The sequence below is a fragment of the Cornus florida genome, unplaced genomic scaffold, assembly GCF_030987335.1.
Source record: "Cornus florida cultivar Cherokee Brave unplaced genomic scaffold, ASM3098733v1 CherokeeBrave_3.0.0_Hap2_Chr07, whole genome shotgun sequence".
NCBI classification, from domain to species: domain Eukaryota; kingdom Viridiplantae; phylum Streptophyta; class Magnoliopsida; order Cornales; family Cornaceae; genus Cornus; species Cornus florida.
This window is the reverse complement of record NW_026775577.1, coordinates 38,570,711-38,642,799: the sequence shown is the minus strand read 5'-3', so window position 1 is coordinate 38,642,799 and position 72,089 is coordinate 38,570,711. Positions and strand designations below refer to the sequence as shown.

The following is a 72,089-nucleotide window of genomic DNA, read 5'->3' as shown; positions in this document are numbered from 1 at the left end:
TCAGTATCTAGGTGATGAGGTGGCCAAATGGGAGAGACTTAGCCCTTTTGGGCTTCTCCTTGCTGATATGCTCATCGTAGAGCTTTCTCATCACACTCCAGATGAGCGCGGGGATAGATACCCAGTGGACCATGTAGAATGCGTATAGGGTTGTCAGATAGTCTCCTCGCCACTGAATCTTATACCCGGCCATATATATGTTCCGAAAGAGAACGGAATCAAAGAACTATAGGTCATCTGGAAGATAAGTGCGGGTGGCAAAAGTCTCGCTATCGGCATGGTGACCTGTCAAGAAAACTGCCATGTCGGCATAAGAAGGCCTGTATAGCCTGGGATAAAGCTCCTGTAGCTCCGGAGGGCATCGGTGTGGACAATGGCATGATCTGGCTAGCATGTCCACAGTAATAGAAATCTAGTGGCCATTTATGGTAGTGACCAGCTCTGCCGTGGTACGCGGGGACGGTCGGAGGTTCTAGAAGAACACCCGAACTAGCCGCGGGTAGACTGGCTCAGTAACTGGGGCAAGAATAGCTACAAGGCCCCTCTGGATAATATCATCGTAAGCTGATTGGGTTAGCACCGATCTGGAGAAGAAATCTGTGTTAAAAACTGACTCATGGGCCACTGTCATCTGTATATATCTAGGCTGGGTCTGTCACGCTCTAGAGCTGGCTGAGGTGGCTGGTGTGGTGGAGGAGATGGAGATGGTGTAAACGCAGGCTGACCCTCAGAAGTAAATGGAATATGATCAACCTCAGCCTCCTGAGAAGGTGACTGAGGTGGAGTAGGCTCTAATGGCTTCTCCTGTGCAGGGTGCTGTGCATGAGAAGGACCGGCCTCGACATCGAAAGTGTGCCTGCCCCAGCGGTGATAGTGACCGCGGGCTATAGTCTTGCGCTTAGGCATGGCTTGAAAATAATTTAAAACTTGCAATGGGAGTCAGTGCCAGAATAAAGAATTGAAAGCACAAAATAGAAACATGCATATCAAATAAGATAAGCAAAATATATATAACATGAATCTATACAAGTGACAGGAGGTGGACATGCTAAACAGTATAAGTATGAAATGAATCTAATGTGGAATATCACAGGCATTGGGCATATATAAGGTAGCATGACACAAGATAAAATGCATGGAATGTATGTATGAAATCTATGAAGTTTGATCGATCACAAAAAATGTGAGATCGATCTCAAAACTTTGATCGATCTGAGAAACTGAAAAACTGAGTTCGATCGATCTCTCAAGATCGATCTGAGAAATAAGTTCGATCAATCGAACTGAGATTTCAGATCGATCGAACTGTAATGATGGATCGATCTAAGGTCTTCTGATCAATCTGAGAATAAGTTCGAACGATGGGACAGAGAGGTGATTTGGATGTAGGTGGATGCAGGTTGAAAATTTTTCTAAGTGTTGGATGCAGATAGAAGTTCGATCGATCGAACTCTCATTTGAGATCGATCAAACTTATGCAAAATGCTCAATCACAACATAAAAGTTCATGCAATCCTAATCACAGTTCCTAGTAATGCATATGAACTAAAAACAAGTATTTAGACTTCGCAAGAAATGAAATTTAAGATAGAAATGAGGGAGGAATAGGGTTTTGACACCCTATGAATACTTTTGCTAGTTTTTAATGTCTCTAGCAAGATATTGGCCTCTTTTAACCTGGATCAAAGATCTTATAGTGCATCCCCTCCTTGTTAGGGTGATAGATGCTTTGAACTCCACCCAACCAATGGTTCTTTGAAGAACTTTAAATTTAGCTCAAAAGAAACTTTTAATCCCTTGTCAATGCAATCACAATATTTGGGCTTCCATACCCTTTCAAAGCAAGAATTTGAAACAACACTTTGAGAATGCAAGGTTGAAGATGATCCCTTTGAAGTTTTGGTCTTACACAAAAGCTCACTTCCTTGACATTGAAGATCATGACATTTATCTACAACATTAACCTCTCCTTCATATTTGTCAAATGAATTGGGTGTGGGATTAAAGATATTCAACTTCACCTTCATATGGCCAAATGAGATTTTCATTATCCCCGTCCTACAATTGATGTTGGCATTAGCGGTTGCCAAGAAAGGACGGCCAAGGATAACGGGAATTTGGCTTTTAGGATTGGGGACCGGTTCCGTGTCAATGACAATGAAATCAACGAGGAAGAAAAATTTGTCAATCTTTATCAAAACATCCTCAATGATACCCCTAGGCTTCTTAATAGATCAGTCAGCAAGTTGTAAAACTACCGACGTCGGTTTCAATTCACCTAGGCCCAATTTGACATAAACTGAGTATGGAAGAAGGTTAACACTTGCTCCTAAGTCAAGAAGCACCCGATTGATGATATGATCACCAATGATGCATAAAGTAGTAGGTGAACCAGGGTCCTTAAACTTTAGTAAAGTGTTATGCTACAAAATTGAGCTCACTTACTCGGTCAAAACCACTTTTCTTGGTGCTTGGCTCTTGTTCTTCCGCTTTTGGGTGCACAAGTCTTTCAAGAATTTGGCATAAGCTGGAATTTTCTTGATTGTATCCAAAAGTGGAAGATTGACTTTCACTTGCCTAAACATTTTCATGATTTCATTGGTTTTTGCCTTTTGCTTGTCTTTTGAAATGGATCCTTTTAAGACATCTGGAAATGGAGCTTTTGGCTCAAACACTTTTTCAGCATTTTCTTTTGAAAACTCTTCAACACAAGAATTTTTCAAATCACTTTGTTTCAAATCATTTTTCAACAAAACCTTTTCAAATTCATTTTTTGGCAAATCTTTCTTCAAATCATTTTCAAAATCATTCTTCAAATCACATTTTGAAGCTTTCTCATTCACAAGATCATGTATATGCAATGAAGGAGGAATGGGATGTGAAACGGGACATGTGACAACTTGAGGTTGTACCGTTTCACTCTCTTCATTGAACTTTTTAACTTGATTGTCCACAATCCTACCACTTCGCAAGGTAGTCACCGCATTGACATGCTCAATGGTGTGGCCTTCCGATGAGGAATGGGTTTCCATAACACAATATTGCTTAGGTGGAGCATTCATAGGCATCTTTCCCTTCTCTCTTGCATTAAGAGTGCTTGCTATTTGCCCTATTTGGGTTTCTAGCTTAACAATGGATTGAGAGTGAGAATGAAGCAATTGTGTGTTTGCCTCCAAAGTGCCCAAAACATTCAAAACTTTTTCTTCAAAGGTGGGACTGCTAGCGTTTCCTTGGGAAAATGAGAGTTAGCAAATTGATTCCCTTGTAACTGATAAGATCTATAACCTTGGGATCCTTGGCTTTGAAGTGGAGGTGGAATGTACTTCCCTTGAAAATCGCCTTAGGAAGGGTTTAAGCCCTCTCCTTGATTTTTCCAAGAGAAATTCGGATGATTTCTCCAACTTAGATTATAATTAGTACCATAAGGATTATTCCCTTGGTTCACAAAAGCTGCACTGACTTGTTCATTAGGTTCATTTTGCACTTGTCCGTGAGGACAATGAGAAGTAGAATGAAGAACACTAGAATAAGTCATACATATTTCATTTGATGCACAATGAGAATGATTAGGGAAGGAAGATACTTGGTTCATCGAGTTTTAGTTAATCAAAAATTGATCAAACCTTTGAGATAAAGACTTCATTTCGGCGGCTATTTCATTTGAATGGTCGACTTGATGTAAGCCAACACTCTTCTTACCTTGTGAATTTCTACCATTCTTGGATGATAATGTTCTATGCAAAGAATTTTCACTCATGCTCTCATAAAGACGCCACACGTCATCCTCATGCCTATCAATGTATGAGCCACCCATGGAAGCATCAACCATGCCTTTGTAATTGTCCGATAAGCTCTCAAAGAAATATTGAACTAATTGCCATTTAGGTATGTCATGATGTGGACACTTCCTAAGCAATTCATTAAAGCATTCCCGTGCCTCATGAAATGTTTCTCCATCCCCATGTGTGAATTCTCTAATGGAAGTTCTCATGGCATTGGTCTTAGAAATCGGATAGTACTTCTTCAAGAACTCTTGTTGCATTTCTACCCAAAAAGTTATTGAAAAAGGCTTAAGATTGTTAAACCAATACTTTAGCTTGTCCTGTAAGGTGAATGGAAAAAGTTTGAGTCTTAAGACCTCTTCTGGCGTGTCCGTATATTTTACAGTGGAACATACTTCTAAAAACTCATCCAAATGCTTGTAAGGTTCTTCACTTAGAAGTCCATGATAGTTAGGAAGCATTTGAATGATTTGTGGCTTAATTTCATAATAATGTGCTCTAAATGGTGGCAATTGAATGTATGTGGGTGTATTGTATTCATTAGGCACATAGTGATCTCTTAAAGTAAGGGGAGGATTAGCAATTTGAGGTGCAACATGGCCACCTTGATTTTGATTTCCTTGAATGGTGGGAGGTTGTGGAGCATACATTGGCCTTGGCATTCCAAATGGAACTTGGCCTTATTGTTGTTGTGGTTGGTGAATGAATGGCCTAAGCATGTCTAATGGTACTTGAATGTTCTCATGATGTACATTTGGATGGAGGATACCTTATTGGTCTATGTGACCAAGGTCCTCTATATGCTCTTCATTATGGCCTTCTATTGATGTAATGGATTGGGTAGAACTAGAACTTCCTCTTCTCCCTAGGATTTCTAACTACGGATTCAAGATGCAAATCAAGAGGGACAAAAGTTGGACTTAGTGATCTACGACCATGCATGCACAATGTAAAACACACAAACACAATGAATGAATAAACACTTCGACTTCACAACAATTCAATGAAACTTCCTCCATAAACACCTAAACCCATACTCCTATGCTTTAACAACAATGATGCAAAGAACAATTAAGAATGCCTCTACGCGGGCTCATGATTTATCTAAGAATTTTAAAAAAAGCCTCCATGTGGGCTAACGATTTAACTAAGGGATTGAGTAAAGAAAGTCTCACAAAGGTTCTTTAGCACTTCAACTCCAAATTTATAGCTTAGCTTAACATTTTTTTAAATTTTTAGCATTTTTCCTTGCTTGCTTAGCTCCTTTGCTTGAATGTTCCTTTGCTTGCTTCCTAGCTCAATGCTCCTTGTCAATCAAGAACAAACACAATAAGTAACAAAAAGAAAAATAAAAACAAAGTAAAGACACGATCAAAAGAGTACTAATTCTTAATGAATTCCACAAATATGACGTTGCCTAATCCCCGGCAATAGCGCCAAAAATTGGTGGTGGCAGTTGCTACACCATAAGCTTAAGAGTGTGCATTAAGGCGAGGGCCAAGTTTTACATTTATAAAAGCCACTACTACTGTAACGACCTAGTCATTTGCCTTCCTTTCATTTTTCCTGAAATTTTACGAATGAATTTTTTTCGTTTAATTTTCTTTTCTGAGCTCTGTTTCGTGTCGCTTAGTGTCATCTCTAGTGCTCAGAATTGGTTCCTGAGACTCTTTTTTGTGGACTGACAACTTCCTTTGAGGACCGAGTCATTTTCACATTTTTCGTTTTTTGGACACTATGCGCTATTTCGTCTTTTCCCTATTCTGTCATTTTCCCTATTTCGTCTTATCTCCGTTTGTCAGTTTTTGGCACAACCTCACTTCTCATGCTCGGAGTTGGTTTTTGACTTCACGTGCCTTTATCTTAAGTGGTTTCCTCAAAATACGTATCTTTACTTTTGCAAGAAAGTACTCTGGTTGCTCCCGGTGCCCACAGGGGCATGGATGCATAATTCTTCAGAATCTTTTTCATTTCTTGGGGTATTTTTCGTAAATATCTTTTGAAGATATTTTATTTCAGGGGCATCTAAGAAAATATCTTTTGGAAGATATTTTTATTCTGGGGCAATTTCGTAGTTAACCCTTTTTGTAGAGGCCATTATGCAATTAACGAAAGTTATTGCAAAATGTCTCGTCTGGGGCCTGGATCCTCGTACGGGATTCATTTTCACATTTTGTCGAGTCGCGGACTCTTAGAATTTCCTCCTGGTCGATGTTTTCCAGTTTTAGGGTTTCTGACCCTAGTTTGCGCCAAATTTGTTTTGGGCATAACTTTCTGCTTGAGACTTGGTTTTTGATGTTGTTTCTTCCATTATTTATATTTTATCATTTTAAATCTTTTTTGTTCACAAAGTTTTGCCATTTGAGCGCGTCTGCTCAAATTTTACTTTTTCAGAACCGACGGGGCCCGTTCGGGGCACTTTTTGAGATTTCTATAAAAGGGGGGTGAGATATTTCATTTTTCATCTTCTCCCCTCTTCATGCATGACTTGGAGCTCCCATGGCAGCCCAAGGGGTGCTGCCATCTTCTCTCTCCTCTTTTGGTTCACTTTTCCTTAATGGAAAGTCTTAAGCCTTAACGTTTGTTGTTCCCCTCACCGTGCTCTACCTTTTCCCCTTATTAGAATTTAGTTTTGACTATTTCTTGGGTTTGGTTTTGAGGTCAAGTTATGATTTTGATGGGGCTTTCATGGGGGTTATGTTCACGGCATTGTCCCCGACAAAACCAAGTAGTTTCGTCGGATTCGGAGCCGTTCTATTTTGATGGCATTTGAGATTTTCATCTCAAATTGAGGTAGGAGATGTTCTAGGTTTAAATTCTTGTTATATAGTATGCTTGTGATGCTTATACCACTTGTTTGCATGATTAAATATAAAATCTAGAGATTTTATTATTTATTTTTCTTGTACGGGATCTAATTTTCCCGGTTACTCATGATTTGATTTAAACATGTAGCATGATTTTATATTACCCCTTGATATGCTCATTGTCGTGTATTAAAATTGGAACATTTGAATAAGTATTAAAGATTTTATTTAATTTTTATCTTAGGAAAAAGATTAATTCACATGGCCTTAACTAGCTTGAAATTAATATATGTTAGCATATTATATTAGGCCTTAGCATGCTCTTCAACATAGTTGAATTTGAAAGTAATTGGAGGTGTTTTGAAAATTAGTAATTATTAATTAATTTGATTAATTAATTTGCCCCGAGTGCACTATTCACTCTATTTGAATTCCGACTTGATATTCTTGATTTACATGCCATATAGCTTCACATATATTTGATTTAGAATATTCGGTCAGGTTTTGAAACCTTTTATTTAATTAAATTCCATGTTTAAGATTTAATCCTCATGGTGATATACAACTTGGAATTGAATTGTGGCATGCTAGAAAATTAATCTTTGGTGTGGTTGTTCACATATATTAAATTGGGATTAATTGCATGAGAATTGCAACTTTTAATTTATATTTAACTTTACTGAAAGTTTAATTCACATGGTCTTAAATTGAATGAAATAAACTTGTAATGTGATATTACATTAGTTCTTGGCATGCTTTCCAACATATGTTAAATTTAGAGTATTTGGTTAAGTTTAAAAATCTAGAGATTTTAATTAAAAGAATTAATTAAAATCTATTTTGTGGTCCCATTAGCTTAATTAAGATTTTAATTTGATATTTATATTGGCCATGACTTGTTTACTAGTATATATTAATTGTGGACCATTTGAAGTTGCTTTAGAACTTTGGTAATTAAATTAGCATGATTTAATTAGAGTTCTACTTTGTTGTTCCAATAACCTAATTGAGTTTTAGAATGGATATAGGTGATGACCATGCCATGTTCTTTAATATGTATTAATTTGAGGTTATTTGGAATTGAATTAGAATCTAGGGAATTTAATTATTTTTATTTAATTAAATTCTATAGAATTGAGCCATGGATTTAATTGTGTTTTAAAGTCGTTTCTATATCAAAATCCTGGACATGGACTTGTTGTATATTCATTTGGTTATGTTTTGAGCATTGGATAACATAGTTGCTATGTTTATACTCATGAGAATATGTTTTCCTTATTAAATATATTGTTGCCTTGTGTAATGATTTGCACATTTCGTATTTAACATCATTCATGCATAGCGTGTAACGAATCGCACATTGAAGATTCGACATTCATCACATCATATTAGTTGTGGACTTAGAGCATGTATTGTATAGGTTTCCAAATTTGGTTGTGCTTGGTAGATAGTTGATTATCTTGCATATTCCTATTGATATATGCGTTGTTGCACAACTTGTTGATTTTGGAAACTTGGGGCTGTCGTTATTTGGCTATGGCTAGGACGTGGTTCTAGTACGGGGGATAGTCCCTCTATATAGTCTAGTGCGCACATAGGGAGGTTACCCATGGGCTAGTAACCCTAAAGTAACTATGCTGTCAGTCTAATCCGGCGTGACGTCCGAGTATCCATTTTATTTGATTTCGCATTTCATTTTCAAGTTGATAACTAGATGATGTTGTAACTTGTTGTTTCTTATTTGTCGTTCTATTTTAAGTTACATGATGTTAACTTTGCGAAATTGTGCTTTATGCGTTGTATTGGAAGTTCCAATGTTGGTTAAATTGCATCGATATTGAAAATTGTGTTTTGACGTTCTAACAAAGCTTAGGATTGATCCTATTGATTCATTTATAACTTAGACGTTAGGTGGTATGACCCACTTCTGTTGTTTTCGTGCTTTAGATTTCAAGCTGATAGCTTTAAGAAATTGTATTTTGTTGCCTTGTATAATATGCTTTTATGTGGTTAGATTGCATTGAAGTTGTAAATTATGGTTTGATTGTTCAGCATGGCCTAGGATGATTCCTTAGACTTATTTAGAACATAGACATTAGGTGACATGATCATTTTAGTTGTTTCTGTATTCGAGATTGCAAGTTAATACCTTTAAGAACCTATATCTTGTTGCTTTGTATAACGTGCTTCCATATTGTTTAAATGGCATAGATGATGTGATTTATGCTAAAAACACTCTAAGGTAGCTTAGGATGCTCCCCGAGTCTCATGTGGACATAGACATTAGGTGGCATGAACCCCTTTAACATGTTTCACCTTAAGGTGATAAATTTGTAAAATGCTAGTTCGATGCATGCTCATCTCCTGCAAGTAGCTTTATGTTACTCACCCCTATGATACTGGGTTATATTTCAGGTACGAAGACTTGGTTCGTGATGCCTAGCATTCCTTGGATGTCGTGCAGCTTTTAAGTTTCCATTTCATGCAAATGTTAGCATGAAATGTCATTTTGTAGACTTATATATCAAAATATGTATATTTGATTCCATGTATGTAATGTGTACTTAAGTACACTTCTTTCAATGTATTTGATATGTATGAGATGAGGCCGGAGGCCAATGAACATTATATTGTATTCTATGTACTTTTTAACTTCATGAAATACTGTGAAAATCTTGAAAAATCACAAGTCATTGCTTCACCATAGTTGCATCGGGTGTGGGAATTCCATTATCATTCTTTCATAGGGTCTTATAAATCATGTTTGAAGTGTGGCCAAGGGCCAAACGGTCTTTTGATCCCGTTTTGTAGTTTTGGATTCCGAGTTTTCATTCCAAGTTCCATTTTTGCCTTTTTGCCCGTTGGGGGGTCAGATTTTGTATTGGTGGTATTTTTAAGTTGTGGACCATTGTAGTATGTCCAAATAGGTAAGTTACGTTTGCGTGCATGGTCGTTTCCGGGCAAAACCTTATCGTTTGTGTTTTGAGCCTCTTGTGAATTCATTTCGCATTTTTTTTTGCATATTCTGATCTAGGGGCATTATGGACCTTTCACATCAGTTTTATTTTCTTCTTTTGACATGGTTGAATAGAAAACATGATTTTAGGGGGGGTTTCTTCTTCGTGTTTTTCCAGAAAATGTCGTCTTGGTACCGTAAATCCCTCGTGAAGTTTCAGCTTCTAGTTTTCATTTAACAACTTTATGACCCTCTTGTTCAGTTCTGATCTAGGGGCATTTTGGGGATTTCACAGTGAGTTTTTTTCTATTCCGTCCACATTGTCTGGTAGAAAACTCGATTTTAGGGGGGGTTTCTTCTTCGTGTTTTTACAGAAAAACTCGTCTTAACCTCCGTTTCAAGCCTCAGTTCTGGGAAGATAAAAAAAAATGTAGTAGCAGCCAAGGGCTGCCACCAGCCATGTTTTTGGGCGTCGGCATGCGCGCCGGTGGGCTCGCACATGGACGCCGTGTGTGCCATGGCCCCTCATCAGGCCACCGCGACGTTAATTCTTCTTTTGGGCTTTTCTCCTTCGTTCGGACTCCGATTCAAGTGAATTTTTTTTAAACTTGACTAATTTTTCGCTGTCTTTCCAACGGTGTGCTCGGTTGCACCCAGTTCTTCCTGGATAATTATCAGTTTACCCTTTTTGCCTTAAGTGCTCGTTTTTCTTCGCCATGCCGTTTCTCCTTCATTCGGACTCCGAATCATATGATTCTTGAGTCCATCTTAATTGATTTTTCATTGTCCTTCCAGCGGTGTGCTTGGTGTCACCCGAATCTACAGTTTTTATAAATGACTATTTTGCCCCTGGGGGCTTATTTGTCATATTTTCGATCTTTTGCTTCCGCATCAGTTCTTGTTGAGTTCCACGACCTCATGGAAGGTCACTTTGACTTCTTAGAGTCTTGTTTTCTGTTTTTGCTTCCGCATTTGGATCATCCTTACGGTTCATCACAGGACACGCTGGCCTAAAAACCAGGGTCGTTCCAACTACTTTCACTAAAAATATAGTTAGGGCGAGTAGGGATCGTCCCAAGGGATTGGAGTCAAATTTGGTTGTGGAATCACTATTAGGGTTAACAAATAGTTGGTTGGTTGATTAAACTAGAGAGCAAATTAAACTAAATAATTGAATACAATAAAGAGTAAGTAAGAGAGAGAGATCTTGGGGTTTAGAGGTCACCACCAAACAATACTTTTCTACACCTTTAACAAGTGACTAATAAGGGAAATGTGTGTTGCAATATTGATGTGTGTATGTGTGTTCGGTTAATTCAATTAGCATGGGTGACCAATTAAGTATATATTGTCTAAGCAACATGTGAAAAGCACAATATATCTAACAATTAAGTATATATTGTCTAAATAGCATATGAAAAACACAATATATCTAGCAAGTCATTAATCCTTTCATTAATCTCATAAGCTAAATACACCACAAGGTTAGAGGCATATGCTACTTGCATTCAAAAGTATGGAACATCAAATAACAAGCATAGATTGTCCTCCCATCTAACAACTATGCGACCACTACACTACAATTAAGCTAATGACATAAAATTAAACTAATTAAGCTAAGGGAGAGGCATAATCCATTAAGAAATGAGCATGAACCATCAAGAAAATTACAAGAGCATTCCATTAAGCACTATGTTTTGACAATCTCTAGATCTATGGCATTAATACATATAGACATGCATCAATGACAGAAGAAATAAAGACAAATATATGGACATCTATTTTAGCATACATAGACAAATGGATAGAATGAAATAATCAATTAGAAGTATTAAACCACATAAATCATGGAATAAACAAGATCTATATATATAAAAGTGCCAAAGCATGTATTACAATACTAATCCCTCAATAATACACAAAATCAAGATGTAGAAAGCATGCTTAGGGCTAACTCTAGCCCCAAGAGGATATCTAGCCACTCATGGTAATGCTTCTCCAACCCTCAAGGGCAAACTCCATGGACGAAATCTACTCCTTGGTTGATGAAGAGCTCCCAAGCTTGCATCTCTAGCCTCCTCCTCCTTTCTTCCTCCCTAAGAATAGCCTCTATTGTGATAGATGGATCTTTGGAATTTTTTCTTTAAAAGTGTATCATATTCTATATATAGGTAGGTCAAGTGACACACAAAATGAGCTAAGGTTGTGCATAAAATATTCCCCAATGATTGGATAAGGACAGCTTTCAATGAGATAAAAATTTAACTTTTTCGCACTGGAGGAAGTTCGATCGATCGAACGTTGGACTTGGATTGATCGAACATAGTTGAGATCTATCAAACTGAAATTGGATCGATCCTCAATGGCGGTGCCTTTTTAGATAGAAACAAATCTGAGATATTTCGAAGATATTTTTGGGAAAAGGACAAAAGTGGTTGGTAGGGTGGTACAACTAGATAAGATCAATCATTTGGATAAGGACAGGGCAGTTCGATCGATCGAAGAATGATGTTAGATCGATCAAACTTTTAAGATCTCTGAAAATGTCATCATGGCTCTGATCCATCTTGAAGTGCTGAGATTAATCATGTTGGATTGATCGAACTTTGATCTGAGATCGATCGAAGATGCTGATTTCCAAGTTTTCCTTCCTTTTGCTTCCACTTGGCTCCTTTCTTTGATTCATCCTAGAATTGTTTCATTTCTGCTCTTATTTGGCTGAGTTAGCTTATTTTTGCGATAAGTGCCCGAAAATGAAAATAACACTAAATCAATCTAAAACGGTAGAGTAAGATAGATAAAGGTACTAGAATATCTAAGCTTAAGGGGTTTAAATACGCACTTTTTAGCGCTCATCAGAAGCCTTTCTAGTCAAATTTACATTTATAAAACCACTACTACAACTAATGAAGTATAGCAAATAGGATCGTCCACAGAGATTATACGTGTTGGAATTTAACTTCGACTCTAGCGTATCAAAAGATTGCGAAGAAGGGTTAGGTTGGTTGATTACTCTAGAAAATAATTAAATTAAAATGCAATTAAAGTAAACTAGTGAGAGATAGGAATTTAAGAGATAAGAAGAGAGGTCTTAGGGTGTTGGAATCACCACTAAGCTCATATAATTAACCACTTGCTTTCTATTAATGGGGAATACATTGTTGTGAACAAAATACGACTACCAATTGCAATATTAAGTATGGACCATCAAATTTACGTATGAATTGTCTACCTAACCAACAAATAAACTAAGTGTAGAACAACCCATCAAATCTAAGCATGACCCAGTAAACTAGTCACAATTGTAGCACACATCAATCTAGAGAATCATGGAATTTGCAATAATAAGCCATGGAGTATCAAACCAAGTATAGATTGTCTACCTACCTACAATCATGAATTAAATTGTAGAACAACCCATCAAGCATAAGAATAATCCGTCAAATTAATCTACAAACCCATTCAATGAAAACCCATGCTAAGCCATCACCAAATCCTTAATTAATCACACATAGACATGCAACCAACATAGAGAATCTAGTGTAGAGATCAATTCCCCAAATAATCACACATAATATAACATGTAATCAAATAGAGAATCAATACAAAGGAATTAATCCATATGAATCATGTAAGAAATGATTCCTAATTTAATCACACGTAGACATATAAATAAACTAAAGAATTAAAAAGAAGAATTAAACCATAGAAATCATAAAAATATACCAAGATTCATTAAATTCACAAGGCTAGAACAGTAATCACAACAATATATATAAGCCCCCAAAAATAGAAATACAAGGGTTTAGATTACAGAAGACTTAGGGCTCATCCCAGCCTTAAGTGTAGATCTAGCCAATCATGGAGGAGGTGGAAGTGGTCATGAAACCCTTAAGGGCAAGCTCTAAACATGGCTCTATCTTTTTCTTCTTCTTATTTGAATCTCTAGAGAGAGAAAGAGAGTAGATCTAGAGATGGGTTCTTGAGATGTCCCTCCACTTCCCTCTTTTCTTCTAACCCTAATCTCTAACTTTTCTAGAAAGAGAATATAAAATTACAATGTAAAAGTAAAATGATAAAAATCTTTCTTACAAAATGGGTCACTTCCCTTTAAATAGAAGGTCCTTTTCTTAGTCATTAAGTTAGAATTATAGCCCCAAAAATATCTAATCCCGTACTATGTGGTAGGTGAAAATTAGTGTGCTCGGGAATTAGACAACTTACTACCAGCACATTTTCGATTGACCAGACTTTTCTTCGATCGATCAGAGTTTGTTTCATCCATCCAACTCTGATCGATCACACTTTTCTCAGATCTATCAGACTTTTCTCAGATCTATCCAACTTAGTAGTTTTTCAGCATCAGCCTCCTTTTGCTCCAAATCAACCTTCTTTTGCTCCAAATTCTCACAAAGACTTAGTTTCACTCCAAAAAGGCCTTAAGAAACCATTTTTAGCTCGTTTTAACATTATTGACCTGAAATAGACAAAAACACAAATAAGTACTAAAATGGGTAAATAAAGATGGATGAATGGACTAAAATACCCTTGCTTAAGGGGTTTAAATGTGCACTTTTCAGCACTCATCAAAGCAGCGATAGAAGCTGGCATGTCCAAGGAAGGAACAGATTTGATGTACAGAATTGGGAGGAGAAAGATTAGAGATCAATTCGACTTTGGCCTTGTTGACCTCGATTCCCCTTTTAGAGATGACATGTCCCAAGACAATGCCTTCTTGAACCATAAAATGGCTCTTTTCCCAACTTAGAATCAAATTTGTCTCCTTGCATCTTTGGAGCACAAGGAATAGATTTTGGAGACATGAGTCAAAGGAAGATCTAAAGACAAAAAAATTATCCATGAACACTTCCAAAAACTTTTCAACCATATTGGAAAATATGGACATCATGCACCTTTGGAAGGTTTTCGGTGCATTGTATAGCCCAAAAGGCATGCGCCTATAAGCAAAGGTTCCAAAGGGACATGTAAATATGGTCTTCTCTTAATCTTGCGGATCAATTACCACTTGGTTATAGCCGGAATAACCATCAAGGAAATACTAGTAGCTTTGGCTAGCTAGCCCCTCTAGGATTTGATCAATGAATGGGAGTGGGAAATGATCCTTCCTAGTGGTAGAATTTAGCTTCCGATAGTCAATGCACACACATCACCCGATGGTGGTGCGTTATGGTACGAGCTCTCCCGCTGAATTTTCAACAACAGTGAGGCCAGATTTCTTAGGAACAACTTGAGTGGGGCTAACCCACTTACTATCAGAGATGGGGTATATGATTCCCGCATCTAGTAACTTGATCACTTCTTTCATGACCACTTCCTTTATGTTAGGATTCAACTAGTGCTGCACCTCTCTAGAAGGTTTAGCGTCGTCCTCCAAATGAATGTAGTGCATACAAATAGAAGGGTTGATTCCTTTCAAATCAGCCATTGCCCAGCCAATAGCTTTTTTGTGCTCTTGTAGCACTGCTAAAAGGCTATTTTCTTGATCCTTTAAAAGGTCTGAAGCAATGATGACTAGAAGAGTTTGACTTGCACCAAGAAACATATACATGAGGTGGGTCGAGAGCGGGTTTAACTCAAGTTGTGGTAGAGATTTCAAGGTAGGGATAGGAGGAGTAGTGGAAAGTTGAGGAAATGGTTATTTTGGTACCTTACAAGGAGGAAAGTTCATGATAGAACCAATGTCGAGCAACAAATTCACTTCTTGGATGGCTTGGTCAATATCAAAGTTCGAGAAGTCAAAATGGGACATGCAAGTTTCCAAAGGATCTTTGCTTAGAATGAAGGGAAGAGATTCTTCAACCACTTCATCAACCACATCAATAAGGAAACAATCATCCTCTTCGGAAGGATGCTGAGTTGCATGGAAAATGTGGAGTTTGATTTGCATATTTCCAAAGGCAATGTCCATTACCTCAGTTCGGTAATTAATTAAAGCGTTAACCGTAACTAAGAATGGCCTACCAAGGATCACAGGAATATGCTTCTTTGGATCATGGACCAGTTTCATGTCAGGAACCATAAAGTCTACTGGGAAGTAGAATTTGACCACTTTAATTATGACATCTTCAACAATACCTCGTGGGTGCTTAACCGATCTGTTGGTAAGCTGGAAGACCATGGAGGTTGGCTTTAGTTCTGCCAACCCGAGTTATAAGTAAACTGAATATGGGATCAAGTTCACACTAGCTCCTAAGTCAAGGAGGGACCTCTCTATCTCGTTGTCACCTATGACACACGAGATAGTTAGGGCGCCTGGATCCTTATACTTTGGAGGAGCACTGTGTTGAATGATTGCACTCACATTTTCAGTTCATCTTAGTTTCTTTAGCAAATGATTTTTGGAAGTGCGCTTCTAAGTACACAAATCCTTGAGAAATTTTGTATAGGGAGGGATTTACTTGGTAGCATCCAAGAGAGGCAAGTTGATCTTTACTTGCTTGAAGACTTCCCACATGTCTTGAATTTTATAATTTTTGTTCCCAAAATGTGTTGACTCTTGAAGACGTTGAGGAAACGGAGCCTTCGGCTCATAAGAAGTCTCCACATTTGGGGTAACAAGCTTGGAATTTTCAGCATTTGGTTTTGGATTTTCAGGAGTGGGGTTTGGATTAGAAGAGCGGAGATTTGGATCTCTGAGAGGAAGAATTTTTTCATTGTTTCTTCCATCAACCTTGTCCACAACTCGACCACTCCGAAGGGTGGTGATTGCTTGGACATGTTCATGAGTTGGCCCACTCGGAGGAGGGGTTTCGTCAATCACATACATCCCTCTAGGATTCGCAAATGGTTGAGCAGGAAGTTTTCCCTTATCTTTTTGAAGAAGTTGGTTCATTGAAGTGGCTATTTGTCCCACTTGATTCTCAAGTTTAGTAATCGACTGAGTATGAGAATGAACCATCTGGAGAGTGGGCTGCAATGATGTCAAGAGTTGCTTGTTGGATTCCAACAAGCGCTTGTTTAGAGATTCCATCATTTGCTTGTTTGCAGCCAAAATCTCATCAGTTGGAAACACATGAGGTTGATTAGAGACATTTGGATTGTAAGGGGTATGGTAGCTTGAAGAGGCCTGAAATTGCCTATTTTGAAATTGAGAAGAAGGCTGATTTTGATGCCCTGGATTTTGAAATTGTGAATTTTGTGGGGCTTGTTGCCTCCATGAGAAATTCGGATAATCTCTCCATCCCAAATTATAAGTATTAGAATAAGGATTATTTCCAGGCCTAGAAAACATCGTATTAGCTTGCTCTTGATTGGGACTAGAAAAATGCTCCGGTGTGGGGCAATCTTCCGAGAGATGAAAAGGGCTAGTGCATGATGCATATATCGCACTGGTTGAATTTTGAGACAAGGAAGGAGAGAGATGTGGTGCCAATAATTGATAGAATTTGTGAGCTATGGTATCCACTTGAGAAGATTCTTCCCTTAGTGTCTTTGGTTGACATAGATTGGTGTTATTTGCATTAGTTGAGGTTGGAGCACTACGAGAATTATGTTGCAATGAGTTTTCACTCAAATTCTCGAGTAAGGTCCAAGCATCATTTGTATTTTTAAACATGAACATCCCTCCACATGAAGAGTCAACCATGAATCTACGGGGATCGGTTAAACTAGCATAGAAAGCTTGCACCAATTGCCATTTTGGACTTAGGTGGTGCGGACATTTCCTAAGGAGGTCTTGAAGTCTTTCCCAAGTCTCATGTACTTGTTCCCCATCAATTTGTGCAAAGCTAAGGATAAAACGCCTCATTTGGTTGGTCTTACTCACAAGATAGTATTTTTTAAGAATTCTTGCTATAATTAAGCCCATGTAGTAATGGAGTTTGGAGCAAGGGAATTCAACTAATATTTTGCCCTATCCTTTAAGGCGAATGGGAAGAGATGCAAATGGAGAGCATTTTCAGGGAAGCCCCTAAGCTTGATGGTAGAACAGATTTCAAGGAACTCATCAAGGTGCTTATAGGGGTCCTCATGTTCCAAGCCATGAAAGGAAGGAAGCATTTGAATTGTACTAGATTTGATTTCATATTGGGCTGCATCAATGTTTGGCATCACTATGCAAGAAGGAGAGGCATATGTTGTAGGGATGAAATGGTCCCTAAGCGTCATAGGAACAACATTGGGAATTTCAACCCTATTATTATTATTCCCCTCATTCCCGACATTTTCTTTATTTTCAGCCATTGTATTGAATTCGAGTTTAATTCCTCTTATATTTGCAGATTCCCTAAGGTTTCTTCTAAGAGTTCTTTTAAGTGAATTTATATCAATTGGCATTTCAAGAGTAGGCAAGGATAGTGACCTACGGCCCAACATCAACAACACAATTCACAAAAAACATAATATCCCTTCACCATCACATCTACATACGATGTTCCCGTTCTCCTCAATTATCAATCAAGATAGAAAAGTAAATAGCCATGACAAGGACCAATGCTTTGCAATATAGAGAAACAATAAATAGCCTCGATAAGGGCTTCACAAATTAACTATCTCTAATTTAACCACATGCAAGATATGCACAACTTTGAAACTAGAACTTCAAAAACTTACCTGAAGTCGTCTAGACTTACAAATTTGCTAGCTTTCCCTCAGCAAGCCTTGAATACCTAGAATCTCAAAAGAACACTTGCAATACAAATTATCGAAACAAACAAGAAAATATCCATAAGAACACAATATTCACAATCAAACAAAAGTTAATCCTAAAACCTAGGTTACAAAACAGTTTGCTATCCCCGGCAACGGTGCCAAAAATTGATCGGTTAAGATTCGATCTATAATAAATCAACCCTTTGCAATAGCACAAATCATTGTAAAATAGGGCTATTGGTCGGGTAAGTCGAAACACTGCGATTGCTAGTTTTTGGCAACCAAGGTTTTTAAATTCACTTTTAATTTGATGAAAGGGGTATAGAGTTTTGGTTGGTTTGTCACTTAGAAACTAGGAATTAGAGATTGCATAAAACAATACTTGCAAGGAATTGAAGAGATAGAAATAATGTAGAGGGGACTAGGGAAGTGAATTCACTACCTTCCCTATTAACATGCTAGTTGAGATTAACTTGGGGAAATAACATAAATATGTGACCATTAAATGTTACAATACAAAATTGCTACATTCCTTCAAGAAATTCATGAAATCAATGGCAAGAATAACCCATCAAACTTACACATGCTTGAACTACCTAAACTAGTGCGTAGCCTTAGACATGCTTGACGATGGCTGCTTGTATACGTTAAAATAATGTAGTGAATGTGCGGTTCAAGAAAAGCCTTTTAGGTAAAATTTAAATTTATAAAAACCACTACCACCACTGCTATTAACGTAGCAAGAGTGAGTAGGGATCGTCTTAAGGGAGTATACGTGTTGGAATTTAACTTCAACTCTAGCGTATCAAAAGATTGCAAAAAGAGATTGATTATTTGATTACTCTAGAAAATAATTAAATTAAAATGCAAGTAAATTAAACTAGTGAGAGATAAGGATTTAAGAGATATGAAGAGAGGTCTTAGGGTGTTGGAATCACCACTAAGCTCATGTAATTAACCACTTGCTTTCCATTAATGGGGAATACATTGTTGTGAACAAAACGCGACTACCAATTGCAATATTAAGCATAGACCATCAAATTCATGTATGAATTGTCTACCTAACCAACAAATAACCAAAGTGTAGCACAACCCATCAATTTTAAGCATGACCCATCAAACTAGTCACAATTATAGCACACATCAATCTAGAGAATTATGGAATTTGCAATAATAAGCCATGGAATATCAAATCAAGTATAGATTGTCTACCTACCTACAAGTATGAATTAAATTGTAGAACAACCCATCAAGCATAAGAATAATCCATCAAATTAAGTGACAAACCCATCTAATAAAAACCATGTCTAGCCATCACTAGATCCTTAATTAATTACTCGTAGACATGCAACCAACATAGAGAAACTAGTGTAGCGATTAATTTCCAAATAATCACACATAAGACAACATGTAATCAAATAGAGAATCAATAAAAATAATTAATCCATATGAATCATGTAAGAAATAATTCCTAATTTAATCACACATAGACATGTAAATAAACTAGAGAATTAATAGAAAGAATTAAACCATAGAAATCATAGAAATATACCAAGATTCATTAAATTCACAAGGCTAGAACACTAATCACAACAATATATATAAATCCCCAAAAATAGAAATACAAGGGTTTAGATTACATAAGACTTAGGGCTCATCCAAGCCCTAAGTGTAGATCTAGCCAATCATGGAGGAGGTAGATGTGGTTATGAAACTCTCAAGGGTAGGCTCCAAATATGGCTCCATCTTCTTCTTCTTCTTCTTTGAAGCTCTAGAGAGAGAGAGTGTGTGGATCTAAAGATGGATCTTGAGATGTGGCTTCACTTCCCTGTTTTATTCTAATCCTAATCTCTAACTTTTTAGAGAGAGAAACTAAAGAGAATATAGAAATTACAATCTAAAATATGAATCTCTAAACAAAAATGGTTGAATCCCTCTTATATACAAGGCTTTGAAAGCCCAAAAATGTGAGAACTCAGCCCTAAAATCTTCCCTTACAAGCTCTACCCGAATTGGGTCGAAATGAGATTCAGATCTGCTTTTTAGTAACTTTCGCGAATAGTTTGATCGATCTAACTTTTCTTCGATCGATCAGAGAAAGTTCGATCGATCCAAAATAAGTTCGATCGATTAGAAATAAATTAGATCGATCAGAAATAAGTTGGATGGATCCAACTTGGCAGATTTTCAGCATCAGCCTCCTTTTGCTCCAAATTCTCACCAAGACTTAGTTTTGACTCCAAAAAGGTTGTAAGAAACCATTTTTAGCCATGTTAACATTATTGACCTGAAATAGACAAAAACACAAATAAGTACTAAAACGGGTAAATAAAGATAGATAAATGGACTAAAATACCCTCACTTAGGGGGTTTAAATGCGCACTTTTCAGCGCTCATCACACCCCCAAACTTAAATATTGCTAGTCCCTAGCAATGAACTATGAAGTAAATGAATGAAATGAACAGCTAAACAACTATAATTAGAAAGCAATAAATTGATAACGCCACTTTCGTAGGGAATACGATTGCATTTAGTTTATGCAACAAGCTTTTTAAACCCCTAGGTTACCCCTAGTGGACGAGTGAAGTCTCGTGAGGGTTTCCAAAAATGATACCCACAAACATTAAGCTCATTCTCACAAAAGAGGCACCAATATTGCAAACAAGCATTGGGAGAAAACTACCTCAAGAATATAATTTTTCAACCATTTCCAAGCAATCTCCCAAAATTTTAACATCAAGCAAACAAATATGGTCCTCTACACATCAAGAAAATGATCATGCAAATCAAAACAAGTCTAGAATCCTTTTTGAGTGGATTGGCATCAAATATGTTGCTATCTTAGCCAACTAAAGAAATGATCACATCCTTACCCTTAAACTAGTACACAAATTTAGTACCGATCATCAAGACAAAGAGTTGACCTTTTATTAAAGCTTTATTTTCTAGGTGCGCTTATTCTTTTCACTTGATTTTTTTTTTCTTTTTTTTCTATACCTAAGGATCAATGATGGAAGCATAGTGCAATGTGTTGATCTATTAAGCTTTCTAGCAATCCATGAGGTCGAACGTTAGGTCAATGACTCCCAAACCGGACGGCTTTAGGGCATTAGGTGTTCAAACACCCCTAAGGACTTACAAGCTCAAATCAACTAGACTACAAATTAAAACAACCTCTATCTAATCATTTCCCACTTCTCACTTTTTTTGGGAAACGTCCTCATTTTTTTATTCCTTTTGCAAATTCTTTTTTTTTTTTTTTTTTTTTTTTAACAAATTCAATTATTAACCTAGAGTTTGGGTCCTCCACCTTTCGGCGCGAGAAATTCAGTGCTTGATGAGGCTAGAATCCCGGTTACTCAATGAAAAGGGTTTGTTATCCACCTTTATCAAGAATGAAAGCTTTCAATGCACTACTAGCCCAATTGGGATATAAGCAATTCAATAATCAACAAAGCATGTACCCCAATAATAAATGCTAGTGTGTGACTGTGCTAGTGTAGAATCTTAGAGTGAATCTCAAAACAATCACAAAATCAAGATGATGTGGACCACAAGTGCAAGCATGATATCTATCTTTCGAAAAATTTACTCCTAAATGGCATCCACAAGGCATATAAGGAGTATTAGACTCTCAAGTCAAGTAATTTTTAAATTCTAAGCAATATAGTCCTTAAAAGATCAAAATTATCGCTAATAAGGATTTCACATCTCAATCATGCAATTAAAACTCAATTTTAAATAGAATGCAACAAAGACACCTTACCCCCAAACTTAAACCGCACATTGTCCTTAATGTGCAATGAGAACAATGGAAAAGTTGGAAAGAGTATACCGTGGTGGCGAAAGCATGAAGCCCGACAATGATCTAATATGAAAAGGGTCTCCCCCAAAGTTAAAATCAACAACCTATTTGAATAACCACACTAGCAAACTTATATCAAATATCAAATGGGATAAGAATAACCAAGGCATGCAATCTAAGGCAATATAACACAATATGCAAGAGAGATATGAGATCAAGCCCTAATTAAAGCATTAAAGTATACATGATGACACATAAGGGCACAATGGTGAAAAGTTTTTATATTTTTCTTTTTATAAAAGTAAGTATATACAAAATGCAAGCAAAATAAAGAATAAAATGCATGAACAAAATGCAAAAGGAAAAATAAATGAGGAAAAATGCAATGAAAGAATATGTACAATGCAAGAAATGAAAAACAAAAAGTAAGAAAGGATGCAAGAACAAAAAAATGAAAATGAAAATAAAAGTTCTTTCCTTTTTTTTATTTATTTTTATGACATAACAAGTATGTATACACACACAAAAATAAAACAAATAAACATGTAAGGAATGAAAATGTAAGAAAATAAGGGATGCAAAATTTTTATTTTTTATTTTTGAAAGTATGTACAATGAAACAAAATGCAAGAAATATGCACAATGACTGCTAAGTTTAACGTCTCTAGCAAGACGGAATGCCACAAATTATTATTTTTTTTTTTCACAAGAGAATAGTAAGTAAATAAAATAAGAAAATAACAAAAGTAAAAGAAAATGAAAAATAAAATAAAATAAAAATAAAAAGAAGAAAAAGTCAAAAAGTCAAAGGGGCAAAGCTGTGATCGATCTAAGGATGATTGATTGTACCATGATCGATCTCAATGCTCGTACGATGGGACAGAGGCATAAAATTTGCAGAGCTTCAAAATTTATGTATGGAAGCTCGATCGATCATGAGGGCTCCTGGATCAATCGAATTGACTTGGATTGATCGAACAAAAAGTTCGAATGATACACAGAGACCTAAAATATGCAGAGAATTTTCGAACGATGGAACAGAGAGATGAAAATATGCAGAAATGATGTTTGATCGATCGAAAATCTCTTGTGATCGGTTGAATAGGGCACTAAATGCCTAATTTTGAGATGAAAGTGCAGAAAATCCTATGTTAAGCCCCAATGAAGGTAACAAGAATAGAGATTGAAAAATGGATGGAAGAATGTACACAAGAACGAAAAATAAAAAGAAATAAGGGAGGAATAGAGTTTTAAAACTCTACGAAAAACTAGTGTTTATGCCTAACATGTATGAAATCTTCAATGAAGCTCAATGGAACATATCTAGACGCCGCAAGAAGTGAAAGATAAAAAGAAATGGGAGAGGAGTAGAGTTGAAAACTTTACGAATGCTAGTGTTTAACATCTCTAGCAAGACGTTGGTCCGATTCACTAATCAAAAGAATTAAAAACCGGATATGAAACAACCTTATTGATCCTCTTTTCACTTTTCTTATTTAATGTCCCACTTATAACAATGAAATCATCCTCCAAAATAATGACTTGAAAAGAAATGAAAGAGATGATATGTTTCCTTTCATCCACGGTCTTGAAAACAAAATCAATCTTGGTTAGGCTTACCTATTTGTTGTATTCTTGAAACACATTTAAATGATTATCCACTTTGATAATTGGTGAGGCATTGTCTTTCAAAGACTTATTTGGAATATCAAGAAACACCTTCTTTTCATCCTTCTTCTTTTCCTCAAAACCATTTCCTCACCTTCCAAGTTAGCTAAGGAGTCTATTAGAGAGTTCACTTCATTTTTGGAGCTTTCAAGGTCAAAACCACAATTTTTATACATTTCGAAAAGGCATGTCTCAAGAGGGTCATTGGAGATAATAGAAGGAAGGCCCTCTTCAACAAGTTCCTCCTCCTCCTTTCCTACCTCAAGTGTCGTCAACATCTCCTCACTCTCTAAAGTATCAATGGCCAAGATAAAATCATAATCAAAACAAGGAAAATCCTCATTAATCATGTTATGCTCTATTGGATTACCCACTAACTCACTTGACAGTTCCTCCTCTATACAAGATAGAGTGCTAGGCATTAGCTCACTTGCTACTTCTTCCTCTTCACTCTCATCATCCTCATCTATATACATTGAAGTTCTTGCCATTTTTTCATTTGCCTCTTCCTCATCCTCTTGCAGAGAAAGAGTACTTGCAATTTGCTCAACTTGAGCTTTTAACTTGGCTAACATTTGAGAATGAGAATTAATAAGTGGAGTTTGTGAAATATGCACATCAAGTAAAGCTAATACTTTTTCTTCAAATCCGGGTGAATAACTAGAAGGTGGTGAATTTGGTTCTTCATAAAATGGTGAGGGAAGGTAATAGTCACAAGGACGATAATGAGAATAATCAAGTCCATAATAAGATGATGCATGTTGAAATGAATTGGACTCAATCTCATAAGAATCAAAATATAGTGGAGGGACATAAGGTGAAAGGAAGTAATTTTCCCCCAAACTTGGATCAAATAATGGCTCCATCCACATTCAAAATCCAAATGTAACAAATAATGGCCTCCACAAGGGCCGATGCTTGGACAAAGATTTAAGCAATAAAATGAGCCTCAACAAGGGCTATCACAAGCATGCAAAGAAATGTACAATTAAAATACAAGAGTTCCAAGAATTGCTCACAGCGTTCCTTAAGCAGCTTCAAATTTTAATATTAGCTTTAACCTCCAACAATTACTTCAATTTCCAAAGTTTGCCTCTTTTGTAGTCAAGTACCTAATTGACAAATAATAATGAGAACAAGAAAAATGAATATACAATGAAAAATAAAATAAAAATAGAAGCAATCAAATGAACACTATTGTCTAGTCTAATTCTAACAAAACCTTTAACCCCGGCAACGGCGCCAAAATTTGACAATGGCCGCTTGTATACGTCAAAATAATGTAGTGAATGTGCGGTTCAAGAAAAGCCTTTTAGGTCAAATTTAAATTTATAAAAACCACTACCACCACTACTGCTAACGTAGCAAGAGTGAATAGGGATCGTCCCAAGGGATTATACGTGTTGGAATTTAACTTCAACTCTAGCGTATCAAAAGATTATAAAGAGAGATTGATTGTTTGATTACTCTAGAAAACAATTAAATTAAAATGCAAGTAAAGTAAACTAGTGAGAGATAGGGATTTAAGAGATATGAAGAGAGGTCTTAGGGTGTTAGAATCACCACTAAGCTCATGTAATTAACCACTTGCTTTCCATTAATGGGGAATACATTGTTGTGCCCAAAATGCGACTACCAATTGCAATATTAAGCATGGATCATCAAATTTATGTATGAATTGTCTACCTAACCAATAACCAAAGTGTAGCACAACCCATCAATTCTAAGCATGACCCATCACACTAGTCACAATTGTAGCACACATCAATCTAAAGAATCGTGGAATTTGTAATAATAAGCCATGGAATATCAAATTAAGTATAGATTGTCTACCTACCTACAAGCATGAATTAAATTGTAGAACAACCCATCAAGTATAAGAATAATCTATCAAATTAATTGACAAACCCATCTAATAAAAACCATGTATAGCCATCACTAAATCCTTAATTAATTACACATAGACACGCAACCAACATAGAGAAACTAGTGTAGAAATTAACTTTCAAATAATCACACATAAGACAACATGTAATCAAATAGAGAATCAATAGAACGAATTAATCCATATGAATCATGTAAGAAATAATTCCTAATTTAATCACATATAGACATGTAAATAAACTAGAGAATTAATAGAAAGAATTAAACCATAGAAATCATAGAAATATATCAAGATTCATTAAATTCACAAGGTTAGAACACTAATCACAACAATATATATAAATCCCCAAAAATAGAAATACAAGGGTTTAGATTACACAAGACTTAGGGCTCATCCAAGCCCTAAGTGTAGATCTAGCCAATCATGGAGGAGGTAGATGTGGTCATGAAACCCTCAAGGGTAAGTTCCAAACATGGCTCCATCTTCTTCTTCTTCTTCTTCTTTGAGGCTCTAGAGAGAGAGAGAGAGTGGATCTAGAGATGGATCTTGGGATGTGCTTCCACTTCCCTATTTTCTTCTAACCCTAATCTCTAACTTTCTAGAGAGAGAAACTAAAGAGAATATAGAAATTATAATCTAAAATATGAATCTCTAAACAAAAATGGTTGAATCCCTCTTATATACAAGGCTTTGAGAGCCCAAAAATGTGAGAACTCGGCCCTAGAATCTTCCCTTACAAGCTCTGCCCGAGTTGGGTCAAAATGAGATTCAGATATGCTTTTTAATAACTTTTGCGAATAGTTTGATCGATCCACCTTTTCTTCGATCGATCAGAGAAAGTTTAATTGATCCAAAATAAGTTCAATCGATCAGAAATAAGCTGGATCGATCAGAAATATGTTAGATGGATCCAACTTGGCAGATTTTCAGCATCAACCTCCTTTCTCTCCAAATTCTTACCACGACTTAGTTTTAACTCCAAAAAGGTTATAAGAAACCATATTTAGCCCATTTTAACATTATTGACCTAAAATAGACAAAAACACAAATAAGTACTAAAACGGGTAAATAAAGATAGATAAATGGACTAAAATACCCTTGCTTAGGGGGTTTAAATGTGTATTTTTCAACGCTCATCACTGCTTGCTAAGCTAGAGATTATCAAGCCTTTAATCACATGATAGGAGCACATGAAGTCAAGAGTCAAGAATAGCCCATCAAAGGAGGGTCCGAAGCTATGGAATATCAAGATTCTCATACAATATGCCAAGAAACCCATTTCACAATCTCATTTCCATTGTCACTATGAAAATGCAAGCCATACAATCATGAGATAATATGATCTAAGACAAGATAATACATTCATCATAATAATTTATACGAATTTTAGGTTCATTACACAAGTGTAACCTCTAGATTGTGAAATAATCACATATATACATCATTTTTCCCAAAATAAACCAAGACTAGAACATGCTTACTAGAGAGGGCTTTATTACCTCCCTATATAGGGAGTTAGTTGCTCATGGATGCAAAAAAGGAAGGAAAAGGAGTGATCTTCAACTCCATTTTTGCACCTCGAGCTCAAGAATACACAAACCCCTCACCTTACAATATTTCTCTCTCTAGAAGCTTGCTAAAATGTGAGGTACCTCTCCTCTAAGCCTTAAGCCCCTTATCTAGCCAAAATATCCTCAATTTCCCTCCATTTTCATGCCCTAACATCCCTAGGAAAATTTTGGACCACACAATGGGTCAAGGGGACAGCCTTGAAAGAAACAATGCAGACCTATACCCACTTGTTTACGAAATGACGGGCGCCCGCAGGCGTAGGGCGGGCACCCACGAGACTTGGGCGGGCACCCGCGGGACTTTGGCAGGCCCCCGCGGCACTCCAACTCTCTGCCCTTTTGGGTGGGCGCCCGCGGGATTTGGGTGGGCGCCTGCGGACTTCAACTCTCTACCCTGAAATTGCTACTTTTGACCTCCTTTTCGCGGGCTAACAACGCAAGTCTTCTTTCTAGAGCTTTGAACAACGAGCATTATGAGTTCTATGGATCACTTGACTTGGCCAAAACTATGGTCCCCAGCAACAGCGTACTTTGATCTTCAAAAACTTATCAAACTTCCACTTTTACCTCTCTTAGGGGAACCAACCTGAAAATAGACAAAAGAATACAATTAAGGCTAATATATTCAGTATAGATAACTAATGGACTTAACCAATGCAAATAAGGGCACTTGAATATTCAAATTCGGCACTTATCAGATGCTCCCAATCCATCACAGACTCAATCTTCGACGGATCCACTACAACACCGCCCCCGAACACAATGTGTCTAAGGAATTTCACCTCCGGTAGCCAAAATTCGCATTTCTCAAACTTGGCATACAACTAATTATCCCTAAGGATCTACAACACTGTCCTCAAATGATACTCATGCTTCTCTACTGAAGCTGAGTACACGAGAATGTCATCAACGAACACTACCACGAATCTGTCAAGATAGTCACTGAATACACGGTTCATCAAATCCATAAAAGCTGCTAGAGCATTGGTCAAACCAAATGGAATCACTAGAAACTCATAATGGCCATACCGTGTGCGAAAAGCAGTCTTGGATATATCCTCATCCTTAACCTTCAACTGATAGTAACCTGATCTCAAATCAATCTTCGAAAAACATGTCGCTCATTTTAATTGATCAAACAAGTCATCAATCCTAGCAAAGGATACCTATTCTTGATCATAACGTGATTTAACTTGCGATAATCAATGCAAAGTCTCAAGGACACATCCTTCTTCTTCACAAAAAGAACCGATGCTCCCCATGGTGAAACACTAGGACGAATAAAGCCCTTAGCTTTCAAATCATCCAACTGACCATTCAGCTCATCAAGTTCTACCGGTGCCATACGGTATGGTGCCATAGAGATAGGTGCTGTACCAGGAATGACATCAATGACAAAAATAACTTCCCTTAAAGGAGGTAACTCTGTCGGTTCCTTTGGAAAGACATCAACAAACTCCTCAACAACTGCCAGAAGAACACGGCCCAAACTGTTATCCTCATCAACTAGCAAATTAGCCAAGTAGGATCTATGGTTACTCCAGTCACTAATACTGAAAACCATCGCCGGGTGGGAATCGCTCCGATCCCCCACAAAATGGAAACAATCTCCCTTGGGATTGCAAATGGACACCCTCCCGTGAAAGCAATCAATTGTAGCCCGAAAGAATGACAACCAATCCATCTCGAGAATGACGTCAAAACCTGTTATATCGAGAACAACAAAATCAAACTCTAAGGTCCACCTAGCTATCTCAATAGCACAACCTTGACAAGTACGATCCAAAAACATTGGACCCCAACTGGCGTGTCAACATAAGGAAGACTATCCCGAAGTCTGACTTCCAGACCCAATGAATGTGCAAATGATGCAGAAATGAAAGAATGTGATGCACCTGTGTCAACAAGAACTCGTGCCCAAGAACTAAAAACTGGAAAGATACCTCGAACTGAAGAGGTGCCTACGGAAGTATCCGCCTGTGGAAGAGTGTAGGCTCGTCCTTGAGTCCTTGAGCCCTGCTGTGAATTGCCATGATAGCCTGACTGATGTGCAGAAGCAGTAGGTGTAGAACCTCTGGCTGGATAAGTGCCAACTGGCCCCACTAGCTATGGTGCTTGAGGAACTCTAAATCCAGACTGAACCACTGCAGAATGTGCTGGTACCATCTGTGAATCTGTGCCACTACGTAACTTATTCAACAACTTTGGACAATCCTTCCTAAGATAACCTGGTCGCTTGCAATAGAAGCAAGCTCCCTGCCCTATTTTCGTAAAAACTGATGTCTGACTGGCCTGTGGTCAAAGCTGTGGGCAGCGAGGCTTGATGTGCCCCGGCTGCTGATAATGGTAACAAACCATACTCTAGGATGATACATAGATACAGGAATTGTGGGTGCAGGACGAGTCTGCTGCGGTGCCCCCTATGAGTGGGTATTGTTCCCTGCCCTGGCCTTCTTCCACTGACTCCCAGAAGATAATGGATTATCTCTGCGAGGCTGTTTGTGTGAACCCCTGATCCATAATTGATCCCGTTCCTCTGCCTCAGCTAGCATAGCCCTCTGGACTACCTCTCTGTAAGTCCTCAAGTCAAGATATAGTCCATCCTGAAACTTTATTGCCCTAGCCTCATCTGTCGCCACCATATCCTCGGTATAACGAGAGAGAGAAGTAAATTATGTATCATACTCAATGACACTTATAGTGCCCTGATAAAGAGATGTGAACTGTATCCTCATCTCCCGCCTCATAGCCCTAAGAAAGAAGCGCTCGAAGAACAAATCTTTGAACTCATTCCAAGTTATCAACTCAAGATTGTGGACATTGGTCATAGACCTCCACCAGATATTTGTATCTCCCATGAACATAGAGGATGTCAAAGAAATCCTCAACCTGTCTATGGGTACTACCATACTGTCCAATTTGTGAACCATAAGGTCCAACTAAGCTTCTGAGACTAGCAGATTTGAACTCCCCGCAAATGAATTAATCTTAACCCTCTATTATCGCATAAAGTACTCTATCGCCTCATTGACTATTGGTACTGGTGCCGGTGCTGGAATCTGTATCCCTGCCACCTGCTTGCGTATTAACTCCTATAGCGATTCAGCGATCCCCTAATTGATTCCCTGAGTAATCCGTTCCTCGTAAGTCAGTGCCCGCAGCGGATTAGCATCCATGCCACGAACTTGAATCTTGGGCCTTCCTGGACCCCTCGTAAACTCAGTGTCATCCACCTACTCCTCAATGTCTCGACGTGAAGACTTTCCACACGTGACAACCATGATGCTAGACATACGTAAGGAAAGAGGTCAACAATAACACAAGTTATTATGATAGAGTGTAACTCACACTATGAATGCACGAAACACAAAGCAAGACAAGGTATGCAACATACGATCATGCTAAAGCAACCAAAAAAAGCCCTTAAAGCAGTTAAGCACTTAAACAAATAAGCATACATGTCAAACAAAGATGCTCTTAACCACATAGGCATATAACCATAAAGACATGACATACTACCAAGCGTGTTATCAAGAAACACATAAACATGTTAAAATGCTGAAACATGTTATCAAAAGCATGTGAATATACCAAATTAGATCAAAAAAAGCATGATATGCACCCAAAACCCATCATCCTAAGGTGTTTAAACCTAGGAGCTCTAATACCACTTGTGACGGCCCAAATTTTTCAACCCGGTGCGTCAATGATGACCCAAAAGTTAACCCGGTAACGGGTCCAAAATGAGGAAGCAAAAGATAAAACCATAGTCCTTTGAGATATTAATCATCTCTAAGGCACCAATGTGACATTTCATGATGTCACGGAATTTAAGGAGAGCGAAAGAGGAAACTAGAGTTAAAACGGGCTAAATCCGTTAATTAAGGACAAAATGGTCAATTCATAAAAAAAAGGAGAAAATTAACTCTAAACAAGTCAAACAAGGTGAATGCAACCTAATATAATCATTTCACAACATTACAAGAGGTTCCAAGAACATTGGCCAAGAATCCCACGAAAACGCCCTTTCTCGGTTTAAGCAAAAACTTACCCTACTTTACTAAAACCTAAATAACTCCCATTATGATTGGAATATGAGAATGGAATTGGTACCATTGGAAAACTGACTCAGAATCCTTTAGTTTAGGCTTAAGAATCACCCCATTTGGATTAGAAACAAAGAAGTTATGACCCTTTGAAGTTAGAACTTCAGTGCTGAAACATAACTAAGAGGCTGTGTGAATGTAAGCTATTTCGGTCGACTAAAATAGAGTTTCGGATGACCAAACTAGGCATAATTTTGCTAAAAATGTGATTTTTGAGAGGAGGTTGTTTTGGCAGACCGAATTAGGCCATCGGTCAACCGAATTAGGCCATCGGTCGACCGAAATGGTCCTGAACAGTGAAAAAACCTACTGGAAATGAGTTTTTACTGTTCAATGAGCTTCCCAAAAGCCATCGATTGATCGAAATGGAGTTTTGGACGACCGACACACCTCGAAAAGCTGCTATAAGACCTACTATATGCCAAATGTGTTAAGGTTTAACCCATACTTCAAATTCCTTCATGAATTGGTTCAAAAATTAATGTTTAAAACTGATTTTCAATGAGATTTGAGTATATGAGCATGTCAACAACCTTTAAATGAATAAATGAATGTATTACAACAACTTATGGCCTTATACATGTCCATTACAAGAATTTCATATGCCAAATCTCTAAAATTGGTTAAAATGCATTTTAAAGCAAAAGTTTGATACCAAGTGAATACAAGTGCAAAAGTAAACATGCTTATAATGTCAAAAGTAAATACTTAAGTATCTTTACACATTAAGGAAGTTTCATTAGCTTCCAAAATACCATACACCCATGGTATGCAAAAATATGACATCAAAAGTAAAGCATGCTAAACATTTGCATGTTAATATACAAAAATGCTTCAAATTGCTTACAAGCCTATAAGGATGATGAGCATCCAAGAACATGGTTTCTTACCTGTAAAACAACCTAAACTATTAGGGTGAGTAATTAAGTTACTCGTAGGAAAAAGCATATACGTATACCCCAAAGTTTAATATCATTGCAAGATCAATATAGACGAATACAAGTGAGCATTCTACTTAACGTTTATGTTCAAGGTGTTGTAAGGGATCATTTTAAGCTAACTTAAATGTTTCTTGGCAACACAATATCAAAGCAAATATATTTAACAACTTCAAATCGCATGAAACAAAAATTACAAGTTACAATTTAAACATTGATTGTCAACTTGGAATTGAATGCGAAATCAAAAAGTGAAAAACTTGGACATTTAAGCTCGAAATTCTGTCGAGACCTCAATGGTTATTCTGGGCATTAACTCGTTGGGAAGACCACCCTAGTGCGCACTATCTCAATTAGAGAGAACTCATACCTCCCGCACTAGAGCCAAACTCTAGCCATATCACTTGTAACAATGTCTCAAGAGAATCCAAAATATAGTAAGTTCAAAACTCATACATAGATATTAAGGCATACATACACCACCTTCCATGCACAAGTATTTTGAAACCACACAAACCATATCATAGGGTTCCAAGTCTAGAATGACATAATAAATGACAAGTCTTTAACATGATATAATATGCACTACAATACCACCAACTTATCAATTTAAATCATGCCTCAACAATAAGCTTTATATACTAGATTACAACATTATAGTATTAAGCTTCTAAAATTATTACAATTACCAATAGTAGTCAACTAGAATGTAGAATTATCATTACAATAGTATAGTAATTCAAATCAATAAGAGTTCTATACAACATTAATAATCCTACTCAAGATACATACACAATATACATGCTAAAATCAATAAACCCTAAATCAACCAAAAGGATTTCCTATAGTATGCAATACTACAATTCTAAAAGCATGTACACAATATATATTAAACCCCAAAGGATTATAAAACACGTAGAATATAAACATATTACCACCCCTACCTCAATAGAGAATTGAATCTCTATAATCTAAGAAACCAAGCTTAAAAATGGAAGACAATTATAGGGTTTTGAAGAGGAGAGCAAGAGGAAACTTTTGTCTCCCAAGGTTTATGGTCTAAGTGAGTGGAAGGAGGCCAAAATGAAGAAGAAAGCTATTAACTAAGCTTTTTTTTAATAGTGGCTAGGTTTAGGGTTAAGAAGAACAAATGAAATGAAAAAGATAAAGTGTAAAATGGTGAGTGGAAAATCTAGAAATCCTCTACTCACTATGTGTTCTTACACTACCTCTCTCACACACACAATGCAAGACCAAATGGTGAGCTTACACTTGTCACAAATCCAAGGCTCCTTCCTAGGCTTAATCCTAAGCCTACACTTGTCAACCATCAAAGCCAACAAGTGCACCAATCCTAGGCCAACAAGTGGGTGAGTCTCTGTCCTCCAAATGTCAAGAGATTATGCATCCAAGTCACTCCACCCCATTTCCAATAAATGGCACCATGAGAATGTGACACTTGTCACATTTTCCAAAAATTGCAAAAAAGTCATTTTTCAAAATATCTTCCAAATTAAATTGCAAAAAGGTCCCTAAGACGAAAAATAATTATTTTATATAATTACACTAAAACCCCAAAAATTAAGAATAATTACAATAAAGTATGTATCCACAAAAATCAGGAATAATTACAATAAAGTATGCATCCATGCCATTCACGAAAAAGTAAGCAACTAGAATGTATTTTTTACAAAAGTAAAAATACAAATTTCATGAAAATCAAATATCATAGATGCATGCAAAACTGGAATCAAATTCGAGCACAAAAAGTGAAGTTATGCAAGGAAAAAAGATAAACGGGAAAAAGACAAAATAGAAAAAGACGAAAAAAGAAAATTACCGAAAAAGGAAAGGGAGGAAAATGATCGGGTCATTACACAAAAGGTTCAAGCGTTCAGACATTCTAACCTACATGGTCAAGCGTTCTAACAAAAGCTTCCAACGTTCAACCAAAAGGTTCAAGTGTTCAGATGTTCTGACCTACATGGTCAAGCGTTCTGACAAAAGCATCCAGCGTTCAGCCAAAAGGTTTAAGCGTTCAGACGTTCTGACCTACATGGTCAAGCATTCTGACAAAAGGTTCCAACATTCAGCTAAAAGGTTCAAGTGTTCAGACGTTATGACCTACATAGTCAAACGTTCTGATAAAAGGTTCCAGCGTTCAGCCAAAAGGTTCAAGCGTTCAGACGTTCTGACCTACATGGTCAATTCAGACGTTTCGACAAAAGGTTCAAGTGTTTAGCCAAAAGGTTCAAGCGTTCTGGCCTATATGGTCAAGTGTTCTGACGTCAAGCATTTTGACGTTCTAACTGCCGAACGACAGAACTGAAGGTAACAATTTGCCGAATGACAAAATAGAAACGAGAAAATAGCCAAATAACAAAATAGTTAGCAAATTTAAGGCAACCTTGAGGCTATACATGTATTCCCAATGATCCAAAACAAGATTAAAAATATACTTGTGAACTTTTAAAACCAATGGCTCTTGGCTTCATGTTATACATACAAAATATGCATCAAAAAGTGTACTTAGATACACATTACATATAAGGAAGCCATCTTAGCTTCTAAAATACCATACATCCATGGTATGCAAAAATATAACATCAAAAGTAAGCTTGCTAAACATTTGCATGTCAAAATACAAAAATATTCCAAATTGCTTATAAGCCTCTAAGGATGATGAGCATCCGAAGAGCATAGTCTCCTTACCTGTAAAATAACCCAAACAACAAGGGTGAGTAATCAAGTTACTCATAGGAAGAAGCATATGCATATACCTTAAAGTTTCAATATCATTGCAAGATCAAGGTATTCTAAGGGATCATCTTAAGCTAACTTAAATGATTCTTTAACAACACATATCAATATCAATGTACTTAATAACATCAATTCACCAATAATAGGAATTACAAGTTATAATGAAACATTTGGTTATCAACTTAGAATTTAAATGCGAAATCAATTAGTGGAAGACTTGGACATCACATCTCGGAATAAACCAAGATCTAAACGGTTATTCCAGGCATTAACCCGTTGGGAAGACCACCCTAGTGTGCACTATAAATGGGGAAAACTCATACCTCCCATACTAGAGCCAAACTCTAGCCATGTTACTTGTAACAATGTCCCAAGAGAATCTAAAATCATAATCAAGTTCAAAACTCATACACTATAATTAAGGCATATAAACCACCTTCCATGCACAAGTATTTTGAAACCACACAAACCATGTCTTAGGATTTCAAGTCTAAAATAGCATACCAAATGACAAGTCCTCCTCATAGTATAACATACAATACAACACCACCAACTTATAAATTTAAATCATGCCTAAAAAATAAGTTTTATATATTAAACCTCAACATTTAGTAATCCACAAGAATATAAAATTATCATCACAATAAATATAGCAATTCAAGTCAATAAGAATTTTATATGACATCAATAATTCTACACAATATAAATACATATCATATATGCTTAAATCAATAAATCCTAAGTCAAAGGTGAGAATTTTCTATAATATGCAAGACTACCATATTAAAGCATGTACACAATATATATTAAACCCTAAAGGATTATAAAACACTCAAAGCATAAACATACTACCACCCCTACCTCAATAGAGAATTGAATCTCTATAATCAAAAGTAACTAAGCTTAAAATGGAAAACAAAACTAGGGTTTTATAGAAGGGAGTGAGAGAAAACTTTTACTTCCCAAGGTTTAAGGTATAAGGTGAGTGGAAGGAAGCCAAAATGATGGAATAAGCTTTATGCCAACCTTTTCCTTCAGTGGAGGCTAGGTTCGGATTGAAAGCAAAGGGAACGAAGATGAGAAAAAGAAAAGTGGTAGGTGGATGATCTAGTATTCCTCCACTCATTAGGTATTCTTACACTACCTTTCACACACACACAACACAATACTCAATTTGGTGCCTACATTTGTCACCAATCTATGGCTCCTTCCTAGGCTTAATCCTAAGCCTACACTTGTCAACCATCCAAGCCAACAAGTGCATCTATCTTAGGCCAACAAGTGGATGAATCTCCACCCTCCAAATGTCAAGAGATAAGGCTTCCAAGTCACTCCATCCTAATGCCAACAAGTGGCGCCATGGGAGTGTGACACTTGTCATACTTTCCAAAAATTGCAAAAAGGTCAATTTTTAAATATCTTCCAAATTAAATTACAAAATGGTCCTTAAGACGAAAAATAATTACTTTTCATAATTACGCAAAACCCCAAAAGATTAGAATATTTACAAAAAAAAGGATGCATCCATGTCCTTTACCAAAATGTAAGCAACTAGTATGCTTTTTTACAAAAGTAAAAATACAGTTACCTTAGAAATCAAATATTATGGATGCATGCAAAGCCGGAGTCAAATCCGAGCACAAATAGTGAGGTTATGCAGAGAAAACGATAAACAGGAAAAAGACAAAATTGGGAAAAAGACGAAAAAAGAAATAACCAAAAAAGAAAAAGAAGGAAAATGACCGGGTTATTACAGTATTCTTGCCAGAGCTTCCCCTATGTGTACCGTGCCACTCCATTAGGCAATTCTTCCACTCCCAGTGCATACAGTCGATAGAACCAAGCATACCTGGAAATCCTCACTGCTTCTCTTCTTCAAGTAGCCATGCTATGTCACCTTTGTTGGGTGAGCGTATATACTCCTCTACAAACACAGCAACAATAGTATTATAAAATGCCTTCAAGTATTTAATGGCAGTGCTCTCACCGATTTTAATATACTCATCATGGTGATCGACTGCACAACCATATACGAGTATACGAACAGCAGTTATCATCTTCTGTATAGAAGATAACCCTAGACGACCAGTCACACCCTTTTTTTTTTGGACAAAGTAGTTATCATAAGCTTTGACATCATTAAGGATACGAAGAAAAAGTTCCCGTTGCATCCTGAATCGCCTGTGAAAGTACTCTGGTGGATATATGCAATTCTCATTGAAGTAGTCTTTCATTAGCTGATAGTGGCTTCCCTCTTGATCACGATGAATGTACCGCTTCTTATTACAGACTTGAAATACTTGCTCAACTATCTCTGGCCTCATTGAATTCATAATCTCATAAAATTCGTCTCGATCCTTGATCGGTTGAGTCGATTACAATTATAAATCAACCTTCGCAATAGCACGAATCATTGTAAAATAGGGCTATTGGTCGGGTAAGTCGAACCACTGGGACTGCGCTAATCTATGGTAACCTAAATGTCTAGAGTCTTTTTAGAATGATAGGGGTGTTCATAGAAGATTTGTTGGTTGTCACTTAAGCTATGAAATTAAGGTTCATAAATTAAAAGTTTGCAAGAATTTAAAGGAGATGAAATACGAGTAAAGAGGACCAGGGAAGTGAATCTGCCTCCATCCCTATACACATGCTAGATAAGAGCTAAATTGGGGGAAAACAATATATATATATAGTCATGATACATAGCACACTTGGTTGCTATGTTATCCTCAAGAAATTCATTAAATCAGAAGCAAGCATAATCCATCAAAGGTTAACATGTTTAGACTACCTAGCTAAGGTGTAGCTTAACCACATTTACTTGAATGAAAAACTATCAAGCCCTAGATAAAATGATGAAGCACATGAAGGCAAGAAATAAGCATAAATCATCAAAGGTTTCACCTAAGCAATGATCTATCAAAGTCCTTAACAACATGCCATTAAACCATTTCATAACCTTTCTTCCATTGTCACCATGAAAACTTAAGCAATATGATTAATATAAGATATCATCTACAATTAGATAATCAACTTAGAGAAATCATCCATACATATATCAACATTCATTACAAGACATGAAGTGCTCTTGGTTATGAAAAGACCATAAAAATATACATTGTAATCCCCAAAATATAACTATACTAAGACATGCTTACAAGAGAAGGACTTCATCACCTCCCTAGAAGGAGGTTTAGTTACCCATGGGAGCCTTAGAAGAAGGAAGAAGCTTGGTTGGAACCTCCATTTTCGAGCTCCCTTCCTTTTGCTTCCAGAATTCTTTCTTTTTCTCCTCTTTCTCTCTCCATAAATCTTACAAAGATCAGATATGATATTGTTTGTGTGGTTCCCCCTTTTTGTAAAGACATCTCCTTCCACCAAACAAGGCATAGAAAACCACCAAAAGACATCTCCAACTAACCCATAAAGATGGAAATCAGAGATGAGAGAAACAAGGTGCAAGTGGGCTGAAGTGATGGTTCTCGGATAGGAAGCTGCCCGGAGTTTGAGCGCTCGAACTAAGGACTTCGAGTGCTTGAAGTTAGTCCAGTGAGCTCCTTGCTCTTAACCTATTGTGCACAACTTTGGTAGAACAGCCATAACTTTTTGCTCCGATTTCCAAATGACAAACCGTTTGAAGATTTTGAAAGTTAAATCGAAGCTCTAAATATGTGATGTTTAAATGGAAGACCAGTTCTCGAGTTTGATCGGTCAAAAATGGCTAGCAAAGTCAGATTCTGCTGCTGCCAGAACTTAGCCTTGAGCACATTGCTATTCAAAGATTTGATAAAACACCATTTTTACTCCTTTTTGGCCAATGAACCTGAAAATAAATAAAGGCGTGCAAATAAAGATAATTTACAAAGAATAATCAAAAGATGGATTTAACTAATGCAGCTAAGGGCGCTTCAATATGCAATATTCGGCGCTTATCAATCCTGTTGAATCAACGCAGCAATAAGGTCATCTTCTGAAAAGGATGATGAGGAAGATAAAAAATTAGACTTTGCCAAAGGAAAAGCTTGTGATGGCGAAGCCATTGAAATTTCTGTTTCCCAAGAATTGACTCTAGAGGGGGGGTGAATAGAGTAAATCTCTCAAGATTTGTATATGAGTGAATGAGAGAGGTGAAGAGAAGATTTGATAACAAAAGCTCTCTTTAATTCATTGTGAAGGCTTTCAAATGATGTCTCTTGATTATTAAGACATTCCCCACTCTATTTATAGAGTTTGCAACCTCAATATAGCTGTTAGGAGTTGAATGCACAAAGGTCGAGGAAAATAGAGCCGTTGCAGTTTGAAATCTACAGATTCGACAAAAACCGGTCGACGTATGGCATAAACCGGTCGACGTATGGCACAAACCGGTCGACATATACTATAAACCGGTCGACGTATACTACAAACTGGTAGACGTATGTTATGTTTCTGAAATTTCAGTACTGCATAGATACCGGTCGATGTATGCTTCATGAACCGGTCGACGTATGCATTAAACCAGTTGACGTTTTCTGGTGCATTGACAGTTTTGACAGATGACAGGTTTATGCTTAGGACTTTCAGTACAGGTTATGCTTAGGACTCTCAGTACAGGACATCTGCACACAGCTTATTTCCATTGAAAACATTTAAGTAAATGTCCATTTACTTTAAGTTTACAATGTAAATAAGGAAGTACCCCCCATTTGGATTCAATAAAAAATTCTAGAAAATTGAAATCCAACTAAATCAAAAAATAGAAATTCAGTTTTAGTACAAATTTGGATTTCTGACAATTTTGATAAAAATGAATCCTTATGTAGACCAATGTAGACTTGGTCAAAAATTCTGATAAAATCAGTTTAGGCTAGTTGAAGTATAAAGAGTTATTACTGGAAAAAATTATTTTGAAATAATCAATATTTCAAAAATCCATTTTTCACACTTAGCCAAAAACACAATTTTTCATGACGCGCATTCTGGGGTCCTAATGTCCGTTACCAACTCATGGTAATGAAGGCTTCTCATGCCTCAATTGTTGACCAATACGAATTATATGATTGATGTGCATGGTCTTAGCATTTTTAGCACAAATGATGAGTTCTTTCAAAACTTATGGAAGCTTAGACTAACTCACTCTTTAGCAATGACTTCATGTGCAATTGTGTATGAATGAAGTGCATAGTCTATTGCTAATGGATATAGGAGCATATAAATGATGATATAATATGCATGGTCCTATAAAGATGAGTTTCAAATGGATTCATAAATACTTTGACATTGAATCCTAAACACTCACCATCCTGTTTACCCTTTTCTTCAAGCTTTGTCCATGATCTTTAGGCTTTGAGGTAGTCTTGCTGTCTTCCTTTCTTTGAGTTGCTTTCTTGCTCATTATAGTCCAAGCTATCTTTCTTTGCAACTTCAACTCTTCTATGTATCCATTTCTTTCCTTGATGTGATCTTGAATAATGGAATACTTGGAATGGTCTTTATGATCTTCATTGAGGTTCTTCTTTGAATATAAGTCATCTATAACACTCAATGTGAACATTAGTCCTTAAACACCATTAATGGTTTGTTATCATCAAAACAATTAGATTGTCATTGGATGAAATCCTTAAGGTCAACAATCTCCCCCTTTTTGATGATGACAAAACATTGATGTGTTCATAAGCAAGTGGAGTGGCATTTAAAAAATGCTCCCCCTATCAAAGTGCATTCAATGAGCATAATGTTATAAAATTGCAAACTTGATATATCATAAATCATTTTAGACATAAACATGCATTTAAGATCATTTAACACATCACATATCTCTCCCCCATTGGCATCTCAAAAAGGTGGAAGGTCTAAACAACTTCATTAAGCATTTAGCATTTAGTATAGTGAAGCAATGAAAGCATGAGTTCAATACATCATTAAGGTTCATGCCATATACAAAAGTATACATAAAGAATAAACCCAAGATGGAATATATAGTCAATTAAGCAAAAGTATACAAAAGTATACACAATAGTTCGTAAAAATGAAGCAAGGATTAGTGTAAGCCAAAAGGCAAAAATCTTTAGGTTCATGGCATATACAAAAGTATACATAAAGAATAAACCCAAGATGGAATATATACTCAATTAAGCAAAAGTATACAAAAGTATACATAATAGTTTGTAAAAATGAAGCAAGGATTAGTGTAAGCCAAAAGGCAAAAACCTTTGTAGAGGCAAAGCTAAGAAGTTAAGTGTGCGTCAATCCTAATATATATTTTTCCCATTTGATGCATTCAATAAAGAGGGAAAAATTTTCAAAGTTATGAAAGGTCATATGAATGGAATATAATGACTAAAAAGTCATTTTAAGGCATGTTTTGACAATATACAAGATAAGTCAATTAAGCTAAGCAAATCATGCAATATTCCTTCACAAGAGATTACTAATAATCTCCCGCTATCAATATGCTTCCATTTGCATCATATATTATTCAATGATTATGGAACTAATGGAACAATGAAGCAATGATAGGTAAGGTATGCTTAAGATATATCATGAAACAAGTCGTACTTAAAGACCCTTAATTCATTAATGGAAATGATAAGATGTATTATTTGAAGATCATGGGTTTCCCAAAAGTATATAAGCCAATAAAGAGATGTAATTATAACACATAGGAGCAAGTATGGCTAAAATCATCAAAAATGAGGTCTTGATACCAAAATAACTTCTTTAAGAGATATGGTGAGAGATTGGCTCCATGAATTTTCATGTGGATGAGCTAACTATCTCTTCTAGATGCATTCTTTAAGAAGTGATGTAAAAACATCACATGAAGTTTTAAAGTGCTAAAAATGAATATATCAAAATAGTATATCACTTGTGATATCACATTAGTCATCTAGGCTAGAAAATAGTATCATTTGAATGACATATTCCTAAGACTAAAGAGTCAAATAGATATATAAAATTTAAATTCATGACAATTGAGGAGTTTAAACTCTAGAAGAAATCATGTTTACTCATCATGCTAATTTCAATTTTTTTTGCATGCTAGAGGTAAGCTTCTTTGCACAAATCATAAATGTTGATCCAATGACAGTATATATGATCAATCAACATATTATCATGAATGGTTTTGAAAACACATATATATCAATTTAGTAAAAAACCATCAATCTTGAGAAAATCACTAAGCCTTTCAACGAGAGCTCTAGGAGCTTATTTTTAACAACATAAGGCTATTGAAAATTTTAAACATCTAGTCCAAAATTTATGCATTTCAAGTCCAGATGATTTTTCCTCATAGTCAAGAAAATGAAGTCAATTAAAAATCATTTCTTGCAAAAACATGTAGTATTTTTATTGCTTCAATTGAAAGTCATATGTGTACAAAGACATGTATTCAATTTGTTCTTCTTGGTGTAATCTTTGGGAGTAGTCTAGCTTAGTTACCAATGATACTCAAGATACTTATCAAGATGTTCCAATAATCTTTTGTTCCTTTATCTAGCACATACAGAAATGTTTACCAATGATTGATCAATTGGATGTTGATAAACACTTCAACTCTTAGGAAGACACTACAAATTCTCATTCTTCATTTTCATGAGATGCCTCTTCTAAGAAGTTTTCATGAGTTGAGTTTCTTAGGAAGGCATTAGAAATTTTCATTCTTATTTTTCATGAGATGGTTCTTCCAATGAGACTTGTTCTTTTAGGTTTTCGAGTGAGGACTTATTTAATTATCTTAAGTCTATCTAAACCTTTTCAAGATGAACAACCCCATTTTCTATATGCATGGAAGTGACCCAATAAAGTGGATTAAGCATTTAAGATCATAAAAGCATATTGATAACTTTTTAGACATTGCTACTTTGATAAATTTGATAAGGTTCAAATCAAATAGCATTGATGGTCTACATGAGAAAATGTATGCTTTCCTTTGATGCCATATCTTCCAAAAAGTAAATCTTTAACAAAGATTAGGCATAGTTAATCTAAGGATCACTTGAAAGAAAGAAAATCATTTCATGTTAGCATGTTCAAAACTCATATGCCAAAACACACTACTTTCATGCAAAATATTAAAATCTATAACATAAACATTTTTACATCTATTAGCAACAAGTAGCATATCAAGAGCATCATGCTTAAAATTTCATGATTGAGTTCTTCATATAAAAGCATATTAATGAGAAATGAATTCTTTACCCATGGTACTAACTTCATTAGCTTGGGAGTTATTTCTCAATGTGATGCATTCTTTCTATTTTGTGACTGAGAAGAATTATTGGCATGATATCTCTTTTGTGCTCTAAGCACCAACTTGAGAATCCACTTGTCTTTGAGTCAAAAGGATTTTAAACCTATAAAACATACTTAAGTTGCATTCTTGGTACCCAAATCTTTTAGGGTCCTCACTAGTTAGTACACATGATATGGTTCCTTTTGGAACTTAATTCAATAAAGCGCAAATATGGTACTCTCATTAATTAACATGTTTCAAGCAAAATTAGAATTCTAAATGACTCTAGCATTTGTCAATTCAATAAATAGACATGCTTATGGTTGCATACAACTCAATGAATCAATATGAAATTAATAGGAATTTAGTGAGGTAGCACAATTTCATATTTAAATCATGATCAAAAGTACTATGTGCACTGTCTATGAAAAAAGAATTTAGAATTGACAATGAGATTCTTCCTAGGTAGGTAAAATGAATAAGGTGCCCCTTTTTAGAAATTCTTAAGCATTCAACAATTTAGAAGGAAAATACATTCTTTGCATAATCACATATTCATTAGAGGACTCATTTGAAAGAAATGTTTTTCTTGAGAATTACACTTTTCAAACCAATTGTGTCTAATTCTAAGTGTAGTATGCCAAATGCAATTTCAAGTTTGTAATGAATAAAACAATTTTCAATCAATAAATCAAAAAAAAAAAAAATCATAATAATTGAACACTTGTACCAATTAAACAAGATAATATAAGAATCCCACAATATATAGATATAGCACATCATGATTAAAAATCATCTTTTTGGGAAATTTATATCATGTATGGTCTTTTGGGTACAATAAATTCATTTACAAAGACTCTCCATATGTAATAATCTAAAGCCTTGAGATACATTTTCATTTAGCCTTTTAATGATCATAATTGATTCCAACATGCTATGCAAATAAATAATCAAGCAATTCATAGCATGGAAATATTGTGTGGAGTTTTATCAATTACCTTGTCCTTGGGATTATTCCCAAGTGTGATGCTTCCTTCCTAATCCTTGATTGAAAAAGATGCCATCAAGTAACCCTATAAGGAAAGGTTACAAATTCTCCTTTTGGTACCCAAATTTTCTTAGGTCCATGTGAGTTAGGCAATGGAACATAAGTTCCTTTTGGAACCCAAATCTTCTTTGACCTCAACTTCTTTTTAAATGGACAATCATCAATCTTATGTCCTAATCTTTTACAATAATTACATTTAGAGGATTGGGTACCACTCTTGACAAAAGATCATATAAAGGCTTTCTTCTTCTTAACAAGCATGCATCTTTAGTGTGAGAATCATATTGTATCTCATTTTTTACGAAGACACTTCTTTGATTACTAAGCATAGTACTCAAATTCTCCTTTTTTTTGGTAAACTTTGCTAAAATATCATTTTGATCATCAATGATTTTCTTTAATGACTCATTTTCGGAAATAAGATCAATTGATGAAAACTCATTAGAGAATACACATTTCATCTCATTTTTCAATGACTCATTTTCAATTTGAATCTTTTCTAATTTTTGCACAAGATAATGATTTTCTTTTTTCAAAGAGTCATTTTCTATTTGAACTTTTTCATGACTTTGAGAGAGATCATGGTTTTCTTTTTTAAAAGATACACATTTCATAAGCATTGTTTCTAGCACACCATGTAACTCTTTAAACGCATTATACAAATCATTATGCTCATCAACTAATTTATTATAGGAAGTTTCTAAATCAAAAGATTCATGATTAGAATTTACCTCATCTTCATTGGCTATGAGACAATGATTAATCAACTCTTTGATGTTATTTGCTTCTTTGGTAGAAGCTTGAAGAGCAATACTCTTCTTTTGCATTGTATCACTTTCTTCACTATAAGTGGATGAGATAGTTCTACTAATAACATTCAAATGATTACTAATGTTAGTAAAACTATAATATATCTCATTTATGCTAGAGAGTTCATTTATATTTGATTCATTATCATGACTTAATCCAACATAGGCTAATTCAAGCAAGTTCCAAATTTCTTTAGCCGTTTTACAAAAGATAATTTTATTGAACTCATTTTTGCTTAATGCACAATAAAGATAACATATGGCTAAAGCATTACATTGAATTAATCTATGATCATTTTCATCCCATTCCTCTTTTGATTTAGGAATTTTATTTCCTTCAATAACTTTGGTTGGGATATGACCACCATTTTCTACAACTTTCCATAAATCAATATCAATACTTTTTAAAAAGGCCCTCATTCTAATTTTCCAATAGATATAATCATTTCCATCAAAACAAGGAGGTTGATCATTGGATTGTCCTTCTAAGTATTTGATAATACCATTGTTGGCCATGATCGTACTCTAAGACGATTAAGTCTTCTAATTAGAGTTAGGCTCTGATACCAATTGTTTCCCAAGAATTGACTCTAGAGGGGGGGTGGTGAATAGAGTCAATGACAGACAATATAAAAAATCAATTATAAGCAAAGTACTTAACACAATTGGTGCAATTATAAAGATATGAAATAAGTAATTAAATAGCACAATTATAAGATAGATAAGAGAAGAGAAATTGCAAACATTGACTCGGCGATTTTAGCGAGGTTCGGAAACTCGTACTCCTCGGTTCAAGACTCCTCTTGAGACTTCCCAATCCACTATGGTTTCCCCTTACGGGTGGAGAGCAAACATTTACATGAAGCAAGACCTTACTTCTTTTCCTTGCTAGGAGAACACCCTTCTCCTAGGCTTCTTTTGGGTCACACCAACCCTTACAAGTTTGTAGAAAAGATTGTAATTGAAATACAAGATTGAATCTCTCTCAAGATAGATATACAAGTGCAAGCTCACAAGAAATATCTCTCAAAGATTGATGTACAAACTTTAGCTCTCAACTAGAGTATATATGAATATAAGTGAAGCTCAAACTCTATAAATGATATGAATAAGAGAAGATGATATAAATGAAGAACAAAAGCTCTAATGAACTCAATAAGATCTCTCAAGTGTAGAATAGAACAAAAGGTCTATGAAGATTCGAATTAGAGCAAAATCCCTTTGAATCCTTAGCTAAATCTCTCAATATTTGTATATGAGTGAATAAGAGAGATGAAGAGAATATTTGAGAACGAAAGCTCTCTTTAATGCAATGTGAAGGCTTTCAAATGATGTCTCTTGATTATTAAGACATTCCCCACTTTATTTATAGAGTTTGCAAGCTCAATATAGCTGTTAGGAGTTGAATGTACAAAGGTCGAGGAAAATAGAGCCGTTGCAGTTTGAAATCTGCAGATTCGACAAGAACCGGTTGACGTATGGCATAAACCGGTCGACGACCGGTCGATGTATACTACAAACTGGTCGACGTATGTTATGTTTCTGAAATTTCAGTACTGCCTAGATACCGGTCAACGTATGCTTCAAACCGGTCGACGTATGCTTCATGAATCGATCGACGTATGCATTAAACCAGCCGACATTTTCTGGTGCATTGACAGTTTTGACAGATAACAGGTTAATGCTTAGGACTTTCAGTACAGGTTATGCTTAGGACTCTTAGTACAGGACATCTGCACACAACTTATTTCCATTTAAGTAAATGTCTTTACTTTAATTTATATGTCCATTTACTTTAAGTTTATAATGTAAATAAGGAAGTACCCTCCATTTGGATTTAATAAAAATACTAGAAAATTGAAATTCAACTAAATCAAAATATAGAAATTCAGTTTTAGTACAAATTTAGATTTCCGACAGTTTTAGTAAAAATGAATCCTTATGTAAACCAATGTAGACTTGGTCAAAAATTCTGATAAAATCAGTTTAGGCTAGTTGAAGTATAAAGAGTTATTACCGGGAAAAATTATTTTGAAATAATCATTATTTCAAAAATTCATTTTTCACACTTAGCCAAAAACACAGTTTTTCATGACGCGCATTTTGGGGTCCTAATGTCCGTTACCAACTAATGGTAATGAAGGCTTCTCATGCCTCAATTGTTAACCAATATGAATTATATGATTGATGTGCATGGTCTTAGCATTTTTAGCACAAATGATGAGTTCTTTCAAAATTTATGCAAGCTTGAACTAACTCACTCTTTAGCAATGACTTCATGTGCAATTGTATATGAATGAAGTGCATAGTCTATTGCTAATGGATATTGGAGCATATGAATGATGATATAATATGCATGGTCCTATAGAGATAAGCTTCAAATGAATTCATAAATACTTTGACATTGAATCCTAAACACTCACTATCCTGTCTACCCTTTTCTTCAAGCATTGTCCATGATCTTTAGGCTTTGAGGTAGTCTTGCTGTCTTCCTTCCTTTGAGTTGCTTTCTTGCTCATTGTAGTCCAAGCTATCTTTCTTTTCAACTTCAACTCTTCTTTGTATCCATTTCTTTCCTTCATGTGATCTTGAATAATGGAATACTTGGAATGGTCTTTATAATCTTCATTGAGGTTCTTCTTTAAATATAAGTCATCTATAACACTCAATGTGAACATTAGTCCTTAAACACCATTGATGGTTTGTTATCATCAAAACAATTAGATTGTCATTGGATAAAATCCTTAAGGTCAACAATTTCAAAATTGATAAAGATGGATAATGATATTTTGCTATAATGGAGAGAGATGAATGTAGTGATGATTTTCAGATAAGTAAATGAGTATTCATTATATAAGATGAAAAATATAGCCGTAAGAAATATAGCCGTTTATGAAAAGTTTTTTAAAAAATAATTAATTTAAATTTAAATTTTTAATTTTTAAATTTTTTTTTTCAACCGGCGAGCTTGATGGAGTGCAACATTTCTAGAGAGTGAAAGCTGCTGATGTGGCTCTTAGAAAAGCTGAAGTGGCATTTTTAGAGAAATAAAATCCAGAGAGGTTGGTGCAGATGGCCTAAATCAGTGAGAGGGACATATAAATAAGTTATTATATTAATTTTGAACTTTTAAAGAGGAACAAATTCACCTTTGAGAGACTAATGTTGTAAGGTCATTTGACCATCGTGGAGGCTAGTCAAATGATAGGCCCACACAAAAAAATGTTTGCAAATGTGTTATCTACTAGGTGTGTGCCCCCACTTAATTTTTTTCTCTTTTTTTCTTTTGTTTAAAATGATGGGTCCCATGTTTAGATGATTATATTTCCTCTAGCAATAAAAAAGAATAGTTATATTTATAAAGGTTAAGTGCAAAAAACATCCATTTACTATCAATATAATTCAAAACGGTCCCTGTGTGGTAAAAAACCCTATGCTATCAATATATTTTTTGTGTAAATAGGTCCCTGTGTGGTATAAAATAACGATAACACCCTCACTTCATTTGAATAAATTAGTAATTATAAATACAGGCCATGTAAAATGACCCTTTTATCCACTTATCAAAAAAAAAATTAAAAAAAAAACCTTATCTTAATTAGACTGACGATTCATTGCAACGAAGAAATTCAACGTGGTGGAGTTGGCTAGGGCTTCGGGGATGGTCCATGGAGGAAGATTAGGGTTCATACTGATGCTCAATATTTGTAGTCCAGGAAGACTTGTTCAAGGGATGTGAGGTTTGAGAGAGAGGGTAAGGGGCCAGAGAAACTGGTTTCATTGGAGAGAGAAGGTTTTGAGGTGAGAGGGCTGGTTGAGATTGGAGGGTAACTCACCGGAGAGATATTTGGAGGAGAGGTTGATGTTAGAGACCCGGCCGGAGGAGTCGCTGGAGACACCGGTCCACTCGCAGTGGTTGGAGCTGGACAGCATTGGGGAGATGGATTTGGCAAGCTTGACCATGACGGAAGTACAAAAACAAATACAGAGCACTCTTTTATTTCTTTCTTTGCCACCAAGAAAGAGGGTTAATTGAATCAGATTCTTGCCCTAATCTTAGAGCTATCATTGAGACATTAAAGAGATGAGAGAGAGAGAGCCAACAACGCAGAAATTAAACGTGATCAAAATCACATTTTGATTGCAGAATAAGGTCTACAAGACCAAGACAAACACGACGCTGCAAATAAAAGCCACAAACGACGTTACACGTGCCTACACATGCCACTTGAAGTTCTGCGCGTAGATTTCACGCGCCCCACGCGTCTTCTCCGGCGAAAATCCAATTCCGGTGAATTTTCCAACAAGAATCCAGTCACATCTCCGACGAGTTGAGCTGTTCAATCAGTACCAGCCGAGCCAAGCCATATAAGGGGGTTATATGCACATATGGGTGAGGGGCAAAATGGGAATCAAAAGGGTAAAATAGAGTTTTCATATTTAGTTTTTGTCAAAAAGTGGTCAGATGGGCTTATTTGCATCGTTTTTGAATTTTATGGACCTTATTTCCTGCTAAAATCTGTGTCCTATCTTTTATTCTCTTTACCTTAATCAATATGAAAAAGGGCATTCTCAGTATAGCAAGCGTATTATTCCAATGAAACAGATTACACCAAAGAGATTGCCCTTGTAAAGTCACTTCTGAGAACTATTTCGAAATAAGAGATCTATTTCTTTCATTTGACTATATAGTCTTTCAGGTCTCTTTTCTATGGTCTACTAAGGTAGATGAAAAGAAAGAGGAAGTGAAGACGGTGTAAAACTGCACATGAACATTATTATATTCCATACCTAAAATCCTAAGAGCACCAAACAAATCACAACCAACAAAACACAGAGACACAGCAACCCAAAACCTCCATCGCCACCACCCATCACCCCCTACTGCAAAACTTAAACCATCGACACCCTAGTCGCCACTACAACCTAATCACAGAGAACCCAAGGAACAAAAACCAAACCCACCATCGGAATTACCTAGTTACAGCATCGCCGTCCTCGAAATTGTTGGTTGTTGTCATTGGAATTGTGAATCCTTCGTCGCCGGAATCTGTATAACCATGGTCATCAGAGCCTGAAATCACCATCTTCATAAATTAAACCAATGAAGAACAGGTTTTTGTGTTGATTTTAAACAGAGAGAAAAGAGGGGTGGGTGATGGGAAAGAGAGAGATAGGAGGAGGAAGGGTGGAAATTGATGGTTGTGGCAGTGGTTTCAGTTAGCTAGGGCTTGAGGATAAGGAGCAGAAGAGGGGTTTTGATGGGCTGCAACATAAACGAGATTTTTTTTTTAAAAAAAAAAATAAATTAATTAATTAATAGTGCTATAGTAGAGAAAGCTCACAAAATTATAAAGTACTTTCTAAAAATAAAAAATAAAAGTATTTTATTAAACATATTTTTTACTTTTGATTCTCAATTTTAAAAATTAGGAATTATTTCTGTTAGTGAACAGGGCAGCGAGCCAAACAAAATGCACAATACCAAATGCCCTAAGGGTTGTTAGTTTGGCTAGAATGTCACAATTATAGATTGATATGATTATATATATATATATAATTCATTTCGTCCCATAAAAGTGTTAAGTCTTTTTATTTTTGGTTGACGCAAAATAATTGTTTCAATTCAAAATTCAATATAATAATTTTTAATATTTTAAATTTGCCCTTCTTATTTTAAAGTTGTAAAAACAATTAAAATTTAACGTAAGACATATTTGAAAATTCATTCGTGTTCAAAAATTAAACTAAAAGCTCTTAAAAAATAAAATTTTTAAAAAAGAGTAATTTTTGTAGAATGGAGGGAGTATATATATATATATATATATTGTTTTTCCTCTCTATATATAAAACTGGATGCATGTTTGACGGAAAAAGGATAGAGGTTGTTTGGTATTGATTAGGATAGTTGTCCATGTTTGGTCGGTGTGGCGAGGCAATACGAATGCGAATCCTCTCTCTTGTTCTCACGCCTTCTGTGTATTCTTTTAATTGCAATATTAAATTTAGTAGAATACATAATATTACAGTGCAATATATGCAAAATATTGCGTCAGTTATAACAATGTTAAATCACAAATTCTAACATAGTCAAATTATTGTTATATTGTCAATTAAAAATTCATACATTCAGAATTTAAAATTGTTACATTGTCAATTTAAGCGTATGTAGATGAGATAGAACCTATGTCGCATGGACATAGGATACCGATAACACGTCAAATTTTAAAAAAGTAAGACATGGGTACAGCGTGGATACGATTACATATAAATATAAACATTTGTTTTTATACATTTATTCAGTAATAATATTATAAAATTTTAATTCATTAGTATAATTTCTATAATAAGAGTTGTTATGAAATGAATTAGAAAATGAAATTATGTCATTATTGTAATGATTTTTATATTATGTATACCATTACTTCACTACTTTGTCATAATAATATTCATATTATTTTCAAGATGACTATGTAGATTTGTCTTAGAAATGTTCGGGAAAGTGTTAGCGAAATGCCTGAAATAATAAAATTATTTTTTGTTTATGGACACGTATATGAAGTGTCGGACACGTATTCGAAGAGTTTGGATGTCTGACATGGATACGACTCCTTCGTAGAAGTGTCCGTGCTTTCTAGAATAGAACAAAAAGAAAAACATGGTTACACTTGTTTCATGTTTTGTATTGCGGTTGGTGTACTGTAACAAAACAAAATATCCCAATGCTTTTGATAACTTTTTGTTATAATTTAAATAATAGGTTTGTTAACCGGAAAGAAATTCAAATTGAAAACACTAAATTGATGTTGATATTTTCTATTTTTTTGGCTCAGTGGCAAAAATATTATAGCAGTGAATAATACAAAAAAATAAAAAATGAAACAAAAAGCAAACTACCATTGGTGAGCTTTTTTAAATAGCCATTTTGTTTCTCATTTTTACTAAACATATCTACCCACCATCACTCATCCACAGTAAAATCATATTTGGGAGTCAACAATGATGCGAGGGATGCTCTCCCTTACCTCCTCACAATTGCCTCAATCAAGCCACCATAGATTTATTTAGGTTGTTTTAGCACACAGATTCCAGATAAAAAGGGACTCTAGCACGGTGTGAGAGCCAATTTTGTGCAAGCAACAACAAAACAATATTCCTTTTTAACAACTCCGTAGTTTTTCAATTGTGGAACTCCTTGCTTGTGATTGAGAATTATATCACATTTTTTGTGACCGATTATCGGTTTAGCAAGCCCTGGCCTTGACTATACAAACACTTTCACTCTGGTCGTTAAACCACCATTTGTGTGGTCCTTAGCTTGGCCCTTGCTCATGGTTGGCCCCTCCCTCCACTCAATGTCAACTGTGCTTTCCTTCATGGCACTCTCCGTGAAGAGGTCTACATGTCTTATTGTTACAGACAATGAGATGTCTTTCATCTCCAAGTTTATTGGTGATCTCTCTCACGGATTTTCTATCAAAGATTTGGAGTCCCTCCATTACTTTTGGTGTGAAGGACATTTCTAAACCAACTGGAATTCTTTTTTTCTCACAACATAAATATATCACATCTTGTTGCTCGCACCGACATGCAAGGTGCCAAGGAGGTTTCGACTTCGTTGTCCTCCACCGAACCTCTTCACCAGAGGCGGATCTAGGAATGTTGGGTTGGGGGGGATGGGGCTAACTTTTACAGCCTTAGTGTGAAGCAGTGATGGACTCATAATTTTTTTTTGAGAGGGGGCTTCGTCGAAGAATAAAATAAAAAAAACTATACACAAATTTGAAAAAAAAAAATTGTGAAGTGGGCCATTTTAAAAATTGAGTGGGGACATTTTGAAATTTTAACTTTTAATATAAATTAGAAAAAAATACAGTGGGGGGCATAGCCCCTTTTGCTCCGCCCCTACTCTTCATCTTCCTGATAGTTCTTCTCCGGCTGATGCTATCACCTATCGCACTACTATTGGGGCTTTCCAATATCTCTACACCCGCCTTGACAAAGCCTTTACAGTCAACAAACACTCTCAATTCATGCACAAGCCGTCCCAAACTCATTGGGCAGCAACTAGGCGCATTCTCCGCTATCTCAAAGGCACGCTTTAGCATGATCTCTTCCTCAAGCGTCGGGTTCCTCTCACTCTCCATGTCTTCTCCTATGCGGATTGGGCTAGTAATTGTGATGATTGTACTACCACCTCTGCCTATGTCGTTTATCTTGGGGGCAATGCAATTTCCTGGAGTTCTAGGAATCAACGATCAATGGTTCGCTCCTCTGCCGAAGCCGAGTACCGTGCTGTTGCAGCCACCGCTACTGAGCTCTCTTGGGTTCAATCACTCCTTGGTGAGATTGAATAACCTTTGATCTCTCCTCATCAAAAGTCAACACCAGTAATATCCACCAATCATTTATCCTGATTACTGCAGATTGATTTTAATAATCATTTATCCTGATTACTACAGATTGATTTTAATATTGGAACTACCTTAAATCTTGTCTTTATGTTATAACCATCACTTGATTGAATATTTATCTAATGAAATTGTGAAGCCAATTACTTATGCTTCTTTAATTCTTGAAGTCAAATATGATTCCCAATAGGATATATAAAACCAGTCTTGGGACAGTTTTAGACTTGACACTGGAGGAGACATTGGAGAAACTCATATGGGCCACACAATTTTGTTCTTTGGGTCGAATCGCTCCCCTGGAGGAGACATTGGAGAAACTCATATGGGCCACACAATTTTGTTCATTGGGTCGAATCGCTCCCCCCGTTTTAGGAAGAAAAGGTTATACCAATTATCACCTAGAAAAAAACCATGTTGTTGGCCATTTTTAGGGATGATTTTGTGCAACATTTTCAAATATATTTGAAATAAGCTGAACTTTTCTTCAAGAACTAAAGTAATTAATAACATAGAAAATGTCAAAGAAAAATTCTCCAAACATCTTAAATTATCAAAATGACCCCAATAACAAGAAAAAATAAAATCAAACCCCCAAGCAAGAAAATCATTTTTCTTAAAACCCTCGGATTATTTCATTCAGTCCACTTAAAGCCAACTCAAACCCACCAGTGGACCAGTCGACTGGGCCATCCACTAGGCCCATTAACATGTCTCGCACAAATTTTCAGTTCAGGCAAAGAGAAATTTTACAACGTGACGTGGCAAATCCCCTTCTGAAGTTCTAGATTCTGGTGTGACGTGTACGGTGACGGAGAATCCGACACAACTCGGAAATTCTTACCTCACTGCTGAAGTAAGCCGAAGCCATGCCCCTAACTATATAAACGCCTCCACTCCCCGCCATATTAGTACAATCTCTCCTCTCTCTCTCTCTCCCTCCCTCTCCCTTCTGGGGTTTTAGTTTCTCTTTCTATACTTCCATTCCTTTCACATATCCGAATACCTCTTTGCTAATTTAATGGCGAAATCACCAGAAACACAGCACCCAATTGAGGCCCTTGGATGGGCAGCCAGAGAACCAGCTGGTTCTCTTGCACCCTTCAAATTCTCCCGAAGGTATAACCAATTTCTCGAATTAACATATCTTGTTATAATACAGTAATGATCTATTGTTCACCGGTGAATAAGAAACTTTCTCCACAGTAATATTTCTTATAATTGTCTGATTTGAGGGTGTGTTTGGATTATAATGATTATTATATGATGATGTTGCAGGACAACTAGTGATAAAGATGTGAGGTTCAAAGTTCTGTATTGTGGGATATGTCACTCTGATCTTCACAATATCAGGAATGATTTTGGCGGCTGCAAATTTCCTCTTGTACCAGGGTATGACTTGAGATCTTTGGCTCTTAGTTATTTATTTATTTATTTATTATTTGATAGTTTCGGTAAAGGAGCACACACCCATTTTATTTTATCTGGAGTCAAACACTTAACCTTCCATTTGAGGAGAAGAATTTATACCATTTAGGCTACTGTGATAGTGGTCGAAATTAAAAATTAATAAAAATCACAAGTCCTTTTGAGTTTAGACCTTCACTTTTGTTTCATTGTATATTTGAATAAAGATCATTATCTATGAATAACACTATTTGACAGAGTGAGCTTTATATGTATATGTACATGGGTATGCACATAATGCATTTGTTCACCAAAATCCCCTTTTCCTTCTACAACCAAATATAAAGGCGGGTATAGCAATAATCCTAGAAAAAAATATAATAATTTACTTTTTATTTTATTTTCCTATGTCAGCTTGCATTAAAACACAAAAACAAAAATACAGCACAACAATTGAAGGTATACACTCATATTACAACTGAAAAAGACCACTTCCAAAAGTCAAAAATGATTAAAAAAGAAGAAGTTAACTACAGAAAGCCTATAATCCAAATGAAAACTAACAAACAAAACCTCAGTTGATGATTAATAAAATTTTAGTGTTATAATAAAATTTTAGAAGTGATTAAATTTTTAGGTAATTCAAACGAAAACAAACAAATCCAGCCTATAATCCAAATGAAAACAATCAAACAAAATATAATAAAATTTCCACTGATATGATTAATGAATTTTAAGCTTATGGTGTGTTTGATACGAAATAAGTAATAGTATAAAGTCAGTTGAAGATTAAATATTTGATGCCATGAATCTGATTAAGAAATTAACTCTTCCAAAAGCCTAAATACACTTAATATATTGACATGTTAAGAGAATTGATTGATGCAGGCATGAGATTGTTGGGGTAGTAACAGAGGTAGGTAGCAAGGTACAGAAGTTCAAAGTTGGAGACAGAGTGGGTGTGGGATGTATGGTTGGATCATGTGGCTCATGCGACCAGTGCGCCACCAATCTTGAAAATTACTGCCCCAAAATGATACTCACCTACAAGGGAACATACCATGATGGAACAATCACATATGGAGGTTACTCTGATCACATGGTTGCCGACGAGCATTTCGTGGTCCACATCCCCGATAACTTGCCTCTTGAAGCTGCTGCTCCTCTCTTGTGTGCTGGGATCACAACTTACAGCCCCCTCAAGTATTTTGAGCTTGACAAGCCTGGTCAGCATTTGGGCGTGGTAGGTCTAGGCGGGCTTGGTCACGTCGCAGTGAAGTTTGCAAAGGCTTTTGGTGCTAAGGTGACAGTCATCAGTACATCCCCTAACAAGAAGGAGGAAGCCATTGAACATCTCGGTGCTGATTCATTTTTGGTGAGCCGTGACCAAGATCAGATGCAGGTAACCAATTCTATTTTTACCCAATGTATGTCACATTTAGGCATATATGCTGTTAGTTAGAACTTTATGGAAAATCTTGACAATGCATTAGTACTTATGTGTTGATATGATGAATGTTTGTAGGCTGCAGTGGGCACAATGGATGGTATTATCGATACTGTTTCTGCTATTCATCCTCTCATGCCTTTGATTGCTTTATTGAAGTCACATGGGAAGCTTGTTTTGGTCGGTGCACCAAAAGCACTTGAACTACCTGTTATGCCTTTGCTTTTGGGTAAGCATATGAAATCATTATGGCTATGTCCGGTTGCACGGAAATGGAGCATTGGAATTAGAATTGGAATTCAATTTTCAAAGTTGTTTTTCTCCAATTCCAATTCCAAGACTCCAATTCCATGCAGCCAAACATAGCATAATAAACTTTTGTTGAGTAGTGCTTGAAGTCATACACATTACCATTCTTGCCCCTGTTTTATACTGTTTAGTGTTCTGACTAGTAGCTAAATGGGAATGTGGAATGACAGGAAGGAAGATAGTTGCTGGGAGTCTTATTGGGGGTTTGAAGGAGACACAAGAAATGATTGATTTTTCTGCAAAGCACAACGTAAAACCGGACATTGAAATCATTCCAATGGATTATGTGAACATTGCCATGGAGCGTCTTGAGAAAGCTGATGTCAAATACAGGTTTGTCATCGATGTTGGGAACACATTAAAAGTCGACTGAAAGTCTTGTGGCTTCTGAACTTGGGGTATTTTTTGAGAGTGGATCTGGTTTGTATGGGGCTTGATGATGTTTTTACTTTAGTTGATGAATCCATGTTTGTATTTTTAAGCTTTGTTTCCTATAACATTAGAATTGTAACCAAAGGATCAACATTGTCTTTGGATTTCGTTACGAATAAGTAAATAAAGAACTTTGTTTGCCAATTTTGGAGATACAACCTTGATTGTTGTTCGGTTTGATTTCAATAGTTTGCTATTTCGATTTTGACAAGGATGTTTTATGTCTATTGATTTTCATATTTATGATATCTCTAGCCTAGGATGAGATCTTTCAATTGAGCATGAATTTGATGTCCAACTTGGCCCCGATTTTGGAAACAGAGGAACTTAGAAAGAGAGTGGGTAGATGTTTCAATTTAGACGTTGGATGGGTGGAAGATCCGAATTGTAGGGAAATTTTGGGAAGGCTTAGAGTTATGACTACACTAGACTTACGGTTCAGATTAAAAGCCAAGGTCGGTAAGTTTAAAGAAGAGCTAAAAGAGGTGGAGTAAAGCAAAAAATTGGAATTACAACAGCTTATTACAAACACCGAGGAAGAAATCAAGCAAGTTCAGGAATCAAGTGAGCTTGATGCTGCAAATGTGTTGACACCCATTTTGGTAAATTGCATGTGCAGTGACGTGGCAGTGGTTTGAACCAAAGGTGGATGATATTTTAACATGGATTAAAATTGGAATTGCATGCAAGGGTGGTATGGATAGATTTATTTTTGAATTATGTGATAGGTAAGGATTATAGTTTAAGTAATTATCTTTTAATTGGATTCAATTAGATGTTAGTGGTTATCCCTAGGATAGTTTAATTTGAATAAATAGTTAGTCGGGTTATAGAGTTATGATATAAGTGAAATATTTATATGTAGGAGTTAGTGTACATGTTATTCTATAAATAATGGTAGAGGTATGTTTTGTAGGAGGTTCAACACCATCAGAATCTTTATTTTAATGTTATTGCTTTCTCAAGCTCTCCCTCTCTAATTCTTCTTTTCCCATATAGCAATCTTGCTATTATTGTCTATTTCTTTCTCTCGATCTCTTTCTCTCTATCTCTTCTATATCTACTTCTTTTCCCCCTTTCTATTCTCACAAATTGTTACTATTAATTCATTCATTGTTGAAAGTCCTTTTAACTAAGACAATCTTGAACCTACATGTGAGTTGGATGTTCTCTTTCTCATACAATCGTCTGAGATAATCTTTATTACAAAAGAGACTCGGGTTGACCTGATTCTTTTATATTCGAACCACACAATTGGTTCTGGCACGCCCGTATTACATCAAATTCATTATCGGCTTTAGCCAGCCAATTTTAGGGTCAACTTTCTTGGTACACCCAGTGGGACCCCACTAGGTGAGTAATTTATAGTAGTTATGCCTCTCAGACCAAAGAATTCAAAGGTTGTTGCCACAACAGATGATGACGTTGAAGAGGAGAAACAACAGATTGGCCCAGGTAGATCTAATGTGGCCGAATCATCCATTCCATCCGAAGCTCCTTTAGCTCGGATATTAGAATCCCTTATCTAGAAAATGGATGGCCAGCAAGCTTAGATTGTTGAGGTGAAATCCTAAATAGGAGAAGTAAATTAATTCATGATCTCTAAAATTGGTGAGCTGAAATCTCAAGCAGAATAACTAAATCAGATGGTGTTCTCTGAAATAGAAAAGATAGGCAAAGCGAGAAAATCGGCAGGAGGCCAAGAAGGATTCAGATGAGTCTTTCTCGTCGAATGTGACACCAGAGAAAATGGTAGATCTGCAAAGACAGTTAAGGGAGGCTCAATTGGCATTGATAGATAATGGTTGTCCCCAAATGGTAAGGGGTCGAAGAAAACTAAAGAGGAGCAAACGATAAGCCAGCCAAAAAAGAAAGGAATCCTTAAGCGACTCACCTTCCTAAATAAATCCCATGAAGATCTTCGGCATAGTAATACCAGCCGAAGTCACTTGAAGACAGATGATCAGGATTGGCAAGGACATATATCTAACCAATTCCATCCACGAGATCGTCAAGCCTAGTTTTAAATGAAGGGCGCTAGTTCAATCTGAAATTTGGGTGCAAAAGGGGGCAGATTCACATAGAGTACAGATAGCACGACTAAGGACAGATATGGCCAAGGATAGATGGACCCGAATCAAGCACCTAAAATTTCCTCGGTTTCAACAACATTCAAACGGTGGCCCTACTTAATCTCAGAAGCGTATAGAACAAAGGAGAAGGGCCGAGGACAAAAGGAAAGGTGAAAAGGTAAGCCAGAAAAAATTTGTCAAGCAAGTTCATGCTCCGGAGAAAAGTCAACCTGCTAAGGTAAAGGAACACCAGCCGAAGTGGCCCAGACGCAAGAATGAGTTATTTTGTAATTGGCAATTATCATAAACAAAACAAGTCCAAGTCAAGTTATAATTCAAGTTACTATATCAAGATCGACGGTGACTACGAAATTGGAAAGTTGTTCAAACTTACCATTATTGAAGACCATTCGAAGAAAAAGGTAAGAGCAACACATTAGGAAGGATTCTAAACAAATTAGGACACATTCTATAGTTGGTAATTATTTTAAACTTACCATATAGTGTTTTCAGGTTTAAAAGAACCAAGTTTCTAGTTCTGGTTAAGTTGAACTGATTCAACCCCTTTAAACCAGTTCAAAGCTTCAAGTTGGTCTCGTATTACCAACTGCCAAACTTGAACCAATTCAGCCCCTCTGAACCGATTCAAGCAGTCCTGACAGCAATCCAACTTTCAGTTTCCTTTCCTAATTTGTTTCCAAGTTGGTTTAGAATTATACTAAATCCTATGCATGAATTTTTTTTTTTACATATTTTTAGAGGGATTAGGTCATTCTATAATCTATATAAACCTTGTCATACACATAGGTTTATTCACGGCTTTTTGCATTATCAATTTATTATTCTTAAAAGCCTTAGAAAGATTTTTGTTTCAGAAAATCTTAAAGATTTTTTTGTTAGTCTTTCTAGAACACACACATATTCACATAGTGATTTTAGAGTTGTGTTGTTCAAATCCTGATCATAATCATACAGTTGCATCTACATCGATCAAATAAAAGCATATCTACTTCTACATCGAATTCAGACGATTGAAGAATAGAAGTAAAAGTGATCACACTTTGAAAGGGTTAGAGCACTTTTGGAGTGTTGTCTGATCTACCTGCTACTCTTCTACAAAGATCAAGCATAAGCCTAAGGTCAAGTTGCTGTTGGACGGGGAGTTACAAAGTTAGAGGATTGTCAGCAGTTGGTGTTTGGTATAATGATAGGGTGTGAGCCGGTGTCAAAGTTCAGTATACTTTGTTTTAAGCATAGTGGATCGGTTTACTTTGGATTGCACAGTCAACGAGGTTTTTCCCACGAAAATAGTTGACGTATTTTATCAACTAGTGTTTCCTCGCCAAATTCCTGGTGTCATCTCTAACTTTTACTTTGCTTTATTTTATCTGCATGTGATTAATTATTTAATTACTAAAATAAAGAAAGTTAGAAAAACACAAGATATGTTTTCAAAATAATCAAAACTTTCTAAACATTCCACTGCGTACAACTCATAAATTGGTATCAGAGCCAATCTCTACTTATTGAGTTGATCCTTGTAGGAAAGTTTTGATTGATTGCAAAAATTGTTTTAATCATTTCTTATGCGTTGAAAGAAGGTGGTTCTAATCAACGTGGTCCGTTGTTTGAAGGAGATAATTATAATTTTTGGAAATCAAAGATAAGAGCCTATTTGTAAAATTCAGGTGGTAAAACGTAGGCTATTGTTGAATCTGGCTATTCACCACCTATAGAAGATAAAACTGTAGATGGTAAAGAAGTCAAGGTCTTAAAAGATGCTTTTGCTTTTACTGCTATTGAAACTAAGCATAATGATGCTAATGGCAAAGCTTTATATGCAATTATTAATTCTGTTGTTTTATCTGAATATGCTAGAATTTTTTTTTTGTAAAACTGTTAAAGAAGCTTAGAATATTTTGCAGGTTACTCATGAAGGAACTTCAAAACTGAAATTATCCAAAATTCAGATGCTTTCTCATAACTTTGGGAACATCGTGATGAAAGAAGATGAATCTTTTTCTGATTTTTGTTCTAGTCTTCTTGAAATAATTTCTGAATTGCGTTACTTAGGCAAAAAAGTTAGTGATAAGAAAATCTGTAAGAAAATCTTAAAGTCTACCTAAAAGATTCAAGATTAGAGTTGAAACCATCACTGAACATTGTGATTTGACTTCTTGCAAAGTTGACGAGGTTGTAGGTTCATTGAAAACCTTTGAGATTCAAAATTTTGATTTAAATCAGAAGAAGAAGAATCTTACTTTAAAATCAACATAGGTTGAGAATTCTGTGGATAATAACTTTGATGATGATTTTGCTTTTCTGTCAAGGCAATTTAATAAGATCTTGCAAAGACAATAGAAGAGAAGGAATAGCAACATGGCTAATCCTCAAAATTTTGACATAATGTCGAAATTTAGGTTTAATGAAAAGAAAGTAGAAGAGTCAAAATAAACTGAATTCACTTGCTGGAATTGTGGTGGCAAAGGTCATGCATCCAATGTTTGTCATAGTCTTAGGAAATAACAAAATGATAGATATAAAGGAAAAGTAATGAAAATTTCTATTTCTGAAAATTCTGCTTTAAGTGATAATGATTCTCCTCATGATGATACTAATGACTTTTCGTATGTCGATTTTCTTGAAAGAGGTCCTCATGTCATTACTTTATCTGACTATGATATTTTAGATAATGAAGATAATGAAGTTCATGAAGAACAGGAACAAGAGGCTGAAAAGGACGATGAAAGATTAAAGAAGATGGTCAGAGAAATGATAGAAGTAAAACATGCTATCAATAAGCTAGCAAAGGAACTTATCCAAGCAAAAGGAGAGAATGAAGATATAAGGAAACAGATTGATAAAGGCAAAAGGAAAGCTTTTGAAAGTAATTTTGTTATCACTGAGCTTAAAAAGAAGATCATCATTCTTGACGAGAAAATAAGTATTGTTAATTCATTGAATGAATGTCTTGCTTTGAAAAATGATTATCTTGAAATTGAATTGAAATCTGAATAAGATAAACTGAAAAGATTCAATATGAGACAAAATAGTTTGAATAAGATAATCAACATGGGTAAGGATGCGAATGATAAAACTGGGTTAGGATTTGTTAGAGGTTCATCTAGTAGTCAAGGTAAAACAACTTTTGTTAAACCTATTGATTATTGTATGCCTGATTCATGTTTGCTTGATGCATCACATTCTGATATGTCTTATGTGCCTAAACTATTGCATTGCACTTTTTGTGGAAAGAATGGACATAAGCATAACTCATGTTTTAAGAGGACAAAGAGACAGTTTTCTAAAAATCATTCTCATGATGTTCACAGCAAGAAGAAGGTAAATTCTAAAAAGAAAAAGAATTTTGTCATATCTAAGACTTCTAAAGCTAAAAACTTGCCTGAGAAAAAGGTAACAAAAGAAAGAGAATTTCAGGAAATGAGAGTGAAATCTGTGTGGATCAAAAAGTCTGATTTGATTAGTTGTGTGTCTATTGAGTCCATGAAACTAGTTTCCAAAAGGACTTTACCTTCAAACTAAGTCCTATGGAATTCAGTAATCATGGCTTGTGCTTAAAAGAGAATTTTGTTGTCAATGGATCACTTGTTAGGGTTTGGCTCGGGTTTTGAGTTTCTGATCATAGTCTTCATGATATACATGTGAAAATTCTTTCAATGAATTCATGATCTATCTTTGAATGCAAATTAAGACACATGATAATTTGATAAAAATAGATTCTTGGTTTATAATCTATACAATAAAAGATGATTTGCATTGATTAGGGGATTTTTAGATTTGAATCTCTTAAGTTCATAGACTTTTGTGCACTAATCCATCTCTAAAAAAATTTGGTTGAAATTTTTTTGATCGATCTATTGGCTAGGGTTTATTGATCACAAAAGTTATAAAGGTTATTGTCTTAAAAAAATAGGAACTTAAAAATTTAAAAGAAATATTCAGCTTAAAAAAAATAAAAAAATAAAAATTTGCTGAATACGTTGCTAAGGAAAATGCTACCTATTGAAATTTGATCGAAAGCTGCTATTAGACTTTAAAGTGGAGCTAATTCAGTAAAAAGAAAGGTGGAGACAAGTTGAATTGGGGAATTGCTGAGTGTTCTTTAGAGTGAAAGCCATTGCTTAGAAAAATTGCTCAAAACAATTTTATCTTGATGCTTTTCAATCAATAAAGTTTAGACAATAATCAGTTGAAATTCGATTAAAAATGGATTAGATTAGATTTCACACACACACACACACAAACTTGCTACTTTAATTTCTAAAATTTTCAATAAAATTTGCAAGTTTGATTTCAGGTTTTGATTACTTTCTTAGAGTTGAGATTATTTGAAAAGTCTGTGAAGTCAAAAATTTATTCTCTGAGATATTTTTAAAATCTCTAAAAGAGTTTTGAATCGTGTTGACTAGCTGATTTTAATGATTGGTGATTTGTTGTTTTTGAGTTTTTTTTTTTTCAAAAATAAGTTATTTAAAAAAAATATATTGAAAAAAAAATTCAAAAATTTGGAAAATTCAAAAAGATTTTGATTTTTAAGTTTTTAGATTTTTCTTTGTTGATTTGGTTTATCACCAATACATTAAAATGATTCTGGTGTCTTGAGAATTTTTTTTATAAAAAAAACTACACTGTGGTTTCAAGACTGTGGTTCTTAAACTGGTTCAATAGGGGTGAACCGGTTCAAGGCTGTCCATTTGCCAACCCAATGTTGACTGGCTAACTTGAACTGGTTCATTAGGGTTGAACCAGTTTAAGGTTTGTGCATAATTGTGCACTGTCCTTCTTGAACTGATTCAAGAGGGCTAAACCGGTTCTAGGGCATAGATTTTAGGTTTTTAAACCTACTGTGTGTCTCATTCTTTGCATGCTTCTTCCATCTCTATAAACTCTCTTGCCTTTTTCACTCCACAACTCATATATACATATATATACATCATCTATATCATATTTTTGTCATTCATTCATGGAATACACTTGATCATTACATGATAAACATGAGATTGAAGACAAAATTTGAAGAAGTTGTGGGAAGATTTGAATTTTAGAAAATGGGTTTGAAAGAAAATTGTGGAGTTTGGGAATGATAACTTAAATGATTGGTTTAACTTGATTGACAATACAAGATTGAAGCATACAAGGTGATATTTGGGTTGTAATCTACATTGTTGGTTGGTTTTGGGGAAGATTGAAGATCAAAACAAGCTAATTCTATAACACTTTTGGGGTTGCACACCTAGTGTTTGATCGAATTCCCAAGAGAGTTTGCAAGCTTTAAAATGAAGTAATTTGTGAAAAATATGGCTCCAAAATTGTCTAAGGAAGCTAAAGGCAAAAATGTTGAAACCTAAGCCTCCCAAAAGGCCCAGAACAAGTATAACCATTCAAGAACCTCAAAATGGTTCTTATGCTTCAAGAGACACTCCAATGACAATGAATTGAATTTGAAAAGTCCCACTTCTATAATGACAATGCATGGCAAGCTTATCTTTTTGTCTACAAGGATGGACCAGTAAAGTCAAAAAGGAATGTTAATCTTCAAAAGCTTCGAGAAATAGCTGGAAACAAGCTAGTGAATCACATTGAATCACATAAATGGTTTTTCTTCACTAAGCTTGGAAAAAGATTTTACTCTCCGGATATGGTTCGTTATTTCTATGCGAATATTCGAGAGGTAAAAGATTCCTACTTCATTGTGTTAGTTTTTGGGAATGATTACATAGTGGATAAAAAGGATATTGAAGCTATTCTAAATCTTCCAGACAGTCGTCAGTGGACAGGACATACACTACCTTTGACAGTCTAAGGTCCAGATTTTCCCTGGATTGTTTCAAAGATTTGTGTACCGAACTCTTCTATGAATCAAGATAGCATACTAGCTAGATTTTTAACAGATGAAGTGGCGTTCTTCAATTTGTTTGCTATAGCTAATCTTGGCTATTTTGGAAAGAAAGATGAGATTAATCTTGAGCGAGCACAAGTTCTCTATTTTCTTACTGTTAATGAGACTATTCAGCTTACACCATGCATTGTGCAGCTAATGATAGCTCATTACAAGAAGAACTCGCGTCAGTATTCTTCTCCTTTTTCGGTGATTATCATGGAAATCTTCAAGTTGAAGAAAATTCAGATTCCTCCGAGAGCATATTATCAGCATATCATGATTGACTTGGATCCTCGTGCATTGAATAAATCAAAATCTGCTAGGGAGAATGCAAGAAAGGCTAGAAGAAGTGTTGATGAGGGTTTGTCACAAGCTTCAGAAATTACTCAGCTATATCCTCCAAAAAGGAAATTTCATAAGAACAAATGTAAACATCATGTATTCTCATCTTCTACAGCATCAAACTTCTTTATTTGAGAGAATGATGGTTGAGGTTAGGGATCTCAAACTTCAGATGAATCAAATAAGAGGACAATAGTCGGGGGTTCTTGATGAGGATGTTTACAGGCTTGCACCTCCAGATATGTCTATGAGAGCTGAGGATGACGATAAAGATGATGGTGATGAGTATTCTGATGGAGATGAGGATGAGGATGCTAAGGAAGATAGTGGTGGAGATTAGAGTTAATGGATTTTCTGAATTTTTGTTAGATAATGATGCTGACTTTTTGTGTTATTATTCATGCTTCACGACATCATCCTACTTATATTGACATTGTCATTAGTTTTGGATATTTTTGTCTATGCTTTCAATGACATGTTTTAACTGTTTCACTTATTGCTCTATACTCTATGCTTCGTCAATTTGTTACAAAAAGGGGGAGAACAAATCTGATATCTTAAGGGGGAGACAGCAATATACAATTTTTTTTTGGATATTTACTTAAGGGGGAGTTTTTATAAATTTTATTTATTAAACTTCACAGGTAGTTTTTGCTTGATTTTATGCAGGGATTCAGGTCAAGCAGTAAATCTAAGAAGAGCAGAGAACAGAGATAATTCCAAGTTTTTACCTTTGAACATGATTGTAATTTACTTTTCTGCTTTGGGTAGATTATTAAATTGTTTTTAGGGTTTTGTCACGAAATTGCCAAAAGGGGAGATTGTGAGATATTATTTTGTAATTGGCAATTATCGTAAACAAAATAAGTCCAAGTCGAGTTGTAATTCAAGTTACTATATCAGGATCGACAACGACTATGGAATTGGAAAGTTGTTCAAATTTACCATGATTGAAGATCATTCGAATAAAAAGGTAAGAATAACACATTAGGAAGGATTCTAAATAGATTAGGACACATTCTACACTTGGTAGCAATTTTAAACTTACCATACAAAGTTTTCAAGCCTAAAAGAACTAAGTCTCAAGTTCTCGTCAACTTGAATCGGTTCAGCCCCTTTGAACCAGTTCAAGGCTTCAAGTTGGTCTCATATTACCAACTGCCAAACTTGAACTGGTTTAGCCCCTCTAAACTGGTTCAAGCAGTCCTGATAGCAATCCAACTTTCAGCTTCCTTTCCTGATTTGTTTCCAAGTTGGTTTAGAATTGTACCAAATCTTATGTACGAATTTGTTTATATTTTCAGAGGGATTAGGTCATTCTATAATCTATATAAACCTTGTCATACACATAGGTTTATTCATATCTTTTTACATTATCAATTTATTATTCTTAAAGTTCTTAGAAAGATTTTTGTTTTAGAAAATCTTAGAGATTATTCTGTTAGTATTTCTAGAACACACACATATTCACATAGTGATTTTAGAGTTGTGTTGTTCAAATCCTAATTGTGATCATACAGTTGTATCTACATCGATCAGATAAAACCAGATCTACTTCTACATCGAATTTAGACGATTAAAGAACGAAAGTAAAAGTTATCACACTTTGAAAGGGTTACAGCACTTGTGGAGTGTTGTCTGATCTACCTGCTACTCTTTTACAAAGATCAAGCATAAGCCTGAGGTCAAGTTGTTGTTGGATAGGGAGTCACAAAGCCAGAGGATTGTCAGCAATTGGTGTTTAGTAGAATGATAGTTTGTAAGCCAGAATCAAAGTTCAGTGTACTTTGTTTCAAGCATAATGGATCAGTTTACTTTGGACTGTACAGTCCACGAGGTTTTTCCCACTCAAACAATTGACGTATTTTATCAACTAGGGTTTCTTCGCTAAAAATCCTGGTGTCATCTCTAACTTTTACTTTGCTTTATTTTATTTACATGTGATTAATTATTTAATTACTAAAATAAAGAAAGTTAGAAAAACACAAGATCTGTTTTCAAAATAATCAAAACTTTCTAAAACATTCCGCTATGTACAACTCATAATATGGCATTTGTATACCAGTAATATTCTAGGCCCTTTCGGTGTCAGCTACTGATATTGAGAAAAATGAAGAAGATAGCATAGAAGAGGCTAAAACTCGCCCGATTCAGAAATTATTAATTATTTCTTCAAAATCGGCAGAGAAGATGGTTTTTGAGAAACCTCTATTGGCAATGACTCCATAGTTAAGACCTTTGTATGTAAAAGTATGGGTAGAAGGCTAACCTGTCAACCGAGTCTTGGTAGACAATGGCTCGGTTATGAATGTAATCCCAAATAGTACGTTGAAGAAACTTGGTAAGAGTATAGAAGATGTTATTCCTACCGATGTAGCAATTTACGGATTCAATGGAGGTTCAACCAGCACTAAAAGAATCCTTCATTTGGAAGTCGAGATTGGAGGAAGAACATCCTTTACGGCATTTTTTATTATTGAATCCATGGCCTCGTATAATTTATTACTAGGCTGTGACTGGATTCATCCGAATATGTGCATTATCTTCATTACACCAGATGTTGATTTTTTGGGATGGAGACAAAGTTAAAATAGTGAATGCCGATGATAAACCATTTATGGCAAAATTTTATTCGGTATACGCTATTTTATATGACGAAGAATGTGTTCCTATTTGGTTTGTAGGAATAGATGCTGATGGAAGACCTAAATCGGTAACTATGAGAAAAAGGCTTACCGATATAGACATCGGCAAATTGCATAAGGAAAATTCTAGGCCGAAGGTAGAATTCCCTTGGCTGGCTAAAACTGAAGAAGATGTTATTAATGGAAGCCAAACTTGAGAAGGAAGCAGTTAGGCAGCAGGCCTTCGGGGCCGCTTGCATTAGATTAAAGATGTATAAAGTTGAAAAACGACTAGCTAAGGAAGCGAAAATAGATCCAGAATTCTCGGCTAGTTTTGCTAAGGTCGGAGAAGTCGATATTGAGAAGTTGGATGCTATTCAATTAAAGGATTTAGAATTGGCACCAGCTAAGTTAAATGACTGTAACAACCTGAACTCGAGGGTCCGAATCGCTAACTGGGTCTTTAACCAAACCTGAGGTTAACTAAGGGCACTACTCTCCAATCCTATGCTACTGTAACCCTATATCACATCCTTAGGGTCCACAATGCATTAACTTTGAACATTACAGAGGAAACTCAACTTGCAGGTGAAAGGAGGTGGCTTTAGCTGGCTAGCAGCCTTATATCGGCTGGCTGACACCACAGGATCGGTCGGTTGACCTATAGGGTCGGCCAGCCAAAACGATGACCAAGACTACAACCTATTGGGACTTCTAAAAAATGATCGCTTGGTCGACCGAACATCTATTGTTGGCTGGTTAGAGGGAGGGGTTCAGTCGATTGATATGGTTTTTCAGTCGACTGAAACAACCTAACTCACACCCCAACTCTCTGTCTAGCTAAAAAATGCACTGTCGGTCGGCTGATACTCCTTGTTAGCCAGCTGACAAACCCTGGAATGCTGTTAACTACAGTTGGAACACAAGAAAATTGGGCTCGTTATGAGCCAACCCTGCTATGCAACCTGTCCCCAATTTACGACAATCATACACAACAATCCACACTCATATACACCAATAATTTCCCAAAGGTAGCCCATCATTACCCATTTTATATAAGGATGTCAACATAGTTACAAGTTATATCAAAGTTCTATAAAAAATTATAGTTACACGACATGGTTATGCTTTACAAAATGAGTACATCTCCATATTGAAACTTTACAAAAGAATGAGTTCAATATACAAAAGATAGCAAAATAACATCAAGTCCCGTCAAGGAATGGTAAGGTGGGTCCCACAATGAAAGAAAAATCTTCCTTTAGCATTAATACTTATATATATACATATATATATTCACCAATCACTTACCACCACATAATTAATCACACAATCAAATAAATATGCACAAGATAATAATGTATGAAATGCAAAGGACCCGTGACATAACTCCCGTGCTCAACAATCCCGATAGCGGGTCCCACCTAAGACCTCCCGGGCTGAAACGGAAAAATGCCAAAATGAAAACCAATGCATTTCCAAGAGTCCTGAACTCAAGGAAATGTTCCAACCAGTACTCTGAACCCATCCGGTACTCCCCACTATGTTTAGCACGCAAAACGAGACAAGGCAGAATTAATCCCATGAAAATCATAAAATTCCAGGAAATAAAAAATTATAAAAATCGGAAACATTACATTCTACCCTCCTTAAAAAAAAGGAGGCCCACAGCCACACACCTTCTCGAGAAACACCTCATAAGATCACAAGACTATGTGTTTGTCAACCTTATTACCTTTTATATGGGACGTCAATAGGCAATCACGCACCACTACCATTAAAATACAATGCTTACCACCTTATGAGGGTACTCGATCATCACTCACGACATTAGAACACATGACCAACTAGACCCTACACCCGACTCAAAACGGACATCGGTCCACTCTACGTTGCCATGAAAAGCTCCAAAGCCTGAAAGAAGAACAGTTACAAGACCACTGTAAATGACAGTATAAATCACTGCTCATCTTTCAAAGGACACACAGAACCTCAGACAAGGAACCCCGTTCATCTCACAATCAACCTCAAACTCAATCTACACATTCTTGTCAGACCAATCACTCACTATCTACCGCATAACTACACCATCGCATAACCGCATCAGCGACTGCTAACTGCACTATACAACAATTATCACACAAAATAACTTTAAGATGACTAAACAACAGATCTCTTAACGACTACATAATCATGGGTTACCAGAACAATAAAACGTACCATCATGTACCCAGGACACAAATCCTTAAAATAAGATCTTCAATAATTATGGTCGTACCACAACCCTTTATCAAACACTTTGTCCTACCTACATACCTCGTCACCTGAGACAAACCACTCGAGTCCATACTATCACACCGACACAATGCAAAATACCATACTCTCAATATCCCTGACTAATCGAAACAATCATTGACCTTTGACCCGACGTCATGCTAAAGAGGGACTGATTCAGGAAAAATGGTTGGCTAGGTCATTCTCATCCCCGATCCCGTCTCAGCACTGACGTTTTACATGTCCTCAAGTCCATACTTTAAACAAAATCTCACATAGTCCATAAAACAACCATGAGATCCACTTACTATTAATCCATCGCTCTACGTAACCACAACGACTATACAATCGCATACCTACACTAAGAATCCCAATCATGCCTCAATCATATAGCTCGTAACAAGCCAAAAGCAACACGACATCAAATACCACAATCATTGACCAGCCTAAAAGCTTTCCAGTCCGCTCCTAACAACCTATATTAGAGATTAACTCCATGATATCAGTCAATCCAATTCTTGTCTCATTAAAATACTTCATAAGGCTATCTCAAGCCGGAAATCTTGAAACCAGAGTTAATTAGTACAATTATTCCTCAAAGGAATCATATATTTACATTTTAAATCATATAATCCTGAGATGATACCGACACTAGTCCTCAAAACACTGCTCAAATCAAACGCCTATAAAAACATCTGAGTGTATAACTCATATCACATCACCCAATCATCCTTGAACTTCCAATTTACGACACATCCCCTAGCCATCGCCGCTAGTACCAAACACCAGAAATAGATAATCCTTATTCGACAACTCGTGCCTCACACACCATCGATCAAGACCACTCTTAGGACAAGCACTATTAAAACCAACGACTCTATCTTTTTATGTGGGAGTGAGTCAACTCATTCAACTAAACCCTTATCGGTGAACACTAACAGCATAACAAACCATACACGGGTCCATCAATCAGTGGATGCACACAATTCCTAGATGGAGAACAAGACATATGACAAATAACGCCCCTATCAGGACCAGAACAAATAGAGGGGTAACAAACCCCGCTCTTACAAAAGATTGACGACTTGTACCTAAATGTACCTGACACCCTGTCACACATTGGTCACCGGCCAATCGTCCAACCGTGGACACCCAATCTCACCTGAAAAGAACTGAACTCCTTTCAAACAAGGAGAAGAACCAACTAGATACCCGTACAGAACTACGAACTCAAATCTAAGCGATCTCACCACTAATGGACCGTCAAATACTATCAACATCGAAACCTCGCACACACTACTCTGTAATACCAATACTAGCCAAAACCAATATGATAAGAGCACCAATGTTCACAAGATACTAACTCCAGAGATAATCATAGCCCTTCGGACACCACGTTCCATTTTATCCGGAACCAGTCACTCCCAATGACAACCTCTATGCTAAACGATGACATTGATCACCCATTCCACCTCTACCTTTCTAGGCAACACTTCCTCGAACACTGTATATTGTGTGTTTTTATGTACCACTTATAAATTAACCACTCGCAATAGCACGAATCCTTGTAGGATAACACTATAGAGAGGGTGTCATACCCACAGGGAGATGAGTTATTATGTTCTGCTTTTAACTAATTTTTATTGGTTTACAGGTAACTGATTGAATTAATTGATTGGTTGTCATGATTATAAACTAAAATTAAACTAGAGTGATCAAAGAGAGAGAGGTCTCAGGGCTTTGACTTCACCACAATCTTCGTACTATGGTTAACTATTGCAGCTCTGGGATTTCATTAAATTATATATCAAATGAATTGAACTCAATAACATTCATTCAATTCGGGTTTTTAAAGAAAGATGTTTTATAAAATGCAGTTAATTATAACCTATCTGCAGTTAGCATGGACTA

The 72,089-nt window shown here is 35.9% G+C and overlaps 2 protein-coding genes across 2 annotated transcripts; one reads left to right on the top strand and one right to left on the bottom strand.

Annotated features, from left to right (window-relative positions):
- Positions 1-36,748: 36,748 nt before the first annotated feature.
- LOC132316595 (uncharacterized) lies at positions 36,749-37,222 on the bottom strand. The gene has a single exon (XM_059815072.1). The coding sequence runs from the start codon at positions 37,220-37,222 to the stop codon at positions 36,749-36,751; it is 474 nt and encodes a 157-aa protein (XP_059671055.1).
- A 17,100-nt stretch (positions 37,223-54,322) lies between these two features.
- Positions 54,323-57,110, top strand: LOC132267646 (8-hydroxygeraniol dehydrogenase-like). The gene is made up of 5 exons (XM_059768780.1): positions 54,323-54,488; positions 54,648-54,761; positions 55,665-56,178; positions 56,302-56,452; positions 56,703-57,110. The coding sequence occupies exons 1-5, from the start codon at positions 54,391-54,393 to the stop codon at positions 56,903-56,905; spliced, it is 1,080 nt and encodes a 359-aa protein (XP_059624763.1). The 5' UTR covers positions 54,323-54,390; the 3' UTR covers positions 56,906-57,110.
- Positions 57,111-72,089: the final 14,979 nt, after the last annotated feature.

Coding starts and splice junctions, on each gene's coding strand:
- LOC132316595 (XM_059815072.1), bottom strand. CDS start 37,222: ATGAATTCAATGAGGCCAGAGATAGTTGAGCAAGTATTTCAAGTCTGT.
- LOC132267646 (XM_059768780.1), top strand. CDS start 54,391: ATGGCGAAATCACCAGAAACACAGCACCCAATTGAGGCCCTTGGATGG. Junction 54,489..54,647: donor CCCTTCAAATTCTCCCGAAG/GTATAACCAATT, acceptor ATGATGTTGCAG/GACAACTAGTGATAAAGATG. Junction 54,762..55,664: donor AAATTTCCTCTTGTACCAGG/GTATGACTTGAG, acceptor TGATTGATGCAG/GCATGAGATTGTTGGGGTAG.